The 52244-nt window shown below is 33.8% G+C and overlaps 5 protein-coding genes across 6 annotated transcripts; 2 read left to right on the top strand and 3 right to left on the bottom strand.

The window, feature by feature from the left end:
• Positions 1-6624: 6624 nt before the first annotated feature.
• Positions 6625-9117, bottom strand: LOC149482368 (SUN domain-containing protein 3-like). The gene is made up of 4 exons (XM_089704228.1): positions 8360-9117; positions 7737-7889; positions 7156-7442; positions 6625-6955 (listed from the first exon to the last, which is right to left on the bottom strand). The coding sequence occupies exons 1-4, from the start codon at positions 8543-8545 to the stop codon at positions 6697-6699; spliced, it is 885 nt and encodes a 294-aa protein (XP_089560354.1). The 5' UTR covers positions 8546-9117; the 3' UTR covers positions 6625-6696.
• Positions 9118-13469: 4352 nt separating this feature from the next.
• Positions 13470-16833, bottom strand: eIF3m (eukaryotic translation initiation factor 3 subunit m). The gene is made up of 7 exons (XM_089703890.1): positions 16662-16833; positions 16256-16435; positions 15994-16088; positions 15639-15854; positions 15008-15273; positions 14666-14809; positions 13470-14402 (listed from the first exon to the last, which is right to left on the bottom strand). Exons 1-7 carry the CDS (start codon positions 16704-16706, stop codon positions 14185-14187), a joined length of 1164 nt encoding a protein of 387 aa, XP_089560016.1. The 5' UTR covers positions 16707-16833; the 3' UTR covers positions 13470-14184.
• A 459-nt stretch (positions 16834-17292) lies between these two features.
• Positions 17293-19663, top strand: Elp4 (Elongator complex protein 4). Its single transcript, XM_089703922.1, has 7 exons — positions 17293-17459; positions 17533-17568; positions 17666-17781; positions 18038-18278; positions 18507-18778; positions 19035-19269; positions 19519-19663. Exons 1-7 carry the CDS (start codon positions 17348-17350, stop codon positions 19608-19610), a joined length of 1104 nt encoding a protein of 367 aa, XP_089560048.1. The 5' UTR covers positions 17293-17347; the 3' UTR covers positions 19611-19663.
• Positions 19664-19822: 159 nt separating this feature from the next.
• Positions 19823-22127, top strand: Tsp68C (Tetraspanin 68C). The gene is made up of 5 exons (XM_089703925.1): positions 19823-19997; positions 20084-20302; positions 20617-20799; positions 20918-21118; positions 21509-22127. Exons 1-5 carry the CDS (start codon positions 19935-19937, stop codon positions 21818-21820), a joined length of 978 nt encoding a protein of 325 aa, XP_089560051.1. The 5' UTR covers positions 19823-19934; the 3' UTR covers positions 21821-22127.
• LOC149482372 (uncharacterized) lies at positions 22094-51768 on the bottom strand. Of its 2 annotated transcripts, none has more exons than XM_089703924.1 (9): positions 51104-51768; positions 41529-41736; positions 36882-37631; positions 32636-32759; positions 27424-27543; positions 24929-25177; positions 24470-24620; positions 23874-23949; positions 22094-23623 (listed from the first exon to the last, which is right to left on the bottom strand). In XM_089703924.1, exons 1-9 carry the CDS (start codon positions 51166-51168, stop codon positions 23249-23251), a joined length of 2118 nt encoding a protein of 705 aa, XP_089560050.1. In that variant the 5' UTR covers positions 51169-51768; the 3' UTR covers positions 22094-23248. The 2 variants fall into 2 exon arrangements, with proteins under 2 accessions (XP_089560050.1, XP_089560049.1); XM_089703923.1 differs by having other exon boundaries at positions 22095-23623; positions 41520-41736.
• Between the last annotated feature and the right edge of the window lie 476 nt (positions 51769-52244).

The raw sequence follows: 52244 nt of genomic DNA on the forward strand, positions 1-52244 counted from the left end.
ATTGCGTTTTCAACAAGTTATTTGACAATTTTTTCCCGGCTAATGAAATGATAAACTGAATTTTTTTTTCTTGTTTATCAATTAGTGTTATATACGCAATGCGCGTGAATTTTTTCACATTTATAAAGTTACTTTATGTTACCTTAATCAGGCCTTCAAGATAAGTCTCTTTCCCCCAAAGACATTTCGAGCTAAGTTTGTGCACTCACTACGTTGCAACCGATTACAATTTACACAATCTGATCAGCGCATTATTATCCTTATATAGTCGTTATTAAAAACTGCTGAATACAATTGCCGAAAAACTTATGATTTTCTTAATTAGAACGTTATAAATTCATTAAATTTCCCATATTTTGCCTTACAAAATCTATTGATAAATACTGCTAAAAGTTATTTTTTCCATTAATTTATTCGAGTTGGTTGAAGACCAATGAGTATTAATCATAGAAATCTAAATAACAAGACACATAGAAGTGCTGTAATGTCATAATTCGTATGAAAACCGCTGTCGCCAAAATCAACACATTCAAACCGAAAGCTAAACAGTACACACAAGTAAACTATGCCTTTTATTGGACAGCTTGATTTTAGTGAAAACTAACTTATCTATTAAATTAAGCTTTTGAATATGTATCCTAACGCACGAATTTACGGTTTATTTTAGAATAACATCCCTAAGTATATGAGACTTTTTGGTCCAATACGAACAAACGTGATAATAAGAATGGTCGACTGTGTCATTCATTGTTATTTCGATTACTATGGTGACACTCGTAATACTTGTAAATATTCTATAATTTTAAGGAAAAACGGCATTATTTCTAAAAAAAAATATTTTCCGATGAAATATTATTCCTTTATAAGTATAATTACAACTTGTGGAAGAATATCCGCAATGGGAATTGCTGAAACACACCATGTATACACTCATACGTCTCCAGAGCAACTGAACAGTGACGAATGCACTGGTGATGTGCAAATCACCTGAGTGGCGACAAGGTCACGCACGCTTACGACTTCTAGTGTCTTGTTATTTAGATTTCTATGGTATTAATCCTTTAAAAATTTTTTTTTTTGAATTTTGATAATTCTTTAAATATTAAAAAAATATTTAAAATAATAAGGAAAAATCCTAGCGAATTTCTTTAGTCGCGCTCCTTGGGCCGGAGCGTTCTGACGTGTGCTCTACGCTCGATTTTCCTTCATACCGAAGTGAAAGTTGCTCTACTTCATTAAATTTAATATTTTTGTTAATTGATTATTTTTATCTTAGTTTTGTGCAAATATTCGTATTTTTAAACATTTGATTTCGATATGGAAAATAAACGAAAAAAATACGCGTGTAACTACTAGAAAAAAAATTATCTTCGAATATAAAGTTAATGAAACCAAATAGATTGCAAAGGTGATTGGCAACAATTTCTTTATTTTACGGGGTGTCAGTAAAGGGATGTATATTTCTTTAAAACTAAAGTAAGCTCATAAATTTTCTTATAATATAATTTTTTTGAAGTTCCAAAAATGTTTATTTTTCGTTTGAGAAATACGAAATATAATATAAATTTGTATTGAGAACTTGAACTTCCCAAGTTCATCCGGGGAAATCCGCATACGGGGAAAATGATTTGTTTACTCCAAAATTGATCCGAGGTGTTTTAATTTTTTCTTCTAGTCATTTTCAACGTAGCGGCATGTTGTTTGATAATTAATTTTGTAACTTAAATACAGGATGTTGGTTTTATATTCTGATCTTACAGACGCGCTGACAAATTTAGTCCGCCATTTCTAGTTTAGTCTACCAACTCTAAGTACCAATATTAAAACGAATAGATTATCATCACATCATCAAAACTCAGATGTAATGGAAGATCACAATAACATAGAAAATTCAGTGGGTGTTGAGAACTAAACAAACAGAAGTAACAGAGACGCGAAGAATAAAAAAAGAGGACGAAAACGATAATTCGTTGATGCTTTCCCTTTTCGACGTATTGTTAGGGTACATCACCAATCTGCAAAAAACAAAACTGATGATTCCCAATTGCTGATTAAAAATGAAAAACAAGTAATCGACAACAGTGGTGAAAATTTGATGATCACAATGAAACATCCTTCAGTGGTAGCAGATTTACTCATTTCAAATGTATCGGTGAACAGCGTAAAGGAGAGGAGGACAGGAAAACATTATGAATGTGGATGGTGGATTGTATACAGGGTGTAATCGATAAGTATGTGCAGGCGATTATGACGTTATTATTGCAGGTATCAAAAAACTTAAAACTGATATCGAAATTACTTTACCTAATGAGCAAAATGACAATAATAACTTTTTAAAAGTATAACGAGAAATATCTAAAAAATTTACTTTATACACTCCCATATCAAAAAGGGAAAATGGGACTAGTAGAAGTTAAATGTCTAATTCCGGCAAAAGACATGAATGCGGAAGATGCGGTTAAAAAAATTTAATATTTGAAATACAATGCAAAAAATAACACTTTTGTCATAGATAAGAATCATGACTATTTTTTCTAAATTCAGGGACAACTAAACGTTGCAGAAGCAGAAGTCTGCTTATTTCCTGTTTTGACTGGAGTGAATAATTCGTTAAAATAGAAATAGAATATATAAAAAAGTATGTAACGTTTAGGCAAAATAAAATGATGGACCATTATCAAGATTTTACCTCTACATAAATTGCCTACTGTCAGAATTGATTGATTCGAGACTTCAGCATTCGATGCCCATCAAGGACCCATCCTATATCATTCAAGCGATTGAAAAAAAAGAGATAAATCCAGTGCAACCGATAAAGCATCAGAATGCTAGCAAAAGATTTATTAGGTTTATCAATATAAATCTATATATTACACATAATATAATAAATCTGTAGAAGACGCGAAGACTGACATCCGCGCGGACGGAGTCGCGGGCGGAAGCTAGTCAGAAATAAATATCTTTTGTTTTCATTTAACACAAACATTACATTTTTTTTATTATATACAAAATTTGTTTATCCGTTTTATTAGTTAAACTGAACAACTTTCACTAAGAAACTTAGGTCGAAAAAAATGTATAGAGTTCTGCATTTTGTATGGAAAGCTTATTTTTTTTTATATTTCGTCCAAATTTCTTTGTAAAAGTTGATCAGTTATATAAACTTTGTATAAAAAACACAAATTTTGTGTACTGATAAAAAAAAATCACCCGGTGTAATTTTCACGAAAATTGTTTCAAATTGTCATTTTTGGTACTTATTACGAATATTAAATTATGCATACGAATGATTTAATTTTTAAAAATTAAGTGGAGCAACTTTCCCTTAGTACATTTGTATTATTTACATATAGGATGACAGGATGCATTTGTTTGCACTACTAGACCAAGCCCTAATGTAGATTGCATTTTATTATAATATTATAGCCTCTAATAAACAAATTAAAATGTATTTGATTTTAGATTTATGAACTTAGAACTTAGAGATAAAAATTACATTTCCAGGTGGTTCGCTTTGCATAGCAAAGGCCAAAGACCAAAACAAAAACGAATGCAATGCACCATTGATATAATATTATCTAAAGGTAGACCTACTATAAATAGGTATTTATATGTATATAGTTCACAAGTATTTTACGTTATTCAATCACTATATTATTATACGAGTATAAATAAAGTCCTGATATAGACCGTATCGACTAGCTTTAGTTGAATATCGAAACTTAGGTAGAGCAGCAAAAAATATTGTAAAGAAGCTTTGTTTGGAAGTTTAGTACCTAAATAACAGTATCAATAAAATGAAAGGGTAAAAATGTGACAACAAACACCCTTTGCCCAGAGGCAATGATCTGAATCATAATGATTTGTAATTCCGTGTTTTCGCTGTTAAAATCGCATTTCCTGAAGGCAACATTTAGCAGAGTCATCGAGGCGCACACGAGGACCTACGCCTGATGCCATCACAAAGAATATCACAAACAATACTTTCCGACTATTTAAAACGAATCCCTTGACGACTCCTACACATCTAACAAAATGTGACATGGTCCAATTTATAAGCGGGGACAGATACCTAGAACAGAAATGTATACCAAACACAAAAATGTATCCCGTTACGTCTCCTCTGTTTTAGACAGGGCCGATTTTTCAATCCTTGTATAAAACTTATTCGTCGAATAATGTATAAAACTACCATTTTAAAAACGTATTCTATTATAATTGCCCGTATTTGACAGTTTACGTGACATTTTAATATTATCGTGTACTTTATTGGACGGATAAGTTTTAGTGGTTTTAATCAAGCATTGAAAAATCGGCCCTAAATAGGTATTATTTTAGATTAGTAGGTAGGTATCTTCAACAGTTATTTTAGTTCATTTAATAACCAGTGTTTATTGGAAACTGCTTTCTCTTTATAAAACATGATTTTTGCTTACTAACGGGAAATGTTACCTACGTAGGTATCACATAAACAACAGACAAAAACAACAACCTCCACTAAATATAATCAAACAGTATTTAAATAGAGATTCTTATACCTAGCATAGGTTTCATGAAAACATTAAAGTACCTACATATGCCTCTCTTCCCGCTTAAACTTCTCACTTGTACCACAACATGATAACAAACAGTAGTTTAACGAGTGTCTCTGATCTAAAGTAACACACTCAACCGTAAAAATACCGCCGCTAATCCTTTACCGAGACAAGCCTTTCACGAGCGATAGCCTAGAAATATTTGTTAAATATTTTGGCGGATGGCACATTGTATCCATTGTACGAATCCATTACAACACCGGTAATCTTCGAGAGAGCAGGAAGAGTGTAAAAAATATAGGTAGAGATATTAAATTTTGCTTCATTGTTACCATACTAAACGAATTATAATATAATAAAAAAACAATTTAATATATAGACAGGTAAAAGCTTGGTACAAGGATTTCGTTTGATTTAAATAAATGTGATTTAGTATGCAAATATAGAACACTAAAAAAGGATTTACCTAAAGTGAACGAAAAAAATTATGTGATTTGCCCTTTTCCCGAGAAATTAAGAATTGCCTATGTCGCTCTGAATAGTTTAGATTTATGTTAGAAAAATTTCCATGATCGGATCAGGATTATCTTCCTAAGTTAGAAGCTTTTCCTTATTTTAAAATTATTCATAGATGTAATGTAGGTATTTGTATTTTCACTTTGGGCAATATAGAATTCTACATCAGTCTGTAAAATTAATTATATTGGTACTGCTGTTCTATAGTAAAAATCTCTTCTACACATATCGTGATCTAATAAAACTTTAGATATATCGTGCGATTTCTTAACAATCATTTTCGTTCAATGGCCTGGTTTAGTCAGTACTCTTGAATAAATTGGTGACCAACACAAGGGATCTGGACACAAATGCCGATCATTAATACACGTCACGTAGAGACTACTAGATACATTTGAACTAAGATCACATCATTAATATTGAGTAGTGCTTGTAGGCGGTACCGGCAGAAAAGGATAAATTTCATGCAGAGGTGCTTTCGCCTTTCACCCGTTACGAGCTCAACTGTTTGACGAAAATGTCGTCTCGTACGCGAAATAAAAGATTCTATTCTTCAGTAAGCAAATACAGTCGGAATCATTAATATAGATACCTGTGACAGTAATGATATCGGTTTTGTTACATTTCTTTTACAGGAAAATTTTACGCTTGTCTGAACGTTTAACATATTTAGGCTATCTCCCATGAAGACTTATTTAATTTGAGTAATATTATATCCCTACAAAAAATCATTATACCTATCCTATATTAATAATAATATCTACTTTTTACAATCTCTCATATTATATTAAAATCCTTAGATACTTAGGTCCGGTAGCTACAAATCGAAAAATGTAATTAGTTGTAGACATTTGGAATTCCACAGTTATAACTGTGGTAGCCGATAAGGTATTTCCACCGCAATAATTCTTTTGTTTGTTATGACATCCCTTTCCTATAAGCCAAAATCCTTACAAACCCTTTGCAAAACTAAACATACCTAGGTAGTTAACTACACATTACTTAGACAATATTTTGTGTCACATGCGGTGAAACATATAATATACAAATCAACAAAATTTGGTAATATTCTTTAATGCCTGGATATAATTTTTTGCTCGCTATTATTATATATTATCCTTTCGCATGCATATCCACACAATGAGGCAGTAGTCGGCCGGTCAACCCATTAGCTGGCACGGCTCTGCGGGAGCTCATGATCACTTTGCTCATGTTAATTTATGTGCTTTGTTGCTTTGTCCACTCGACAATGGACACATTTTATTACATTCGGCTGCCGGACACCCAGATTAAAATCGACGTTAGTTTTGCCTTTCTCTGGTTTTGTGCAAGGACACAATGATCTAACTCTTACACCTGGCATTAATGGATTTAAAGTTATGGGCCAGCGAAAAAATCACATAAATATTGCTTCTGTCAATCTATTGTACAAAATAAGCACAAAAGGGTTGATTTAATGGTGAAATTGTGCCTTTGGACGCTATGGGAAAAAATTATTGATAACTATTTTGTCGTATAATAAAACACGTAGAACTTACAATATTTTATTATTTATCAATACTAGGGCCTATAAATTAAAATATTTATAAACATAACTTTAATAACTTTAATTAATAATATTTTCCTATACCTCATAGAATTGTTACTAATGTCCATTCTGTTTCCTGGCCAGTTCACCATGTACTCGCACGCGATACACGCAAGTATACACAGAGTGTCCCCAGTTAGAGAATATCCTCAAACGAACTAAATTATACGGCTTAGCAGAAGGAGCTTGTACTTCAAAAAACTGTATGGGTTTTCCTTCTTTGTCATATTCGAACGATCCAAAATCATGTGGATACGGATCATTACGGAACTCCAAGCCTTCAAGTTGAAATAAGCGAGGTGCTGAAGAAATCTCTCTAGAAATAATTCAAATTAAAAGTTTTAAACGCAAATGTACATAGTGTCTGTTTGTAAACAATAGTTTTTTATTGTTAAGTAGGTACATATAAGTAGATGTTTTGGAATTAGCTCGCTATTTGAAATAATGCATTTGCCTACTGCAGTTTAAATGCTCTATCTACCTTATTGTACCTATCTAGGTATATCTATAACGTACTTAGTTGGCGATATGTGAGGCGGTATGTGCTCCAAGCTGACTCCAGTTACATGTACATTGTCGAGTAAACGTATTGTTACTTCTCCTTTAGATCCTCTAAAGGCCCAACATTCGCCAGGCAATGTACCAGGTCGAATAATAGCGGTAGCGCCTAGGCATTCGCGACAAAACATGGCGGAAAGTACATGAAGAGCCCAGCTCACTGGCGACTCGTATATAAGATGCTCTACAGTGTTGCCTGTATCCACAATCTTAGCACCCGCAGATTCTAATGCAAAGTCTGCGATCTAAAATAAATTTGATTATTTTACCTTCATCTGTATGTGACTTCTTAATTAGACTCGATTTTAACCCACTTATAATGGACAGATTTATTTGAAACTTTGCATACTTATCAAGGATCGGCTACAAGAATAATATTATGAGATTATGAGCTTCACGGGTTTATTTTTCAGTTTTAGTTTATTTTGTATACCCAAAAGATATTGGTGATTTCTGATAAATGATTTTACATTGACGCGGAAATAGATTACCAGAATAGAGATATTTGTTTTTGTCTTCACGATTGGCCCCACAATTACCTGTCTATCATAATCATGGACATCTACAGCATTTCTCTGATACCGAGATGGTTCTAGCGCTTCCTTAGCACGGCCCGCTGCGGCGGCCACCGCGGGTAAGGCTGTCGATATGCGTTCCATTTCTGTTTGCAATCGCTCATGCTTACGATTTATCTGTTTAGTGGTTGGTTAAACATTTTAAATGGTAATGGTAAAATGACATTGTTTAAAAAATAAAGAATAAAGAAAGAAAGAAAGAAAGAAAGAAACATTTATTTGGCTCCATGATACAATGAAAATAATACAACATAAATTTAACGATATAAACACAGATAACAAACAATTTGAAAAAAAAAAGAAAACAAGTAAACAAATAAAATCATGATATGCAACAATCTTATTACTACAGTAAAATAAAAAATAAAAAGTAAAAATTAATAAAAGAAACAGTATGTGGAGCCAAACCAGGTAGCCACTCAGAATAGATAATCTAATCTGCACTAGATGGATAGAATCCTGCGTCTTTCGCTTTAGTGGTGGGGTTGTGGGTTGAATTATTGAATACCCGCGTTGTGCTTTTTTATCGTGTAAATTTTTGTAAGCCGTGCTAAAACCACTCAAATTGTATGGCTGCGGATACATACCTCTGTAAGTCCGTGTGATAACTGTGTTATAACATATTTTATATCTGAAAAGTCACCCTCAATATTTTCTGTAGCTCCCCACAAATATGAGTAAACTTGCAAGCCAAGCAGCAAGGACAAAACTACACAGACGAACGATTTAAATACATTCCGAAAACAACCTTCCTGTTCGTACTCGTAATCCATTTTAACAGAAAATACGTTATTTTAATATTGCTTTCCTATAAGTGCTGTTGTATTTTAAAGTTTCCTTTACTAACGTTCCCGTTCCGTTCCCGTAACGTTCCGCTCGTATTATCGGCCAAATATCGGCTTACAGTTTGAAGATGCATAATATTTATCGATATGACAGAAGTCAATATTCCTCTAAAATCTGCCATGACAATAAGACCGTCACTCAGAGAAATTGAGTAGAATAAACTTTTTAAGGAGTTTGTATTATTATATAGATTCAACTGCAACTTCACTTGCAACTGTTATAAGTTGGTTACAAGAGTACAGTACTCCAAAATTAATAATGCGCATGCAGATCTTCGCCAATTATCTTATTTCCAGAAACACTCGAATCACCCCGAATCATTGAATCGTAAGTGCCCTAAACAATGCACTTGCATCTTGCACCTTGTTCGAAAGAAATAGGAGTCAATTCAGAGTCATACACAATAGAAAACAATTCGGGCGATAGGTGACGGTAGCCCGTCAGTCAAAAAATTCAAAAATCCGTCAGTCGTCTTTATATATTGGTGGTGACCGCACGTATTATCGGTCAATTAGGGAAAGCTGGCATGTTCACAGTACTCACACTTATGCAGTTTCACTTACAGTATGTTCAAAAATAAATGCGACTCTAGTTTCATTTTAGACTTGAATTGTAAAATGGGTGCGTTGTAGATATGTATATGCAAATATAATTACTTATGAAAGCTCTCATAATTTACCTGTAAAATTATAATTTAAAAGTAAATCAATTGATGAAGTTAATTATTTATTCTAATAATAATCAATTGGATAAAAGTATTAATAATCATTCAATTATCAAATAATAATTAAATTCCTGACTTTGGTCGAGTAAAGATATCTAAGAAATATTATATTTGTAATAAGTACGTAATACCTACCAATACGCGCTAACAAATATGTGTTACATGTTTATTGTATAATTTTCACACTATTGGTTTTAAACTCAAACTCAAATATTTATACAATTAGACTTCTTATAGAAGCACTTTTGAATCGTCATAACAGTTTAACAGTTTTAAAATTTACCACCAATTCAGAAAGCAGTATCTATAGAGAAGAAGAAGAATCTATTTAATCATAATCGTAATCTTCTACTTCACTGTAACTTTCATCGCTCGAAGAACTCGATGTTTCGTTGTCGGAATTTCTTAATGTTATTATAAATGAGTCAGTGTAATTATCTACTTTTGGTTCTAATTGAATATATTTTTCCTCATGTTCTCGCGTCTTTCTCCAAACGTCACTAAACATATCCAGACTAATAGCATTTGCTTTCTTTCTAAATAATTCTTACACAGTTTTCAAGTTAAAGTTCACATTTTGTGATGCTACTTTCCCTTTAATTATGCCCCATAGTAACTCTATTGGGTTGAGTTCTGGATGGTATGGTGGAAGGCGCAATACACTATGTCCATGATCTTTGAGGATTGCATCAAGTAGGTAAAAATTGTGTATAGTTTGGCTTATTTTTTTTTTAACTGTGGTTCTAAATTACGTTGACAAATTTAAAAACAATAAATTTCAAAAATGGAACATGCTGCGTTGCTTTTGTTTTTTAATTATTATTTTCACATGTTTTGGCGCCAACATAACGTTATTTGTGAAGAGAATAAATAAAAAATTAGCTATTTTTTACTATGTCTGCTCAACGAGGTGCAATAATATCCTTATATGAGACTGGTAAGCGGCAGTGCGAGATAGTGCGACTTCTCGGTATCAGTCGGCAGTTAGTTTCTTCTGCTATTAAACGTTACGATGAGCTTGGCCATCTTGGTGATCGTCCGGGAAGAGGCAGAAAAAGAACTGTGAGGACGCCTAGGCTACGACATATCGTCAAACAAAGATTGACCCGCAATCCACAAGCCAAGGTAAGAAAAATGGCTCGAGATTTAGGTGTAAGTCATTCAACGTTACAACGAGTTGTTAAAAATGAGCTCAAGTTAACAGCATACAAGCTGCGAAAAGCGCAGCGGTTGGATGATAAAGATAAAAAAATACGCCTTGAAAGATGTCGCTTACTGAAAGCGCGCTCCGCTGGTGAAGCGTGGAAAAATATTGTTTTCACAGATGAAAAAATTTTTACGATTGAACAGTCTCATAACCGCCAAAACGATAGAATTTACTCTTCTAGTCGCCCTGGAGCCACAGCAATTATCCCCCATCGCCAAAAACCGCATTCAGTCATGGTTTGGGGTGGCATTTGCTCAACAGGCAAAACTCCTCTCGTTTTCGTAGAAAAAGGTGTGAAAATGAATCAAGAAATATACCGACGCGATATTTTGGAGAGTGTAGTTCTTCCTTGGAGCCAGCAGCACTTCGGCGACCAACCGTGGACTTTTCAACAGGACTCTGCTCCATCTCACAGGGCCTCAAATGTGCAGCAGTGGTGTATGGACCATTTCCCAGAGTTCATAAGTTCCAAGGAATGGCCTCCATATTCACCAGACCTTAATCCAATGGATTACAGCGTATGGTCAATTCTAGAGGCGAGGGCCTGTGCAACTTCACACAGAAGTGTAGACGCGCTGAAGGCAACACTTACTCGTGAGTGGGACAAAATATCTGAAGAGGAGGTACGGAAAATCGTCGAAAACTTCAGAAAACGTTTAAGTCTTTGTATTAAAGCTAAAGGTGGTTATTTTGAAAATAAATAGATATTTACGTTAAAATAATACTGTATTTTTATTATTTAGTAGTCACCGTTATTCTGTGTAAAAGAAAAATAAAATAAATCGTAAAATAATTTGTCAACGTATTTCAGAGCCACCCTGTAATGTGATAACTCTGATTATTAATTAGTTATTTGATTTTTGAAAAAAAAATGCCGATTTTAGTCAAAATTTATATTTCTCTAACAAGATCCTTATCATCCAAATTTCCACCTTGGTGAGAAAAATTGACATTTCTAATGAAACTGAACAAAAAATTAAATGATTTTATTAAATACTGTAAAATAGTCTATAATTCTTCCATTTACTGTATCACAAAATTCTTCATAGATTTTTAGATATTCGTACTACACCAATTACATCACCCTGTATTTATAAACAATTGCAAAAAATGACATATACATAGGCCGGGAGATACTGACACAAAATTTCGGGTCATTTGTAACAGAATGGCGGTTCTACAGAGGTCTTATGACGCAATGACTAAAAGAAAAATGATGGTCAGAACTCAGAACGCTGGTACCGGCGGACTAGTCGCGTGGGCGTTAGTCGGATAAATAGCGAAAGTCAAACGATTTACAAATCTTCGCTTTCCGCTACTTTTCCGCGGTATGGCGACCATTTGGAATCGTCCGAAAAGTATGGCATGGCGATTTTAGTAAATGGCTGCACGACGATGGTTACCTGTGCAAAAGTGAGCCCGGTACAAATGGTTGAATTGTTTTTTTTAAATCAACGCATTCACGTCGGTATGGCGGACTGTAAGTCACATCGTAACTGTATGGCATGACACTACCGCCTACATCTTTTTTAAGGGCTATCGGTAAATTCTAAAATTTTTGTGTTACAAATCGTTGGACTTTCGCTATTTATCCGACGAGTGTGACTAACGCCCACGCGACTAGTCCGCCGGTACCAGCGTTCTGACCATCATTTTTCTTTTTGTCATTGCGTACTAAGACCCCTCTAGACCGCCATCCTGTTACAAATGGCCCGAAATTTTGTGTCAGTATCTCCCGGCCTAACATGTGCAATGTGTAAATGTGTTGACGTTCCAGCTCTTCTTAATATACCTATATCTCTGTATGGAATTATATAGAGCTGCTGTTACATACCCTTCTTAGCTTTGTTTCAAAGTTGAATTTTCCGATAAAATGATTATTTGCACAGGTAGCAGATAGCAGTGGGGAAAGTGAAAGTTAATAAGAGCATAATGAAAGTTCTGATCATTCTACGATATCAGATAAATAGATAGATTTCTACAATCGAGTGTTTTAAAATATTTTTTTTAAATATAAACTTTGTCTTATTTTAACCTTCCATACATCCATCATCACGCCAGCTTCAGTAAGACACTTTAATAGTTCTAAGTATAGAATTTTCCAAGTAAATCAATACAACAAATATATATTCGCAATCGTGTGGCTTATCCTCGCTATTAATTTACACATTGAATTATCGAAACAAATTTCGTTACTTTATATCTCTTTTACCATAAAACCACAATAAAACTCATAATTCTAATTAACTATGCATGAAGAAAATACATTTAACCACTCTATACATATACATATCGTCTTCGGAGGCTCGGGGAATATGACAGTTGCCGAACAGTGACGAATTTTTCTATGCGCATTATCAGTTTGGGAGTACTGTATAATGTTATGTTCCTCCCTTGGTTCCTCCACACGCGACTTATTTTCTTTTGCTAAACCTTCAGATCATTTATTTAGTAAAATATAAACTTACGATAAGATTTCCCTTCAAATTGATTATCATGAAAAAATTATCTTACTTAGTGTTAAACTCTTAGAATGTGTTAATATGAACTGCCACATAATAGAAAATTTAAGTATTATTAATTAGAATTAAATGACGATGACAGAAAAACAAGTCAATAACTGCGTTAAAAACAACCGACTTCAAACTTGCACTTGCAACATTTACAAATACAGACAAAAATGCTCATAAAATAAAAACTACTGGGCCTATCCGAATAAACCAATTCGACACCATCCCGCATCGAACAAAAAAAGAATCACGTAAATCGGTTCAGAAACCACGGAGTAATCGGTGTACATACATAAAAAAAAAAAAAAACATACCGGCCGAATTGATAACCTCCTCCTTTTTTTTGAAGTCGCTTAATAAAATGGAAGGTAGTAGGATTGGTAGTCGGTATCATAAATATACAATATATATTAACTTCCAATACTTTATTTTCAGTTGTAAAGAAAGATTATCATACAAAATTGTGACAATATTACTTTTTACAAGATTTTTTAAACTTTACTAGAAAATGAATATAATTGCATACTGTGTTGTTTCTAAACCAATGTTCAGATTATTTTTTCTATGGATGCGACACACTTCTTACTTAATAAATGCTTTCATTAACTGCGTTTCATAACAATAGAATAAATACTATTTCAAATTTCTTTTTATGATTGATACATAAAATTTCATGACGGTTATTGAGTTTTCTCACTCATTTTTTTACCATTAATTCAGTATGTCGCAAGTTTCAATATTATTTTTCTATTATTGTGTAATATTCCCATCGCATTTATTTGCTAAACATAGGTGTTATCTGTCATAGTAGCCAGCTAATCATAGAATCAAAGTTGGAAAGATCTTTATGGTAGACACTAGACAGGGTACATTTTTTTTATGAATACAAAATACATTTGTGAATTTGCGTATTATCAATAATACGCATCTAAATTATATAATGGTGTGTTTCATAGTTTCATAAATTAAAAAATAAAAACCAATCTGACATTACTATATCAAAACATTTTGACACTGACAGCTGTCAATCTACAACAGATAACAAAAAACAAACTAATCAACGTTCCAAAACCGCAACACTAATTAGTTCGAAATTCAAACACTATGTTTAGCTATGGCGTGCGCTCAGGGTTTCGGCAGCTGCTGCGCGGCGTACTCGATCTGCGCGGTGGCGACGGACTTCATGGCCTCGTGCGCCTGGTGCACGTTCGCGCGCCACGCGAGCAGCACGTCGCGCAGTTGGCACCACTGCGCGCGCCCGAACGTGCGGTGCATCGTGCTCGATACGCGCACTAAACGCTGCGCTTGGTTCACGCGCGCGCGGACTAGACGCGTTTTTAGTACTGTAATTTTAGAAAACACATTTTCAATTTCTCTAAATATTATTCAAGATAATATAAATACGTTTTATATAGTCCACATTATATAAACACATGTTGGTTGCATTTGTATACAAACATTCAGATTAAGCTTATTAAAGTATTTTTGAAAAATTCTAACAATTAACATAATTCCAAACAGTTAGAATTCTTAGATTGAAAATTATGTTTATGGTCTCAATATCGTCATAAGTATAGAACATTATCATTATTATTCAAGAATTTACCTTCAATAATAAAAGCTTCAACATCTTTCTCTTCAATCTGAAGTTCGGATGTAATCTCATCAAATGACAGTTCGGGATTTGATTCAGCCATTTGCATGAAAGTTAATATCCTCATTTTCTTAATATTCTGTTCATGGTTTAGACCTGAAAAAAAAATAAAAATTTATAATAGACAGGACAGACAGGACAGATAGGAGGGTATCTGAACAATAAATTACTCAAGTAATTTATAAATGTTGTAATTTTTTTTTGTCTAATGAAAACTTCAGGGACGTGAGTGATTTCTACTTCCTAAAAAAATCCTATTTACTAACTGAATAAATAAAACAATTTATATCTTACCTTGGGAATGAACAAACTCTTTATGGTTTTCATAGAACTTTTGATAGCTGGATAGTTTTTCCGATACAAATATTGTTAATAAATCGTGAATAACCTCCCCTTCAAGGAAACGCACTGGTTTCAATTCCAGAAGGGGGTCCAAGAGGAATGATGTGGGGTCGGCTAATGCTGTGACAATACATTTAATGGCATCTTCTCTAGCGTATGAGGCATTCTCATCTGTATATGTACCTAGTAACTCAATCATCACTTTTGACGCGAGTTCACTGAAAATAATATGAAATTTAAACTTTAAAACATTTTTATTTATGTAAACTTTTATGAGCATTTATGAATATTCAACTACCACCAATTTGGATCATCAAAATGTATCAGTATAATTAATAAAAGTCATCTAATCAAACTCATACTGAAATGTATCTAATCTTTATGCAATAAATCAATAGAAATATTAACATTTTTACTAAAAGATACAAATGCAATTACCACTTGCAGATAATAAGAAATAATAGCAAAAATCAAAATAAATACCTAGAAACAAATAGGTCATAGGGCCTAGGCAAAATCAGGAGGTACCGAACTATGAACATTATAATGATAAAGATATTAAAAAAAATATTCATATAAATACCTATTTTGGTCCTTCAAAACTTGATGTAGCAGCCTATATAACTTCTGCATCTGTTCATTAGACGGAGGGCAGCTCGCAAACTCTTTCTTCAATTGTTCCACACTCTTGAACACATCGCCGACTGCACCAACTCTTGCCGCCAGTTCAATCACATGGTAGTACACATGGTACCTTAGGGGAGAGTTGGCCTCCAGATTGTTATATAGACGCCATAAACTGAAATAATACATTTTTCTTTCCTATATAACTCGCTAAATATCAATTAACTAGCTAAAAATATTAAAACTTATTTTCTGAAAGATTATGATAATTACATATTTCTTAGTAGATAAATAATGTATGACTATAAACTTACGATTGTAATGCCACCAAGCCAAGTTTGGGTCCTGGAGCTTTACCCAATCGTTGACTAAATGCTACAATCAAGTTCTCTCCACGCTCCAATGGAATCTGAAAAATGAATGGTTTGAATTCAAACTTATTTACTCCTCATTAGTTCAATAAATAGAGGAAATGGAGGCTGAGAAATTAATATAATTTATTTGTTGTTTGATGCAGGTTTTGCTTTCTAAATAAAATTTCATATTTTATATTTGATACATAATAATAATACTTACAGAAACCATGATGGAGACAATACTGTTTAAAATTGCTTCAATATCGGCCTCATTATTCTCTTTAAAGCACACATCACAGACACCAATAATTTTGTGCAAATCATCTTCAATACCTTTAGGTGACTTCTCCTCAGATATTTCAGCACCTAGACTCTTGAAGTATTTTCTTAATTCCTGAGCCTATCAAACATTAGCGTAATAAATATCAATAAAAACACAATTTTAACAATAATTTATGATTTACTATCTACAAAAACGTTTTGATAACTTAAAATATCTAAATTAAAGCGGTTTAGATCGATACATTTCATTTTAACTACCAATATAAATTCACAGAGTACAAGAATCGAATTTTCAACATATTTACAAGACGACAGCGAGGTTATGTGACTTCATGTGAACTTACTTGATCCTCAAGGGATATATCCATAAACACTGCCGGACCTTGCATCTTGTTCAGTTTATTTACTTCTGTAATGAATTCACTTCAATTCTTCTTCTAAATAAAGTTTAATCAAGTAAATACATGAGTACGTGGGATGCACGACCACAAAAAGAAGCCAATCGCAATCAGTGACAACAATTGACAAATGCTGTCATTTAAATAGTGATGCCCATGTCTCGCCGTCATACAAAAACCTAAGAAGCTGTTCACACTTCACGCAATATTTCATGATCTAAGAAACTTTCTGAGAATGTTGGCGAATACAATATTATTTAGTATCAATTTTAATATTAATGTTGAACACAAATTCATAACGCATTCAGGATTAGCTCCGATTATTAGGAAAATTACATAAATTATTAGTGTCCACTGAAGCAGAATTTCCGTAACGCCATGTTTCCTTATTTGTTTATTTAGTTCATTATAAAATAATTGGATAATATGAATTGGTAGCATTCGCCGTTTATTGTGTTAACTACACAAATTCTATTTTGATTCTATTATTTGCTCCCGGGTACAATATCTATAGTGACGATTCAAATAACATAGTCACGTGCACATCCCTGTATGTCAATTCAATTGTCAATGTCAATGCGCGAGTTCAAGAAAATCAAGATTTTGTTTACGAATGTGATAAATGTTCAGAAATGTCTGGATTTCATAAAATTGCAGATTCTCATTTGACGATTAATGGAACTAAAGTAAAAAATAATTTACCACTAGTTTCCTCAGGCATCCCATCCTTAGACTACGTAGTAGGTGTGTTCTGGAACTTGCATGAACTAACCTTTTTGGTAAAGACATGTTTTTCAATTAAAATTTTCATTTCCAGGCGGAGGTATACCTGCTGGTGGAATATTTGCAGTAGGTATGTATAGTAGAGGCATTTTCTTATTGGGCATATAAATCTCTTAAAATATTCTTACATTCTTTGACTAATAAGAATCTTTATATAAATCTTTCAGAGGAAGATGTTTTGGGAAGTTACAGCCGAGTACTGACAAAGTATTTCCTCGCTGAAGGAGTTGTGTGCAAACATGATTTGTTGGTAGTGTCAGCTGATGAGAATCCAAAGGGAATTGTAAGTTAACACACAATACAAATCCAATAAGAATACAAATATTTAATAGAACAAATGCATATATGTAATAATAATCCAATCCAATTAGATAAATTCATCTAGCATTTATAATCCTTAATATTTATACCATAGCATTAAACTGTATATTTGTTTTTACTTTAATTTTAATCTCAAATCCCAAATTACATGTGAATTACTATAAATAAATTATGTGCATAAGTATATATTTCTATACATCTATTATTATATTGTACAGGTTAAGGAGTTGCCTCAGCCATGTGTGGTTCAAAAAGAAGACAGTATCCCCATCGCTCCAAAAGATGAAATGAAAATTGCATGGAGATATGAAAGTTTAGCAAAGGTGGAGTCCTCGTTTGACAATGAAATAAATTTTGGACATCATTTTGATTTGAGCAGATACATTGATTCTGATACTATTAAGAACAGCAACATTACATATTGTTATTTAAAACCAGATAAAAATTATCAGGACCATGGTAATTATTGCTTAATTATTTACTTGTAAAGATTAAGTTTTATGATTTAGTTGCAAGTGCATTCCCTTAAAAAGTTTGCTAGTCTATATTTAAGATTATTTATTGAATTAACATTTAAAACCCAACAGCAAAGGCTATATTGTAACTTTTAGGATTATATTTTCTGAATTGTTTATTGTCTCAAGTAACCATGATATTTTTATGTATAACATAATTATAACTCCACAGGTTTTAAGAATGACCTATATATGCAGCTCCTTGCTAAAATTAAAACAGCATTAAGTAAAGAACAGTACAAACGAAGCAGTAAGGAAAAAAATATTTTGAGAATCTCCATACAATCTCTGGGTTCACCAAACTGGATGGCAATGGATTGTAATGAAGAGCCTTTAGATAATAGTTACGGCCAAGACTTAATTAAATTTATGTACTGTTTGAGACTGCTACTGCAAGACACTAATGCTGTAGTGTTTGTAACAATTCCCGCACATTTATTTGATGTAAGTAGAATACAATGTTAACAAAATGATAAAAAAAATTAAAATAAAAAAAATTACGAATAACCAATTACTTATTTATAGTTATATTATATCTCACTCAAAAAGCTCTAATTTCCACCAAAAAAACAATTTAGCAGATAAAAAATGTTAAAAGCAAATCTTTAAAACAACTTTTTATTTCACTCATTTCCAATACTACACAATTATTATTAACCTAGCAATTTTTCTTTCATTTTTTTCTTGTATTATATTTCAGGATGATCACATAATGAATAGGCTGCTATATTCAATAGACAATGCAGTCAGGATAGAGTCATTTGCTGGCTCTGACAAAGAGGCTAACCCAGTTTACAATGAATACCATGGCCTGTTCCATCTGACAAAGCTATCAGCTCTGTATTCACTTGTGCCTTTCGTACCTTCGAGCTTAGACCTGGCCTTTAAACTTAAGAGAAAGAAGTTTGTTATTGAAAAGTTGCATTTGCCACCAGGTTAGTACAAAGCATATACTTAGATTTTTTTTTTTGATGCTGAATTTTTTTTTCAAAGGATAATATGGTCCTTTTTTAATTTTAACATACATTAATATTTTAAGCCTGCTTAATAAATATTCAAAGGATATAATATGGTCCCTTTTTTATAAATTTTTATATGCATTAATATTTTAACAAATTTACGCGTTTGTCATATTTTGAATATTTTTTTTTAAATTATAGTGTATTTTTTTTCTTATTTTTTAGAACTGCAAGAGTCCAGTGAACGTGAACAGGACGACATTACAGCTACCCCACGCACTTGCGGTGGATTTAAAAAGAAAGATATAGATTTTTAAGTTAATAAAACAGCATAATCCAAGATGTAAATAAATGGTCTACACTGTTCAAATGTGTTTAATTTATTCTTCGAATACATTTATTACCACCATAAAGCACAGAGTTGTGTAATTGAGTATGTAAGCATATAAAAAAGTAACTCATGCATTAATTTTAAACGAAAATTCCTTAATTATTAGTCACCCCACCTGACTACCAGAGCGTATCTCCCTTAAACCGGCGCATCTATTCATCGCATATTTGGTCAAAACTCGAAACGGCACATACGTTTATATTTTACTCTAGGTCTAGTGTATAAATGAAAACAATAGATTTGAATAAAAATGAAAATAAAACAAGTTGCAAGTGCTAATTTGCTTTTTGGGTGTTTCAATAGTATATTTTTTGTGAGTATAAAAACGGCGATACCTAATTTTTTAAATACTGATGGTCGATGGACCGTACAAATAATCTAGGAAGTAATATTTTCTAGGTTTGTGGTTTCGTTCAAGTTGTGGGTGGTTTTTATCTCCTTTGCGATACACGGAGGATTCTTTTGTCGCGTTTGTTGGCGACGCCTGAAGAGGGGCTAGAGGAGCCACCGTTTTATTATGTTGCTCTTGCGTTGCTTGTATCCGGTTTGGCGATTTGCGCTCTTGCGTCTCTTGGTGTGTGGGCGACTTGTATGCCGGGATATATCGTATTAACATTGGTAAGTATCATAATCACTATCCATACTAATATACTAATATATACTTACTAATAATATTATAAATGCGAAAGTAACTCTGTCTGTCTGTCTGTTACTCAATCACGCCTTAACTACTGAACCAATTTGCATGAAATTTGGTATAGAGATATTTTAATACCCGAGAAAGGACATAGGCTACTTTTTACCCCGGGACATAGGATAGGTTTTATCCCGAAATTCCCACGGGAACGGAAATAACAATTCGATGCAATATTTTTATCATCATGTTGAAATAAAATTGTTACATTTAAAAGTATATCCTTTATCATTTCCAGTACTTCCTCGTAGTATTAGCGCTACTTCTATGCGAATGTGCCGCGGGTGTGATAGCAGCTATATGGCCCAGGTGCTTCGGCATACAGAACACACGCGGTGGTGCGGTTGGAGCGTTACAAGGATACTATGGAGTTCCTGACTATGAAGATTTTACTTCTGCTGTGGATCTTGCTCAGACTCAGGTAAAATGGAGTCGGTATTGTAAATAACTTGCATACAAAAAGCCGGATTAAATGCTATAAAACATTAATTCTGCGTATAATATTGTGTTAAGTAAAGCAGTTTTGGACAATATTTCAGTTAAAATGTTGCGGAATGACGAGTGCCCGTAACTACGACATGTCGGTGTGGCAGCTCCAACGTTTGGGCCCGCGCGGAATGGCCGTTCCACTGAGCTGCTGCGTCCAAAATGATCTAGAAATTTCTTACCTCAACCCAGCTCCTTTTAACCAGTCACGTTGCCAGGAAGTCAAGCCTAATGCGCAATTTCGTCATGTACCGGTGAGCCATTTAAATATTTTTACAAAACAACCGTGATTTAATGCTAAATTATATTTCTCATAGAGACGCTATTGCATAGCTTCTATCGCGGGCCTTGAGCGTGGGGACCGAATCGAGAAATTCCGTAACGAAAATACCTCACGCTCCCCACTCCGACGGACACGGAGGTGTGGCTTGAAGGCATGCTATGCAATAGCTTTACCGCAGCAGTCCCCGAGTGCCACACGTCTTTTTTAGTCAGTCTTTTTTTACATACTTACATATTTTTAGTCAATCATCAATCTATAGATATATTATAGTCCTATACAGTCAATTCTTAGCAATTCGCTTGGGATCTAATATTATTTTCGCTCGCAGTAAAAATATAATAAGATAATTTATTATTTACAGGGATGTTTAATGAAATTGGAGGATTGGTACCAACAGCAGTATTTCGTGTTCATGCTGGCCTTATTCATCATCGCCGTATTCAAGTTGGGCATACTTCTCACTACAGTTTTCTCTTGTATAAGACTGAGGAAACGGCGCCAAGAAATTCACATGTACATAAACAGCGGTAAAAGGAATGAGAATATTTACGAACGTAATATGGGTGAAAAAGACGAACCGATCACCACGAAATACGTTCAACCAAACAACTTCTACAGTCCTCGCGTGCGCAACCCCAGGCTTTTCCACACAAAACCGAATGAGATGGTATGAGAATTAGCCACGGAGATAAATTCTTTAGAGAAAAAACTTGATAAATTCTCCGATTTTCTGTACAAGCACCAAGCGGACTCGCTGATGTGGTAATAAATTCAGAAATTGGAATATTCACATACATAATTCAACTTTAGTGCCATAATATTCGTGTTCATATCAAACTCATTCTCATTTTTAATCTTGCTCTCTAAAGGATTTAGCTCCATTGTTCATAATTGTTTTTCGAAAAAAAATTTGTTATGATTTATATTAGGATAGAAAATAAAATGCGTATTTTTTTCAATATGTAATATTATTTTTAAAAGAACATTCAAAAATTGGTCCTAAAGTTAAAACATTGTTAACAATGGCTCTGGAATGTTTTTAACATTTACAATTATTGGTTTATTGTTGTATAATAAACAGAGAGCTTTATATCGCCTTGACAAAATCATTAATAAATACATACATATCCTTACTTAAGGCAGTTTTAAAATATATGAAAATATAATACATAAATAACTTCATGTAACCAAAAACTCAATAGTTAAAATAAAACCAACATCGAGTATTCCAGAATTCCAAAAACCTCACCCTAAATGATACATGAGATCCTTAACAATAACAATAATCTATCTATTTATAATAATTGATACTATATTACCTATTGACCGTTGAGACCGACATCACAGTATAAACTAATAATTACATCTTAGGTACAGGAATGATCTTACGATATACTAAACCCTTAAAAAAATGTACATTTGCACTACAATTAAATATAGATTGGGCCATTCCAAGGCGGATAGAATAATCCCACCAATAACCTGTGCGCGAGAGACGCAAGATTATCGGTAAGACGTCAGTGGCGGTCCAGAAAACAAATAAATTACTATGCTGTAGTTAGATGGTAAAATACAAAATTCATCACTATAAAGTTTCTATAAATGTATTGCCCCGAATCTATTTCGTCATAAATAAATTTATTTCAATGTAAATAAAATTTATTGAATGTCTTTTGTGCTATCTTATTCCTATAAAAGCTATAAGAATAATAAATTTAACAATAAATAGTATACAGTTAAAAAATCTACACTGCGATAAAATGGAAAACTGAAATTTTATGGCATTAATTTCAGCTATTCTGGCTGACTCGAGTTTCACACTACGATAACGTCACCGAAAACTCTATATTACAATATCTATACAAACGAACGACTCGTGAACAATCGCAAATACTATATTAAAATACTACGAAATTTTACAATAAATAGTCTATAAAACGGAGCGTCATAAAGATTTAGGAAGATCACTACATTAATAAACGTTTACAAGAACATGATTATGAAATCTGGTGATAAATTCCTGTTTAATAACTTTGGTCAATATTTTACATTGGTCACGAATTTATTTTAGTCGGAAACGATGGGATCGTTTCGGTTAGATTTAGAGTATGTCGTTTAGGAAGGAGTTGTCTAGAGAACTGAGTAGTTCTTGTGCGGTGAGGTTGGAGGTATCGGAGGAGGGCATGTTGTCGAGGAAGTCCAGGTTGAAGTCTGCCGTTTGTCCCGTGAAGGAAGACGTGTGCAGGGAGGGGAAGGAGTGGCCTGCGCTATTTTGGCTTTGCATCTGTCCATTTTGTGACATCATAGAGTTCTGTTGCATGGGGTTGTTCTGCGCATGCATGGAAGTGGGCTGGCCTTGCATGGGACCGTTCTGCATGGGACCGTTCTGCATGGGATTCCCTTGATGCGCGTTACCCATGTTGCCCATCCCTTGCATCGACATACTCTGCGATTGATTCATGTGTATGTTTGTCATCTGAAATTGTAAACAAATATTGTTTGATCGGAGCAACAACAAACATTGTTATTATTGACGATTATATTCATACATAGTATTAAATCATCGCAAATAAAATATGTATTAGGTATTTGCTGTTACATATATAAATATTTTTACATGCTAATTTGGCACAAAAATGTTACGAATGAACGCTAATTAATACAACTTTTGTGTGTTCTAAAATATTATTATTTGGATATTATTATAAAAACAAAATTGTAATTACCTGTCCTTGTACACTCATCATTTGATTCTGCTGCATAATAAGATGTGTCATTGGTGACTGTTGCTGATTGGACGCCCTACAAACAATACATAATATGTATAATAATTAATAAGTATAATATAATAAGTAAATAACACTTCATGCGGTCAAGAGGAAAACTTGGATATGAATCATATTCGATTAAAGTTTTATGAATGAATTATATGCCCGTTGTTTGGGCATATTTGTATTCGTTTACGCATATAGAATCGGGGTATGTTTACATACTTTCGAAGATAAAACTGTGGATTTTAAAAGTTAGATGTTTTGCAGCTGCATTAAGTTAATCAATTTCTATTACCTTTAGTTACAGATTTTTTGATTTTATTCATTAACTACCACTGTTTCGAATACATAGGTAAATTATAATCTCCGAACTAATGTTCCATAGTTGCAATATCATAATATAATACAAATGCAATCGAATAACATGAATTATCGCTTAGTTTCTCTAAAATTAACCTATTATAAATTTCGCATACAAAATATATTCATCAGATAACGGGACTTGACATTATTAAGGACAAATCTGTATTACAAAATACATAAATTCATACCTCTGTTGTTGTTGCTGCTGTTGTTGTTGTTGATGTTGCATCAACTGCTGCTGTTGTAAACGCGCTTGTTGCATTTGCAACTGTTGTTGCTGAGTCATACTGTTAACCCCGCCCACGTTGCCCATACCACCCATACCGCCCATGTTGAAACCTTCAAAGAAATGATAAGAAATTGTAATTCATGAAAAAAAAGAAATGAAACTAATATAATATTATAAATGTGTTACTATCTTTTTGAAGTGAAACTTCTTTATCGGGGTTTGAAAAAAATTTAGTCTAACATTTTTCCGTTACTCGCCATCTTGTTTTTATCCCTACCACGCGTGATTGACGTATTTCTGTAAAGTTGCATAAAGGAAATTATTTCTTGAAAAATAAGGTCATAAAGAAGTTTCACTTCTTACGTGTGTACACTAGTACACGCATACATTTTTTTCATTTCATTTTTCAATCACTCACCCTGATGGTGGTGCGGGAACTGCTGCCTCGCGCTCTGCTGCTGTATGAGCACGTGCCGCCAGTCGGGCGGGTAGCGCGCGTGCGGCGCGAAGGCGCGCGGCGCCGGGCGGCGGGCCGCCGTCACGAACCGCGCCTTGTACTCCGGCGGCGGCGGCCGCATCTGTTGCTGTTGCGCGCGCAACATCTGCTGTTGTTGCTGTTGCAACATTTTCGCTTGTTGCTCGCGCGATATGCCCGCTGCTGTTATGCCTGTAAATGGCAGTGTATTGTTAATGTTGTACTAGCTTGAAAGACGATATTATTATGTACTTATCACATTTTAACGTGATAACGTTTTTAAAATCGTTTTAGTCGGGTGACATGTTCAGAAACTTGTGTCACACCAAAACCTCACGAGCGCGATCGCAGGTATAACGAGAGAGAGACGGACCAATCTCCCGTCTCATCTCGAGCGCTGCCACTGCATTATGTTATCACGTAAACATCTCGATCGTAAACCTACTTTACAAACAACCAATTTTTTTTTTACCAGAAGATTAGGCAAACGAATCTGGATCTGGTGTTAAGCTATTCTACAGCCCATAGGCATCTACGACGTGTCCGTAGTGTTGCCAAATTTTAAAGATGGAGGTAGGCAAAATATATGCCTACGGATTTGTATTTTAAAGTTTGTACTCTCTAGTATATAGGAAAGAGTACGTTATTTCTGCAGTTTTATCGTGAATACCCCAGCCAAATATTAAATAAGTCTTCGTATTTCTATTGCAACATTTTTTTATTTTCAAATATTACAGCAAATGTTTGAACGGAGCAATCAATAAGTATGATGTAAGATTTCTATTGAATATAAACTATAGCATCGTGTAACAACAAATTATGTAACTTTGCGACTACAGAGAACTCTAATTCTGTATGTATTAAGTGTCGGCAATGGAAATAAATAGGTAGGTATACATAATCAAAACTGAATAATGAATATTTTGTAATAAATTAGGTTTGCTTTCTAAAGCTAATGTAAACAACTAAATAGGTAGTTCACAAATATTAATGGATGAGCCTAGTGTCGGTTAATTATACACTGAATTATTGAAACTACAATTTACGGTATTGAATATCTGTTAAAATGTATCCGCCAAATATACGTAAAATATTTCTCGTCTCTCAGTTTGAAATTAAATTGGTTCGCCTCATATACTGCGTCTAACGCGACCTCAATATTCGCAATACAATTTCGATTCCTAGCAATTGACGCATAGGTAATTTTCAGAAAAGTAGGTTAAAGCTAATTGATTTATAATTAGCTATATTGTAACTTATTCATGATATGTTCATTATTCTAGTAACACTGATTACTACAACTGCATAATTTATAATTAAAATATTTCCTACTATGTATTTATTTGTGGTTTAAACGTAGATACATATTTGCAAATATAGTTATTCGAAATACAGTTTAAGTTTTCCGAAGTTTATTATTTTAATATTTATAACTTAGAATATAGATTAGGTAACTACTAGTATTTTAACCAATATTCGCGACCTGCCATAAACTAATAAATACTAGCCAGGTTAATAATGATCATTGACTTATTATTTGTAAAACATAATCACTACATTGTTTTAAATAATATTGGCAAGTAATATAGTCATAATCAACGCGAAACAGTGGGCAATAAAATATTTTAACGTGATAAGTATATTACGTATGGGTTTTTGTGCGATTAACATTATATCATCTCGAGGGACATAGTCATTTAATATACAGATGGTAAGAATTTGTTTTATATATTTACTAAATTTAGGTAATTCAGATAATAATTATCCTCAAACTTGTATTTGTTAGAAAAACCCCATGTTATATCAACACCTAATCGTTGCTGTCATTTGTATATTTTATATTCTGGAATTTTTAATTTAATTTTATTATTTAATCGAGGATAATTTAGAAAGTAGAAACATTACACCCATGAAAATAACGATACATATTTAAATAATATTTCTTGGTTGTTCTCTCAGTAGGTATTCATTAGTTGCTGGTTATGATAACTGATAAGCCTATAAAGGAACAAGTCGCGAATATGCTACATATAAAGTTAAATTATTATTTAGTTCCAGTTGGAAGTAAGGAACGCTATAATGAAATTAATTTTTCACTAAGTAAATAGGTATTATCATGCGTCAACTCTACGTATTTGCATGACGATAATGACGCAAGTTCTATTACATAGGTACGTCTTTAACTTTCGTTATTTAACTGCTGAATAAGTGAACTAAAGATTCCCTTATTTGTTGCATTATTATGAAATAAATCACAATTTGAAAACCAATTCTATCAATACAAATTTATATCCGTGCAGGTAAGCTTTAAGTCTTCTGTTTCCTGCCAGAATATCTCAAGTGCAGACTAAGAATAAGAACGCTTTAATAATCCCTAAATAAAAGTTTAATAACAAATTTTAAAACAAATATTGAATTATAGGATTCTTATTTCTTACCCAAAGGCGGTTGTGGTCCCGGCGCAGTCTGCTGCGTGGGTCCCGCGGGCCGAGCTCGCATGCCCTGTGAGAAGTTCATACTCTGCGACTGAGACACGCTGTACGAATCGCAACCACCACCTAGAAAATAATTAATATAGTTAATAAAAACACGCCAAAACTTATGAAATTATTGTATTGTCACCGATCGTTGATAAGTGTGCAAGTTTAAATCTGTCCATTTACAGTGAATCAAAATCGAGTCTATAGGAGTCGGTTACACACAAACATACAGATGAAGATTATAAAAGTGTGTTAAAAAAAGGTTTATACATTACGAGTTTAGACGAATAAAACTCAAAATCGATGGGTTCATTACATCTTTGAGCTCCATCATCGGATCAGCTCGATGGTACCATATTATCTATTGTATTGTACATATTTACGTATGAAATTAGTAAAGGAGACTTCCTCATCATCAAAATGAATAGAAAGTAGGGGGAAAAAGATTCTTAAATATTAACTTTGTCACAGCTCGATCTAATCATCTTGTAAATATATTTGCCAATAAAACAAAATCATTTAAAGCGACCACAAGAAGGAAGTTAAGCTAGTCATGTAACAGGTTTCGTGAAATGAAATCTAATAGCTGTACGTCGGTACAGAGCTAGGTATACATATCTAGATTTTTTATCATTTTATTAATGATACAGTTATTTTTCTTTTTTTAGGAATTACAAACATATCTGAAATGTTTTTCTGATGAATTTAGTAATTTATTACTTAATGTGTATGTACATAGTATAAATAGAATCAAATATACAGTTAACTTTATTTTTTTACGAATATATTTAGAATATTTTTTGTCGAATAATGTAAATTGAGTGTATGTTATAGATAATATAATAATGTATGTAATTTACATAGTCATACATTGTAGTGACGCGAACTTGAATATGTAGTCTTGTATTCAAGGCTAGACAAGTTATCTAGCTTCGTTATAAATTCAGCCTAATAATTATTACAATTATCTGTTTATATTAAAATCCTTGTAACATCTTTACGCTAACATTATGAGGAAAATCCTTTTGATTTTTTTAATATTAATAGATACTTATTTGAGCGATTTCGCAAATTCTTTCACATGTAAACACTAACAAGCTAGGTACATTATTTCTAAGTCTCAAAGAACTTTTTCTTAGTTTTATGCCGGTTCAAAACAAGCGAAGCCAGAGCGAGGGAGTTATTGATAAAGAACCATCTCTTGAATTAGAAAGTGACAAATTCTTAACTCAAATCTTATATAGTTTTTAGATATTAATTCAAGTCTCGCTATTACTTGATAAAATTATTCATACAAAAATTCGTAAACCAATAAATTTTATAGATATAAATTAAGATAAAATTCATGGTTACGCTAAAATTCCATTCATACAAAACAATTTGTTTTACGTTAGCATTATTGGAGATTTATGCAATTACACATCACGTCGCACTGACAAACGAGTCTTACCTGCTCCCTTTGCCATAAAAAGGGCAGGATATGAAAGGTTATCGCTTTGAACTTATCGACGATTGGATTAGGGATTCGAAAACGTCCTACAATAAAAATAAAACATTACGAGATTTGGAAATGCAAACGATCGTGTATAAAGTTACGCATAATGTAAAAAGTGATACACAAATTACTAATTAACAAGATATAGGAACGTAATTAATAACAAGTATTTATAACAAGTTGGCATGATCACATGATTTCCTTACTACACTATGTTCCGTATACGTACGCTTCCTACAAATTAGAAAACGTGATTTGTTTATATTTTTCGAATTACACTGTTTCAATATTTATATTAAACCTATAATTAAGTTAATTAGTATTAAATTTATTATTTATCGATATTTATCTTATCAATGAATATAAAATAATATAATTGTGAATAAACTGCACTACAATAATGAGCCTAAGTATTGAATTTCATTGTAATATAATATAAATACCAGGAAATGTTCAAAAACACAAAAGCATAGAAGTATCCCAAAAAAGTATTATCGAACTACCCGCTATTTACGATATACTACGATCTCCCACTAAATCGGTGGTCCTGCGCTGAAAACCATTCAAATGTACAAAATTAATAAGCGTTAGTTATTATTTTATGAACACTATCTATGAATATAGCCAATAAGTTTGTAGGAAATAGGAATGACAGTAGAGAACTGAAATTACAGTCATTTAGGTACGTTGTGTTGTGGTATATCATAAAGCGTACCCTTCTTCAGCGGATTGCGCTAGTCGTAAAAGAAAAACCCAAAATATTTTCACGTAAGGACCAAAAATACTTTTATTATAATCGAAATAAATAGTATAAAAAAGCTTTTAAAGATTAATTATAATATTATACCGACCTGGCCACAGCTCAAGTATAAAAGATGCTTATTAAGAGAATTCAAGGAAAAATCATTGTTTTTCATTTACTTAGACAGTGGACGTGTCAACATAACAATGTATAACATCCCCGAAGTGTTCAGCATGGCGCATTCCCGCAGATCGTCAACCTCAGATGTTCCGCCCCCCCTCCCTCATCTGCTGATCATCCACTTTCGACCTTACATAACACTTAACACGTTAGCATAAGGCCGAATATGGCTCATGACGCGCAATCTACTAGACACATACCCCTTCGTGCGTTGTACCGGGTGTTATGAAAAATAAACTAAGAATGCGATGTTTTACAATGTAAACCTATAAGTAGCTTGACATCTGAATATATGCGCGACGCTTCCATTTATTTTATTGCTTATCCAATAACAGTGAAGGAAAAGTAAGTAAAAATATTATTTTGTAGAAAATTGTATGTTCTGATGTGTATTGTTTTCTTCAAAACTGGTTTCTCATTCGAGCAGTTAAGCCTGTATGTCGTTATATAATATTATGTACTAATTTAGCTGTTATTCAAGCAGAGTGTAATTATAAAAATAGTTTGGAAAATCCAAAAGTGCACGCCTCATAATTTTTTTAATAATTATTTATTAATTATTATTTTTGTTTATTTAATAACAATTAAACCACATCGAATCAGACCCTGAAAAATGAAAGGGTTCTATTCCTGAGCATACTCAAGCGTAAGAGAAAAAAAAAGACTCGATTAGTAAAGTATTTCGGTCGCTATCGTGTTAACAAGAAAATCCTCCGCACATACAGATTACAGACACACGGACGTCCAAGACAGAACTTTTTTAAACTGTTTTTTAACTAGTTTAAATAACAAAAATGACATCAAAAATATCATGAATGTTAAAAATAGTGTTTTTTCTTAATATGTGTGTGTATGTATTATCTTACAAGTGCAATGTATGATACATAAAGACATTTTAAGTTTGAAAAATCAGATGTTTTGCGCGAAGTGACAGTAGTACCCACCTCAACGCTTCGCTTATGAGGCGTGCAATACACTACAATACGTGGCAATTGAAGTACATAACTGATTTCTAAAACTGTTTAAAATATTCATAGGGACGCGGACGTTACCGAAAAACTGAACTGTAAAATGCATTATTTATTGATAGGTTTATTAATAGGTATATTATGTAAAAGAGCCACTGCGTCGATGGACAGGTAAACAAAACAAGTTGCGATTACGTTCAAATGTTTTTGTTGAGACAAAAACGTTAACAAATTGTTTATCATTAATTTTCAAGTGAGCGCACGGCATTGATCGCTGTTTATACCCACTAGGTAATCGTAGTGCAATTCGTTATGCTAGGCGGTTTCTGATTAAAGAAAACCTAAAATCCCAATGGCAAAATAATGTCGAACTTAGACAAATAGATAATTAAATTGACAGCATTACTATTTACGGGGTTATATTGTCTTTCAAGGAAACCATTTAAATTGTTTTTTAATGTACAAGGAAAAATTGTATATTTGTGTAAAAATACCAGCTAAAGATTATGTAACGTATCTTTGAATAGTAGTGTGTTTTATTCCGCAAACTGCAAATAAACATGTATAACAAACGTTTTTCGAAAATCATTAATCTAATATCGTTCAATTTCTATGTAGTATAAAATTGCATCAAAATTGTTTTCTGGTTATTTCTTTATTTCTGGAAGGTGACTTTCCGAATTCGATCAATGCACCAATATTTTTGTTATACAATTAATAATAACGTTCTTTGAGTATAGAACGTTATTATTAATTGTAGAGCGCATCATAGCAGAATTCACAGCTTAGTGCCCACTAACAATCTTCAAATAGTGCCAAATAACGTAGCTGAGGAAGTACATAGGTATCTTACGTTACTGGTTACGTATGAAATAATGAAACCCGTCTCCTAGTCTACTATCTTCTACTCACGCATATCATATCCGAGCCATCTTACATGAGTGCCGTTTTAAAACAGTAACTAAAATCGCTGGACTACAAAATATAACAGCTATCAAGCCACAGTTTAATATTCCTTATGAATACAATTTTAAAAGACACAATTGTGCTTGTTTATAAAATACCGGTTATTTTATTTTATTTAAACCGAGTGCCTGTAGAGCTCGTCACTGATTACGTAGCGTCATCCAAATATTCATGCATTATTCTTTCGTCAAAATTTGTATAAACATAAGCCTGAGGCTGATTTTTGATAAGGAACTTAACCGCATTCAAATGTAAGACGGTTAATCGGTATACAAATCATTATCGATTTTAAATCTTTTTGTCTCAAACTCTATTTATATATCATTTTTTAACTTCAAATATAATTGTATAAGCATATAATATAATTATATATAGGTAAGTATATGTATTTAAATTTACTTAAGTAAATATTGATTTTGTTATTTAAATTAAATTGACCCTGCAAAAAAGAAGTTCAGAGTCCACCCCTCTTTAGGCAAATGTTTGACTAAGCATTTTAAGCTCAGTCATTGAGAGAATTAACCCAGCCAATGTACTTAGTATTATACAGGGATCCAAATAATTGCAATGTAAACCTAAATGTCATGAAAAAGTGATTTTTAGTACTTTTTTTACAGTACAATAGGGGAGCGCTTGGCCACGATCTCGCCTGATGGAAGCATCTTACTGATCCATATAATAAACTATAGAACTAGGTGTACCGTGCAGTATGCAATCAATCAGAAATGCGTATGGTCGCATCCCATTTCTGACTTGTTATTGCATTGATTGATTGACTGCATTACCCTGGAATAAAAATATTTCATTGGATTCACTTACCCTGGTGATGCTGTGATGAAGGTGTGCCTTGGTGTTGAAACGACGCATACATCCCTTGCTGGGCCGCAGCCGAGACGTGCCCGCCGCCCGCGCCACTCACTTGCATGTGCTGTGCGGCTGACACCTTATGTATGAAATGAAGATTTAATGCATGGCATTTTGGGATAGAAATGTGACTAATTCTTAGTTTTATGTTTCGTTCAATTGCAGGATTGGTAGGTTTTAACTTTGTATCAGTAGCGTGTAGTATGGTGGTGTAAGATATCGAAATGGTTTGTAAATTTGTGGCTATAGGAACAGATTTACTACATATAGAAAAAAAGAAGGAAAATTTTGCCAATACATATATGTGAAACGTAAAGCAAATTATCGAATAAAAATTAATTCTAAGAAAAATAGATCGAGTTGAAATCGGTTTACAAATTTTGCATAATTTATTGGGTTCAGCCTTCCTAAGCGATTCTATAAAGTGCGACTCCATCGCAGACTTATTTTATAAATCGTGTCCACAATATAAAACCTGTTTCAACGGATATCTTTATGGGTAATTGGGATATCTAGCGCTTTCGCCGATCGAAGCAGATCCACGACTAAATATACCGTTTCCGTATAAGTAAATACTACTTCGATATAACATGTAATTACTGCATTTGTACTTTCTTCGGCTGTCGGTAGTTTTAGTCTAGAGTGTTTCCTGTAGATCCAGTGCGGGGTTCAAATCGAAGCATTGGGAAGATGCGTATGGGGTTTGGTGCGTCTCGGTGACAGCTGCCAGTGAAGATAATATGAACACATATTCACACATTGGTTCTACCGGACGCCGCAAACCAGTTTTGCCGCCCGCACGCCTCGCCACGGTTTTGCCACTCGTCGACCGTCAATATAATATGCGTAATAGCCGCTTAGCCGTACTATACAGCCAGACAAGCTAACGGCACCGCTTATCTAGTCGCGCATCGGCTTTCCGCGCCGTCCGAGGATTGCTATCACGAATGCAGCCACGGGGTAATGCACTAGGCGAAACCGGCATACATCTATAGCATGTGTATCGCATGTATCCCGTTAGATATTCGTAGATTTCCTTAATAATATTATATAACTATGGCGCTGCTATATTTTTCATGTATAAACCGTTTTGTATGTATAAATCTGCATTCAACCGAGATTCAATAATAAAAAAATCATAATAATTAATCAATAAAAACGCATTCCCAATCTAATTCCCAGTAGATTGCGACGAATCCTTGTCGACGTAACGTCACAGGAGCAAGCTAACGGTATATATAGCGCGCCTACACAACTACGTCACTGACGCCCACCATGAACAGGTCAAAGGTGAAGTCTATAATTGTACCTGCATGGCTTATATAATTTTTAAGTACCATACGCTGGTATTCGTGGAACACAAAAGGAACATCAATCAATCAATAGTTTGGCATTCGTTTTTTACGAAATAACTTGAATGTTATATTTTTACAGTATGTGCTAATTTAATTTCAATAGTTCAATATGTATATGTAATGATCTAGAAAATACTTGAATGCAATATGAGCAATAAATCATTACCAAGAATTATCATATTATGTTGATGAGATATTCACGATGGAGTGCAACACGTCACCTTTAGTATTCATACAGGCAACATACAGGCATAAATGATCAGACACCCGAGTGAAACAACTTACAATTTTATTAAATACTAACATAACAGTTTATGTATTGTTTGAAAGCAAGGGAAGCTTCAGAAGTAAAAGAAACAAAGGTGTATTGTTTTTGTTTGTTCTTTATGAACTCTCATCTAACTTCGATGTACAAACTCTATTACATAAGACGGCACCATGACTTATTTTTGCGTTTAAATAAAATTAAAGGAATTTCCGACATGACTAATACATTAGGGTAGGATAGATTTTGTTAACGTTGTTACTATTTCTGCCTTACCCAAGTGATTGATTTCACTTAATTGTGACACGCACAGGGTTAGTGCTTTTCAGTCTACCCTATCATGAAGAAGGTTAACCTCCTTTAATATTCTTTCTTTCTTGTTATATAAGGCTCACTGAATTATTTTTAAGTTATTGTTTAAATAAAGCCTTTTTTTTTCAACATAAACATCCAGACACTTAATGATTATACAGGAGGAATTTTAAAAATATCATTTGTAATTTAAAGTGTTCTAAAGCTTTTAAAAACATTCTAATAGTTTGTGTAGAAATAACTAATGAATAAGACTTGCTCATATCAGCTGTATACAATCGATTCTATAATAGTGCGAATCCATTACAGGCACTACAGCAAAATTACTAGCGTATTCCCATAACAGTATTGATTATTTCGCTTATAAAATCTTTTATCTCTGAGTGAGCTTGGTACTGTGTTTTTAATTAAGGGAGTAGCGAGATAGTAATGGGTGGGGACACGTGTGTTCACAGGAAGTTATCGTGTAGACCGCTCTTTTTATACCATTCGAATAATACCGATGTCATCGTTCGTGTCGCGGCGCCTTATCGTACATTGTTACACTTTAGAAAGTTGTGGAGAGGACCGGTTCCACACAATGTACGGGGAACTAAGAATATCTAATACAGACCACTTACCGTTAATGTAAACCGATGACAACTTAAACAATGGAAATTAAGAGCGGCTTGCGTGGATGTTTACTAAAAACGTGTTAATCGAACCGGTGATGTAATTTCTATTTTGAGTCTCGCTTCAAGGTATCCGGACCCTACGAAATGCATTGTTTATTTTTTATTAGATCCGAGTTGATGAGGATATGGCGTCCGCATCGTTTACATATGTACCTACCTATTTATCAACTAAACTCTGCGCTTTTTCCATTGATATTATGCACGAAATAATTCACCATCATATATTATGCATCGGTATAATGCAGCAAATATGTGGAAACGAACATGCTCAAACTTATTCAAATCAATTCTTTACTTTATGGCTTATGCTCCCGAGTCCTACACCTACCTAATGTTATATGTACATGATAATATAACTGCTCATGTAAGTAACCGTGCCCTTTTATGTCATCGTCTAGCGACCAAATATTACACTTATATTTAACGACAACTACAACGCCCCAGAAAAAAGTGAAAAGCCTAAAAGTAAATTAGGGCAGTTACAATGAGATTGAGTTGTTAGACGCATTGTAGAATTTTCGGTATACGGTCCTTGAATAGAGTTATGGTAATAAAGATAATTATTTTCAACATCCTAAGATGACATGAACAAAGTTCAATAATAGTTTTTTAAAACTCGCAATAAAACACGCATTTAAGAAAATTCCGAATAGCTCGAATAGATATATGTTAGTACTAGTGAACAAGAGAGAAATGGTGCATGATTTTACTACGCGAGCACACAAGTATCGACTTAATTACTTGTTCAATTATTCAAAAGTTTACACTTTCGAAAACAAAAGTGCCGCATTGTTTCCGCAGGTCACAGATAAATCCTAGCAAAATAATATCTGTGAATCAAGTACGCGCAACTTTTTCACTTACTTATAGACGGAACTTTATTTACAGTTCAAATATTGTAACATGTGGTCGGGCACATGTGTTATTTGCGAATCTTATTAGTAAACATAATTTAGATCTCTACGTAATGTGTTACGTTATCTCAACGTCCATATAACGTATTAGTGTAAACGGGTAGATTGAACAGAATTTTTAATGGCATACAAATTAGCAAGTGCGAAATCGCGCTTGTTCATTAGCACTTATTTCGAAGCAGTGAATTCTAAGACATAATTTAGTGAAGCGGGCGTGGGTTTAGCTAGAAGAAGAAGGCACGGATAGTCGTGTCGCACTCGTCAACCCTTCGCAGTCTGCGAGTGGACGGGCAGCGCGCGCACTCTCACCCCGGTCGATAATACCCCAGACTCCTATGTTTTTTATGTCTTTTCACGTCAAGAATTACTCAATAAAGTAGAAACAATTATTAAATGCAATATACATACTTAAGTTTCATTACGTTTTATTTTCTTTAGTCGTATTAGATTCTCATAGAAATGATACCTACATACAACCGATATCTATGAACATAGGTCGCTTCGGCGCTTTGCATTTGTTTCGTTTAAGTTTTGGCGCGAAGACTGTACCCCAACTTAATTGAATATATCGTTCTCGATTGAATTGTGAATAGAATAGAATTGTGTTGCTGTGTATACCAGTATACCGAATATGAATGAATAATTTTTGTAATCTATACCTAGTATTAGTTAAAATCTTACCTGTAGATTATGATGCGGTTGCGTAAGATGTAATTGTTGTTGCTGGGACATATGCAAATGGTCCATGGTAGGCTGGGTCGGCCGCGGCCGGTAGTTGTTGTACCCTCGATATCTCGCCCAATCGCCCCCGGTCGCCTGTTGGTGCTGTTCTGCCATGTGTTTGAGCGTTTGCGCAGCGGGTGACATCTCTCCTCCTCCATATGGTCTCGGTGCCGGTTCCCCTTCTGGCGGTTCTAAACTACCTATACTTCCCCCATTCAATTTTCCACCATCGAGATCGAAATCTTTCATAAACTCGGGATATTCCGATATTTCAGTAATGAGATCTTCAAATGTATCATCGCCGTCGTCTTCTCCTATTAAATCGGCTAAGCCCGGGAAGGCTGACGCGGCGTCTCTTTCTAGTGCAGCTGCACATTCGTCAAGACCAACGAATTCATCATCCGCGACTTCAGATTTGCATTCTGCTTTACATTCTCTTTCGCAATCTAAAGGCGTTGGAACTCGAGGTGGTTGAGAAGGTGGTGGCGAACCAGAAGTTTTGACAGCGTTGGCTAAAGCCTTAACTGTAACATTTGTTGAGATTTGCTGCGGTTGGGAGTCAGCTGCCGAAGTAGTAAACTCTAGCTGCTGAACTATTTCGACGGAGAATTTCGTAAGAGCTTCGCCAGCTCCTTTTCCGCCCGTGTTGCCACCTCCGCATTGTAATTTTGCGGGCGGTTCGTAATCACCGCATCCGAATTTTTGTTGCTGCAACAAACACATTTATAAGGAGATTGTTTGTGATAAAGGTACTTAAGAATGATAGCTAAATTTAAAGTTAAATACAAATTTGAAACTTTTTATGGCTGAGGAACTTATTCCAATTGTAAGTAATGATTCGTGTAAGTTATTTAAATCAACACATTTGTCGCGAATAAATATTATGTAATATTAGGTAGGTAGGTACATAATTTATAGTCATCAATGTTATTCGATACGAATACCTAAAGACAGAGCAGTTAAGAGTTCACAATGAAAAGATCATTGTAAACGTTTAATTTCCTGTCGACAACGAGCTTCACTTCCAATTCCAAGTTGACTACACCCAGTCGATACAAAATATAGAGTCAGTCAGCATAACTATGGAAATGTTTCGATACAATAATTTAATGTTTTCCAAAGTAAGAAAATAAATTAACTGATAAGTTAGAAACTATAAAAGACCTTGTTAAAAGATCACGTGTTTAAATATAACACTTACTAACATACGTGTACGCGAAGTAAACAAAATGTTCACATTACGCGTACATTCGCCTCCTCGCTCAACAACAGCTATTTAAAGACATTGATTCAACTATGGGAGTGCAATGAGAGCAATAATGGAAAGAAATTTTACATCAATTCAACGTTTCAAAATATTCTGTTAATACATATTTAAATTAAACATGTCAAGAAGGACGTTGCAGACAGACATTGGCGTCTCTTATTTTTGTTTCTTTGTAACTATTGTGTGCTCCAAAATTTCATAATAGATCGTAAAAATGTTCTTACAACAACCTCAATTTAAAGAGACATTGACCGCCAGTCATGAATGTAAATAAACTGTATAGGTACGAAGCAGACGATCACGCATTGTCATTTTGTAATTACATGACTACGATAACATTTATCCAGTGCCTAACGTTAACCGCGATTGCAATCCTTAATATATGACACTTATGTCACATAACTTTCACTTTTCTCATTTAGTTGAAAGGGATTAATTAAAATATTCCTTAGAATTATGAAGAAAATATTAAATAACCTTCAAGTCATACTTCGCTATTAGTTGGAAGATCAGGGTCTGTACTTTGTCGTCAGCACATTAAAATGAGAATAAAATTAGAAAATATATATATTTATTATTTAATAAAAAAAGACCTGTGGCACTCGGGGACTGCCGCGGTAAAGGCAAGCTATTGCATACTATGCCTTCAAGCCACACCTCCGCGCCCGTCGGAGTAGGGAGCGTGAGGTTTTTTCGTTACGGAATTTCTGGATTCGGTCCCCGCGCAAGGCCCGCGATAGAAGCTATGCAATAGCTTAAAAATTACCACAATACTGGTATCAAGACGAATAATCTGGAAATTCCTCAATTTTTTTTAAATTTTACTGAACAATAATGTTGATGTTGTCCTTGGTAGACGAGCAAATGAGCAAACGAGCAAAATTACCTTTTGGACCTCATTTGTAGATTTCGTTTAAAAAAAGGATTTTTTTTTTCTATAAAAGATACTAAACCAATAATCCAGCGAATAATAAATTGTTTAATTAGGAATTTGATCCAAGATAAATGCAGTTTTGACTGATTAACCGTTTATATGGTTACAGAAAACGGCTCAGGGCGCGCAGTCGGAGGTCACCGTAGTGAGCGGCGCGAGACAATGCGAGGCAATGGTTGCGAAATTGCGCAGTTTACACAACCGATCTGCTCAGCCCTACCATATAATATTTTCTAGTTTCAATGTACAATTACAATACCTTTGAAGGTTTTATGTAATTATATAGCGAGAGCTCATTATTCACACAATAGTATGTAAATAGTAATTTAGTAAATACATAAGTTTATTAGATATGGAACTCGCGAGCTATTTTCGAAAATGCGGATATCAGCTCCGTTTTATATTTCTCTGAATTTCTTAAATATATAACATCTTACATCACTATTCAATCTGTCACCGGACAAACCTTAACTCTGAAGTAGGGTTCGACAATTAAAGACAAGTTTAATGGCTTCCTTGTTATTTTTAAGTGGTAGTTTTAAATTTTAAAATTTCCATATTGTAACAGGTAACACGAAGGACTGCTGCATGCGTCATCACTAGGAGCGTTGTACCTACTCTGAGGAATCCATGACACATCGGATATTGCATGACTACGATGAGCTGCTTAAAATTAAAATTCTTGTATTTGAAACGAGAAGTCTCAAAATATTTTATTTAAAAGCACAAATTAAGCTTCAAGGATTTTCTAAGTGCCTGATATTAATTATTTGCGATTAAATAGCTATGTTCCAATAAAATGCAGTAAAGGGTAATAATTGAATTCTTGTAATATCATCATTAGATAATAATGTATTCAGACGATAACATGATCAGGTTTCGAATGGTTTTGATTACGTTAGTGATTAAATAAATCTATTATCAAGTCAATTCTCCGTAAAAATCCTAGCTCATCTGCATGAAACATAATATAGCTTATAAATTTAGATTTGCAGGATGAAAGAAACTCTGATGACTAACGGCAAGTTTTAAAGCTCATATTATAACGAGATCCTTGGAAATCCCCATAGAGACACATTTAAAATACCGCAATTATAAATGGACAAAATGTTTCGGCAATAATATCGGTGCGTGCGCGTAGGAAGCACGGGATGCGATGGCAGAGGGCAAGTCAATTGACGCCGGGTTACATCCGGGCGCGATTTCAATTGTCCCTACGAGCACGTGCTACATTAATTACAACGCTCCACCTGCTTTTACATTCCAACAACGTTTACATGCAAATAAACGAAAAATACCCTCGTGACGTGCTATGAAACGACTATGAATGATTAACAACGCCAAGCAGCAAAAAACTTAACTTCACAAAACTTTATGTAACGCCAACAACGCAACATCTAATCAATGAGCGATACTGAATACAGAGCGACGACGCAATTCAACATTACCCCATACGAACATAAAACAAAGTATTGTCGATGTTGCTAAATCTCAACGCAATAAATTAACAAGTCCTGCAGTATTTACTATACATAATATAACTCCATAAAAGGGCTGGACAATAATCATTGCATTTTTATTTCTTATACACAGGTGGCGTGTGTCCATCACGGTGACACGGTGAAATAGCGGCGACACGTGTAGAGGCCTCACGTGTCACCATCGATACGGAAAGTTACGAGTATTTCTAATTGTTTTGTTGCATCTATTAAACATTTAAGTACAGAATATGTTGATTGTAAATGCAGTTTAGTTTTTTAAGGTTCCACACCAAAATGGTGGAAACTGGAAAGAAGACAGTATTTTTAAATTTCTGTTTCTACGGTCACAAAGTAGGTACTACTATAGGTATGTAAAAACTTCAATATGTCTCACTGTGATTTTTACAGAGATTTAGAATTTGAGTAACTTTTTAATTTGAGCTGGTAAAAGATGGTATGGAACATGAATTTAGCCACTTAAAACTAGATTTTATTAAAGAAAATCTACAATAAAGATAAATCTAGACTAAAAAAAAGTAAGTATAATCTTCTAATCTAAGACACCAGTCAAATAAAACAGTTTTATCCCTCATAGAATGTCAGGTATGCCAAATCCCTAACGGTACCCCATGAGTATGTCTACAGATTCCATTACTTACATAGATTAGAATGTTGTCAACTCCATAACAATAACTCCGCTTCGTTATATGTAACACTTCTGTACCATTCCGACATCTGCTCTTTTACCTTTCAATTTACATGAAATGCGCTTTTAATTATGGCATTATAATCGATATCAAATATGAATATGAATAACAGTCGAGACATTACTTACACCATAAAATTGCCATTATTATGTGTTAAATATTTAAAGCAATGGGATAAAGAGAAAATTATTAAGTAAAGTAGCTCACACAGCTCACATGCACGCTGCTATGCAGATTGCTGCTAATTGACGGCAGGTCCGGCTTGCGTTCCGTCTTCTTCGCTTGCCGCTTGGCCTTGCCTTCTAGGAACCTCTTCTGGAGTGCACTCGTCTCCAAGTTCTGCTGTTCGCAGGCGCCGGTGAACGACTGGTCGAACCTTGGCACACATTCCGATTGCCGTCGTCTATATGTTTCTATTCTTCGTCTGTGGAAGGGAAACTTTTTTTAATAAATAGCCAAAATGTATAATGCTTTCTTGTTTGGAGAATGGTCGGAATTAAAATCATGAAAAACCCTTATTACTACAGAAGTCGACAGAGGTGCAAAACAAAGGACAGAAGGAAGTTGTTCAATGAAACTGATATTGCGTGAGCCCGACACCCAATCATGGCCATTTATATTTATTTTTTATTAAACTGTACCGATTAATTTTATATATAATCTGCTCAAACGTATAAGAGATTTTTAGAGCAATGGACAGAAATACTTCGAAAAACATGTATTTTTTCTAAGTGTTTTCCATCTCCCTCCATATTATTAAACAGGACAAGATTATTTCTGATGCTATAATAAAAAGAAAATTTTTACACATGAACTTCTTTTTTCTTATCGAAAATCGAAATACGAGGTGTCTATCTATTAGTGACATCACGAGACTGGAAACCGATTGGAGGCGCACGATACATGCAGTAAACAGTATTCCGAACGACGTGATGCTCACTCAGCCGCAACACCGACGGTCACCTTGAGCAAATGTTAATGCGGACAAGTCTACTTCGTAAAAAATATCATTACCAAGCTTTTCATTTATTCGACGAAAATATTTGTTTCCAAACGATATATTGTCCAAGGTTATCGTCAACTATGCTGGATTTGTAATACGCAAATTTAATATTCGAATACCGTGTGTCAGACGAAATTGTATCCATTTATACCTATCTACTTAAAATGCTGTAACCTTGAATGAGTTTCATGTACTTACTCAAAAAACCAAATTATAAAGTTCGAAATAAATGTAAGTACGTATTTCCGAATACGTAGTGATAATATTATAATCATCGCACGTTACTTTACAGTAACATAGAGCAGATAAGGTGCGTAGTAGACTGTCAGAAAAAAAAATCGGATCTTATTTTCAAAGCTCAGAGTAGGTGCCTAATATTTCAAATTTACGTAGACTTTACATACAAAGTAGGCATTTCACACAACGTATGTACGTATTCTTAACCATTACCTAATCGTTCGCTCGTACCTCTAGACATTACATAACGAGTTTATATCAACGGAACACGTCATTCGATTTCGGATTCGATATCAGCGCGCACACTACAAAATAATAAAAAGTACAACTCTATATAGGTAACAAAATATGTAGAAGTATGTAGGTATTACGTTTTTCTAAACTACTAAGCACAGTAAAAGCCCTTGCAATCGATATTTTGCTATGGAAACTTAAGATACTAAATATGTAGTTAGTTTTTAACCAGTCGCTTTTCATACTAGATGGAGACTACACAAGGAATCCATACTAATATTATAAATGCGAAAGTAACACTGTCTGTCTGTCTGTTACTCAATCACGCCTCAACTACTGAACCAATTTGCATGAAATTTAGTATAGAGATATTTTGATACCCGAGAAAGGACATAGGATAGGTTTTATCCCGGAAATCCTACGGGAACGGGTTTTTCTTTGTAAACGCGGGCGAAGCCGTGGGCGGAAAGCTAGTATGATATAAATACACCATATAGAATAAATCTATGGATACTAAGAAAAAAAATAATTATTTAAAATAAAAATATAGATTGTTGTAAGTACAAGTTTCTTTTTCACTCAATCTCTCATAGAGTATTCAGTTTCTCGGATTGCGTGTGAAATTTACTGTACCAGTACGTCGAAACTGCAATAAATTACTTTCTCTGAGTGAAATAGGTAATTTTATGATATTACCGACGAAGGCACTATAACTGAAGTCCATTATAATATGTCTGAGCACCCAGTAGCTGGGCATTGAGAAATCTCGGCATTTATAAATCGAGGGGCATGCATGGGTATTTCCTTAATACATATTAGAACCATCTTTAAAATTAGACATAAAGCTAAAGATTTTTTTTTTTTTGATAAATACCTAATTTAGATATAAAGTTACTTTTATTCAGCAATACTTATAGTATTTAGGATAATTTACAAAATATTCACAACTCTACTGAAACACGTTAGCTTGATTTTCACTCTTATTTTGTGATCGGGTAAGTACGTCTTTAAGAGTTCGTGTGCCAAGTATACACAGACTGACAGGTTAGTTGAACCCGAAAGAAAAACCTTTAAGTCAACGGAATATAGTAATGACGTTGTTCGTCACGCTTGAGCTAGAACTCGACTCGTTGAGAAAACGGCATCCACACTCTTACTACGTTGACTTAAAAGGTTTTTTGTCTGCGGCAAGCCGATTCTTCATTGATGCATCGGGGGACACCTAAGGGACGCGAGGAACGATATGGCCGACTTCTGGTTGAAGGGTGAGCGACTAAAGGCGTATCGCACGCTGACGCACTATAAACTCGTAGGTGTTTTTGTTCAGTTCATTGACCAGCCGATGTGACTTGTAAGTGTCGCACACACCGCAAACAACGCCATCGATAAGTCAGAACATTTGATTGGACGTCACGATATGTCACTGACATCATTCAAACGAAGATTATTATTTATCCTGAGCTTTTCCACCTGTTCACTTGTTTATTTGCGTTTGCGATTTAAGTAGCGTCTGGTTTGTTTCTCATCCCATTTAAAGTTGATTGGCATACATCCGACATAATATCAGTAATAATAATCAAGTTACCTATAACATAAAACTGTAAACATAAAAATGGGGGGACCAGTTTTGAGACTGGAGAGAGTGGAAAGACTATAAAACTAAGTGTAAAGGTAATCACAGTGTTGATCGGTTTAAATGTGATGAAATAAAGTCAGTTAATAGACAGAAAATCTTCAAAATATAGGTATGCTATACTATTTCTTAGTTTTATGATGATGGCCTCTATTTGCTCAATTGGAAAGGTTAAACTAGTCTGATTTCCACATTCAATATAAATGACATAGGAGACGCAAATCTTATCTGCACTCTATATTAACTACTTTCACCGCACCGTCGCGTTGTGTACCTACACATAATGTTGCTCTAATATAAATAAGAAGACGGTGATAATGATTGCATGTTTTTTATGAAAAAATAGTTGGGAATATTTTCAATGCCATCCAATAATTACTACATATAGATAGGGAGGCGAATATGGGATTTTTCGGTAATACTCGAGCGTGGCAGTTTAAGATATTATGAGAGATACCTTAGACCTAATAGAACTACCTTGTAAACTATTTAGCTCTATATGTAGTGACGCGCGCCTAAGATAGACGATCAGATTAGTAAAAAAAATTCGATAGTCTGAAATACTCGAGCGCGTCAGATTAAGGTATTGGGGGTTGATTTTAGTGTCATAAGACTAAATTTAACTAATCTGACGATAAGTCCTTGACGCCGCCAAGTTATAGGGTCGCGAACTTGTAAAAAAAAACGTTAATCCGGCATTCTCGAGCGCGATTTTTTTATTTTTTATTTTGAAGAATATACTTAATCTAAAACTTACTAAAAATACAAAATCTGCCGGTTTCCGCATGACCGGAAGTCTGGAGGAGCCATTTCGTCTTCCGAAAAACGCAGTTAAGTCGCGAACGATACGAAAAAAGTAAAACAATACATAAAAAAAGGTAATTTTATTTTACACAAAAAAGGTCTCTTTACATTTTTGTCCAAAGTTAAAACTTTTTGACTTGAAGCATCATAAAAACTTAAACTCCCGGTTTTTTGAGTATATCTCGAAAACTGAGGGTGTTAAAAAAATTGATATGAAATAACGATGATCAAAAAAAAGAAACCCAAAAACCTTTTTCGGTCAGATTAAGAGAACCCACCAACATTTTTGTCAGATTTATCTCGGTATCCTGAAAGCATATTCTATGAAAATCTGACGCGCTCGAGTATTTCAAAAAGACTTATTTTTTTTTGCATTTTCAAAAATTCATCGTAACTTATCGTCACGCCGAAATCGTCAGTTTGTTTAAGGGGAGCTTCCTTGGGGCCTACTTAACACCCCTTCCGAAAATCTGACGCGCTCGAGTAAATTTTTTAAACCGGCAGATTAATATACCGTTGTTATCAGAGGCACTTGGGGCATACGTAGTAATTAGTATGAATATCTGACGCGCTCGAGAATGCCCAAGTAACTGTTTTTTTTTACATTTTTGAAAAACCGTACACGCCAAACCCACCGCTAAAATGGTTTTTACCATACAAGCTTTTCTTTTCGAAATTATTTTATCTTTCGATTTTGATAAGTCTCGACGGCGCCGTCGAATTACGCTATTTAGCTACCTCGCCTCCCCAACTAATAGTATAAAACAAAGTCGCTTTCTCTGTCCCTATGTCCCTTTGTATGCTTAAATCTTTGAAACTACGCAACGGATTTTGATGCGGTTTTTTTAATAGATAGAGTGATTCAAGAGGAAGGTTTATATGTATAATAACATCCATTAAATAGTGGAGAAGTACTGTTATTTTTGAGGTTTCTAATGTGATATCGTAAAAAAATACATTTTTTCCGCTTACATTGTACGAGTTTACAATCGCTGAACCCTACGAGTTTTATCAAAATAATGTACCTTTACACCGTATGATTTAAGTGAATATTTTCGAAGATACAGATTTAAAAATTGCGGGACGTAGCGTTTGCGGCGGTAACGTTCACAGTTTTTCTGTTATCTGTAGTGTATTTAGTATCAGCATTGCACCCGTGCGAAGCCGGGGCGGGTCGCTAGTTTATAAAATAAATCTATAATTGAATTGTTTACATATGTATTTAAAATGTACATAACATGCTTAAATTTGGGGATATAGGTACATAAATTAGATAGAACATAAAAAAATTACTAATTTCCTACTATCGTAATTTTAAAACTCTGTTAGAGTGTGTACAAGGTACGCGCTGGTAATTGGTATAGTTTAAGGTCTCGATTGATTTTATTTTACATAGACAAAAAAGAATAAACAAAGATTATATCCCATCTTACTAATTTATTGGGCAATAGATACGATATGCCTGTGGTTTATTTTATTCTTCGTATCTGATTCATGTGTCTGGAGTCTGCTGGACGTATGATCAGTAGTTACTCAAGGATTTAGAAAAAGTAAACTTTAATATACCTATGTATATCTTATCCACTTTTAAATTAAATGCGTAATTTGAAATTGTATTAAACTCGGAAATAGACTCGCACATACTGAAACTCAAACTCAGATACTAGTATGTATATTTTTTGAACCTTATTTTAATTTAACTTATCCTTTTCTATACTTAGCTACTTACTTCCCGTATTTCGGAATCGATACACGAGTACTTTACTATATTTACAATAATATACCGAATACGAACGATACACAAAAACATACTCTAAAAAAAATCTATCGTATTCTTCGTTTAAAATGAATCTCCCTTGCATGATGCAGAAACAATACACAGTTACAATGCACCTTAAGCATCGCAAATAGCTGCGATTTGCGAATTACCGTTAGCTCCTAGCGCCGATAGAAATATACACGGTTTACATACATTACTCAGGTATGCAATACAAACTGCAATGTTATATTTAGCAAACAGACTCAATACCATATAGAAACGCACAAAGCATACTATCCATATTATGTGCACTGCATATTATATTTAATGTTTCACTTGTGTGTACTTAAAGTTATGATAAGTATTATAAACAAACTTAACTGATAAAGTGATAACTGATAACCAAAGTGGTTCAAAATCAACCCCAAGACCTTCACCAGGTAAACAACCTAAAAAAATTTATAAATGCATGATTAAAACTATATTCAGAAATAAAATTGTAAAAAAAATGAAAAAATTGTAATTGTTTTTGTTGAGTGTCAAATATGAGTTGAATTAGAATATTTTTGGAGGTGCTGAAATATTTTCTTATTTTGCGAATTTATAATTTAGTTATTTTTCTGTTCATACGAACCTCATCAAATAATTAGTGATTAGTTTCTATGACTTTATTTAATGGAAAAAGCAATCAGTATCTATCTATGCTATAAGCAAATATGGTACCTATATTTCAGGACTGATGGTCAATTGTTGTTACATTTAAAATTATCTTAACATTTTTTAATAATATATGGTTTTAAAATTACAAATTTTTTTTATTTTTAAAGTGAACTAAAAAAAGGAAACAAGATTTCAAAATGTCACTGTCGGGAACTTTTTAGAATTTGCCTCTATGTAGATACCAGATTAAAATTAAAAGCTCTGACAAATTGAGTTTAGTTTCAATCCTAAATTACTTAAATATTCACTGACTTAATTTTTTATTAAATAAATTTTATTTAAAAAAATTAATCAAAGAAAAATCTTATAAGACTAAATCTTATTATTTTTTGTCTAATCCTATTGTACATTTTATACGAAAAATTGTGCCAAATACAACACAAGCATATATTTCAGATATAATATCTATTTCTAAGACTTCATTAGCAATGGCCATTATAAATGTTGTAAATGACAATGCCCACCTTCCATACATTTGAAAACCTGATAAAGAAAGTTTATGTATAGACCGCAAGTATAGCAGGAATACTGCGTGCTTGATTAGGGAATAATTCCCTGTTTTCACTTTTACCAGTTAAACGCATCGAGATATATGTATAGAGGGGTTATTCCAAACAAAAACATTGCGCGCGGCCGATGTGGTGGGGTACGTGTGGAACGAGCGAGGCGTGGCTTCAAGTTCAAAGATAAAGCAATGCGTGCAGATGCGACACATTGTGCAATCTGTTTACTCGGTACTATCTGGTGGTACTGATACTAGGGAATTAATAAAACGATGATTTTATATTAAACTATGTATTTTAATTTCCTTTAAATAATATCAATTTAGTAAGCTTTTGTCGTTTTGTGTAGTAATCAATAGTTTTATCAGTTTTTGCTTCATGATGTAATCGAATTTTGGAGTATTGGTTTATAATAGCCCTAATTAAATGGATACGATGATTCAATGTTGATGGCGTTTACGTATAAGAAACTCACATTTTGAAAAATCTCACGTGAGATTCGAGGATGGGGGAGGGGTTGAATAAATTCTCACGACATCTCACCAGGGGGGGAGGGAGGTGCAGAAAATTTTAAAAAACACCTTACGTAATTTATGGATGCCCCCTTACTCGATCACAATTTTTGTAACTTTACTTTAAACGGAACTACATTTAAAAATATACTTTATTTATTGAGTTATAAGGTTGCTTCCATTCTGTTTAAGTATTTACATTCTCAAAAACATCAATCGCCGCAGAGGTGGCTTGCGACAAAGGCGGCTTGTGTCAAAGGCCTCGGCGATATCATTTAAGAACATAATATTATGAACTTACTTTAGGCAAACTTGTAATAAGATCTATTTTACTTTCTTATTAGTCCATTTGACAAGGATATTGGGTAAGATACCTATTGGAATAATTTTATTATTATGTATGTAGTATGTACTAATTAAATCCGCGAATAAAAAAAATTTTTAGTCGTGAATATAGAAATTGGGTCGCATTTTTTTAATCCGCGAATAGTGAAAACACGAATAAAGGAAGCGCGATTAAAGAACTTTTACTGTATTAGTTTCTGTGAATGTTGTGTTTATTTGTAATTGTTGTGCATAATAATTTATAAATCCTATTGGAACAACTGTTGATTAACCTTTTTTTAATAAATAAAAATAGGTAAATAAAGAAATATTACTTAATATAACCTACCGTTTTACTTTGCGTAGTCGGGTAAAAGTATAAATATTTAGGTACTACACCATGGTAATCTTTCCTTGTAGATATTGTATATACATAGTTAAAAAAATCCAGTTACATTTTTTTAACAGACTCATCGATAGTGTCACGTCTGTGCTGTTAGTCTATGAAAAATGGCGCGAAACGCAGAACGCGTGGTGATTTTTCGCAAAATGATAACAATATTAGTAAAATGCATGACTTACTCATAATAAGGAAACTTACTGGTGAAAAGTCACTCCTCGGGCTTTGTTTGTATTATGGGAACTGTTAAAACAATATCTAAGCAAACACGAAGGCATTTTGAACAGAGCAATAACACGTGTTGACGCGGCAAGCGGGGAGCACAGTCCGACACAGACTAAAGAGACTTGTGATTCTTACCTCTAGCTCGTGTTAAAGAGAGTGTAGTAGCGATCGCCTCTCTAGTACGTAGTACATTCTATCTCGATGGTTAAACGCCAGGAATTTTAAAAAATACGAATTACTACTTTGTAGGTTAGGAATTGTCGCGGGCAAATTATCAACACAAATAGCTATGGAAATATGTAGGCAGTACATATGTACCAAGTAGGTATTTAAAAGTTAATTAATTATATCATTCTACCTATTAATTACAGAGAGCTTTCACTCAGGCAAAATGTACCTATGCTGGTAGTGCCAATGAGTATGTAGGTTAGGTAATCACTACATTTTGTAAAGAACCTACCTGAAAGAATAAGAATAAGAATATGACAGGCGGCTGTCAAACGTCAAAACAATCCGTTTCACTCTATCATCATCATAATTAAACGTAAACTGATAATGTTCGTATTATTTTTTACTTGCCTTTAATAAATGTTCATAATATTTTACTATTTAGGTAAAAGAATTAAGTACTTAAAATATAACAAACAGTAATAAAACTAGTTAAAATAGTAAAAGTCAGTCTCCAGTCGTCACTCGCCAGCAAGTAAAACGGAACGTAGCAACTCTACAGATAACGTTCAAAAACCATAATTTCATTTTTTAAGAAGTTTGTACGAGTTTAGAAAAATAACAAAAATCTTTTTTTCCTACGTCTCTGATAAAAAAATGATAAGCGTAATGAGTTCACAATAAAATAAGCTAAATTTTAAGATTTGTTTCATTTCTATACATGTTCAGGTGAAAAATGGGCATTGTTCTTTGTAACAAAAGCTTGACTATATTATTATGTATTTTAGTTGAAAATTGTGGCAAAACCATTTTTACAGCCTATTTATTTAATAATTAATATCAGAACAGAACAGTTTATATAATTTATTGTTTTATATGAATATTACTGACAATAAGCTGTTTCAAGTATGTACTTTATGTATATTCATCTTTCATACCCATATTTCTATAAATGATGTTTGTATCATTTCCATTACTATCAATAGCAGTATAAAATAAAAATATAATAAATTTAAACATGTATTTTATTTCAATATAACCTTAACACAAACAAAACCTTTATCAACATATTCATGGAGATAAGCAACTATACAACATTATTTTTATGATGAAAAATGCAGACTGTATGTGTTATTTTAGGTCTCTTATCATCATAATCTAAAATTAGAAAATATGTATGATAAAGTACAATAATAATAAAATACATATTAAAAAGAATAAAACAAATCATGAATAACTCCTGTATACCAATAAATATTGAATGCTTACCTAAGACGATCAACAACCGCTTGCCGTTTGGGTGGTAATATCATCTCCTCCATGGGCTGCAACATGTTCGGTGGATGCTGGGCGGGCGAGGCGCCGGGCAGCAGGCCGCCCGCGCCACCGCCTCCCACCAGGTGCTCCACGGTGATGATACCACTTCACCTCTGATCAACCATTGTCTTTTTGTACAAATCTACTTCTCAGAGATCAAGTGCTACAACGCAATTGGGACAACACAATGAGAAAATAACAACAGTTCGTCCTGTACACTCTCAACACATTTTTCATGTTTACACCTCCAACAGTCACTTGTTTATCACAAACTCTACTAACCAATAATTTAATGCTTAGTTACATTATAAAACTCCAATCATTTTGAACACAGTACGTATATTAAGATTTGAGCAAACAAAATATTTTAAAACAAAACTTGGAAAGTCACATCACAGTAGTCGTTGGGAAATATAGTTTTTGATGCAACACTTAGCAGCAACCCTTCAGAAAGTTTTGATGATGTGTCTTTTATATAGTAGAAATGAGTGTACTATATAATTTTTAATATTTAATACAAAAAGAAAATAACTTCATGCTCCAAGTCCACAATAACAGTTCAACGCCCACAAGTTCACAAACAAGAACTGATGATAAACTGACGGACGACGGCGACGCTACTTTGAAGTTTGCATTTTGAGTTTGACGCTGAACTAGCGAGGTTGCCAGCACAGAGCAAATAATATAGGTTGCCAGTACGCAATGTATCGTAACCTGTGATCGTAACGATTCTCAAGTACTCTAGATATAATTTAAAATTTTCTCTATTTAATTAAGTAGAATACAGGTAAAAAATATTATCAATTAAAGTCTTCGACTTCAAATATTTATACATAAAAAAAATTAAATTAAATTATATCTAACGCAAACAAGATTTTGAGATCGCATGTAATTGCTCTACTGATTTATAGATATATACTCGAGGGATTTTGATCAAATTTTATATTTTAATTTTAATGAGGCTGTTTATAAATTCCTTAAAAATAAGGCAAAAATTGCATCCGATCATGCATCCGATCTGTGATCCGATCACAGATCAAAGAAACTAAAGGGAGATATGGTTAGGGGGCGGGGCCGATGTCGCAGCAATATG

This window comes from Colias philodice, chromosome 15 (genome assembly GCF_061535455.1).
Source record: "Colias philodice isolate Cphi_HAF_F1 chromosome 15, ilColPhil1 Martin Lab GWU primary, whole genome shotgun sequence".
NCBI lineage: Eukaryota > Metazoa > Arthropoda > Insecta > Lepidoptera > Pieridae > Colias > Colias philodice.

Excerpts from the sequence above, each read along its gene's own strand:
- LOC149482368 (XM_089704228.1), bottom strand. The coding sequence starts at position 8,545 with ATGGATTACGAGTACGAACAGGAAGGTTGTTTTCGGAATGTATTTAAA. Across the intron at positions 7,443-7,736 it reads TCCATGATTATGATAGACAG|ATCGCAGACTTTGCATTAGA; the intron begins GTAATTGTGGGG and ends AATTTATTTTAG. Across the intron at positions 6,956-7,155 it reads CCTCACATATCGCCAACTAA|AGAGATTTCTTCAGCACCTC; the intron begins GTACGTTATAGA and ends AATTATTTCTAG.
- eIF3m (XM_089703890.1), bottom strand. The coding sequence starts at position 16,706 with ATGCAAGGTCCGGCAGTGTTTATGGATATATCCCTTGAGGATCAA. Across the intron at positions 16,436-16,661 it reads ATATATCCCTTGAGGATCAA|GCTCAGGAATTAAGAAAATA; the intron begins GTAAGTTCACAT and ends AATGTTTGATAG. Across the intron at positions 14,403-14,665 it reads TGAAGCTTTTATTATTGAAG|TACTAAAAACGCGTCTAGTC; the intron begins GTAAATTCTTGA and ends CTAAAATTACAG.
- Elp4 (XM_089703922.1), top strand. The coding sequence starts at position 17,348 with ATGTCTGGATTTCATAAAATTGCAGATTCTCATTTGACGATTAATGGA. Across the intron at positions 17,782-18,037 it reads ATGAGAATCCAAAGGGAATT|GTTAAGGAGTTGCCTCAGCC; the intron begins GTAAGTTAACAC and ends TATATTGTACAG. Across the intron at positions 18,779-19,034 it reads TTCCCGCACATTTATTTGAT|GATGATCACATAATGAATAG; the intron begins GTAAGTAGAATA and ends ATTATATTTCAG.
- Tsp68C (XM_089703925.1), top strand. The coding sequence starts at position 19,935 with ATGAAAATAAAACAAGTTGCAAGTGCTAATTTGCTTTTTGGGTGTTTC. Across the intron at positions 20,800-20,917 it reads TGGATCTTGCTCAGACTCAG|TTAAAATGTTGCGGAATGAC; the intron begins GTAAAATGGAGT and ends ACAATATTTCAG. Across the intron at positions 21,119-21,508 it reads CGCAATTTCGTCATGTACCG|GGATGTTTAATGAAATTGGA; the intron begins GTGAGCCATTTA and ends TATTATTTACAG.
- LOC149482372 (XM_089703923.1), bottom strand. The coding sequence starts at position 51,168 with ATGTTGCAGCCCATGGAGGAGATGATATTACCACCCAAACGGCAAGCG. Across the intron at positions 32,760-36,881 it reads AACCGCATCATAATCTACAG|GTGTCAGCCGCACAGCACAT; the intron begins GTAAGATTTTAA and ends TTCATACATAAG. Across the intron at positions 24,621-24,928 it reads GTTCCCGCACCACCATCAGG|GTTTCAACATGGGCGGTATG; the intron begins GTGAGTGATTGA and ends ATTTCTTTGAAG.